The sequence below is a fragment of the Rissa tridactyla genome, chromosome Z, assembly GCF_028500815.1.
Source record: "Rissa tridactyla isolate bRisTri1 chromosome Z, bRisTri1.patW.cur.20221130, whole genome shotgun sequence".
NCBI lineage: Eukaryota > Metazoa > Chordata > Aves > Charadriiformes > Laridae > Rissa > Rissa tridactyla.
In genome coordinates, this window is record NC_071497.1 from 42,657,285 (window position 1) to 42,729,373 (window position 72,089).

Genomic DNA, 72,089 nt, shown 5'->3' on the forward strand with positions numbered 1-72,089 from the left:
CAAGCGCATCATTTTATACACCTGCATTATCTATTTTCTTCCTGAGCAGTCATTAGATGACGAAGGGCAAAACACGCTTCTAGAAGAGCCACCTTTTTGAGGAGATTCAGACCTCTGGTTTGGTGACTTGCCTGAGTGAAAACTCTCAAATGAGATGCTTCACTCACCACCCTGCACGGGTTCCCCAAATCTCCCTTGTCACTCAGGTTTAGTCTGGAACCCCTGTCAATGAGCAGGAAGCTGAGCCAGTGCCAGTTGCGAGGCGGTAGCTCAGCTCTTCAGGAAGCGCGTGAGCACCCACAGGATAGTAGATCTGACCTTAGAAAGAGGGAGGAGAAGGAAGCACGCAGCCTGCTCACACCATTGCCTCACACAGACGGGGAATGAAAGAAACTTCAAGTTGCACAGTGGCAGAAAGCTGGAAGAGGAGAAGCAAGATCCAGGCAGCAGCCTCCCACCTGCATTACCAACTAGCCCACAGTCCTGACTCTGGAAGCACCCTGTGAGGTTCAGCTACCACAGATCAACCCCTTTAACTGCCTTCTTCCCTCCACACGGTCCCCACAAGCAAGGCACTCTGAGGAGCACAAACCCACTCACCTAGGATCTGCCTATAAACAACCTCCCAGGGGGAGGGGTCCTGATGGTGTTTTATGGTTACCACCTGTTGTTGCTCTGATCATATACTCCCACCAAGTCACCTGTAAACCCGTTCACCTCGGCAGACACAGCAGAATCTAGCACAGTTTTAGCGAGTCTTTCATCCATAATGACATCTTGCTAGCTACTTTATTATATCTTGTATTTTATCTTTCCATGAAAAAGAGTCAAAGGGTTTTTTCACAAAGAAAAACCTACAGTTCTGGTATTATTACACATCACGGGTACAAAGCTGTCTAGCGTTTTGCTCGTTAATATACTTAAATGAAACAATAAAACATTAATAATGTTTGTTATTTAAGATTAGTTAAGTGAACACCAGCATTCACTGATATATTTCAGCCAGAGGGGTTCCTCCGCACTGAAAAAACTTTTTTTTTTTTTTTAAATAGAATCATACTCCAGAAATCTCTCCTCTAAAGTTTTTCAAAACTGGTAGAAAAATATCTAACTTCATTGTAAATCCTCCCACTCAGATGCTTGGTTTTTTGAGGGTTTTTTTTTTAATAGACTTTAGAAAGTTGGAAGCCAAAGCAAGTTTAGAATAGAAACTCAATAGAACAGCAGCTGGTGGCAAACCCTAAACATGCCTCGACTCCTGTTGCTCCAGTAAGATACTTGTCTACTAGGGTTGAAATATTTGAAGGAGCCACTGTGTTATTTGATACAGTACAAATAACCTTCCCAATTAATACTTTTTCTATTTATTTGTGAAAGCTCCTAAAACATAGTTCATAATATTTAGCTCTTGGGTCCCTCTGAGAAATCGGACAGGCAGCCTGAGAAGCCTGCAGTGGGACAGGGAAGACAGAGAAGCAGCAAGCTCCCTGGGACGCCTGCGCCAGCCGTGCACCACACCACTAACCCAGCTCTCTGCTGTTGGTGCTAATGCCACTTCTTCCCCAGCAGCCCAAGTGGAGAATGGGGCGTATTAGTCCTAACACCCACGTACTGGCTTCGCTCTGACCCTCAAAGTTATTTAAATTATTTTGTTTTTTCCTTGTGTGTGTATGCTTAATTTAATACAGGTCCAAATCTCTGCCGGAGTGCTGGAGCCCAGCATTGCAGCAGCAATTCTAATGAAAAATGGTGGTTGCACACACTTTCCAGGCGTTTTGCAGCTGAAGTAAATACTTTGTTCCTGAGAAACCTGAACTGCTGCTCGATTAAAGTCACCAACAGTTTTCAAGCTGGTGTTTATCTGCAACATCTCAAGTGAGATCTTGCTTCTAATATTGTTTTACACTTCTTTCTGCAGCACCTTCCTAGCAGGTGAGAGCAAACTGGCAAGGCTGGATGTTCTTGTGACCTGGCTATCAGTGTGCAGGAATCTTAACAGCAAGGGTCATCGTTTATTTTGAGCCCACAAGAGACCTGATTTTAGTATCGCACAACACCTTCCAATGTATTCCATGAAAGCAGTGATTGAATTGTTTGACTATATCATTTATTCCTGTTTTAAAATTCAGATCTACAGGGGCCTAAAGAAATTAAAAAAAAAAAAAAAGATACAGTTATGAACGTGGTTGTACATCTAGTGCTTTTGTGACCATTGGACATTTACAAATTCTGCACTACTCAGCAATCACCAGGGTCTGCAAAAGAGTGTGAAAAATTTCCTTCTGTGATACTCATCATCACAGACATGTACTGAAATAACTGTGTCAGGGTACAGGGAGGTGTGATGTCTGGGTGCAAGCTCTGACTGGCAGCACTTTGCTGGTCAAAGCCCTTAGGGGTAGATGCACTTATACCAGCAAATTCATGCTTCTGCCAGAACTGTTCTTTTACTCAAAATACATTTTTGCCACTTCTTTACAATCATAGTGATTGTCTCTATGTTAAGCATGATTTAGTATATGTTCACCCATGCTGGTAATGAATTCCTAATGTCACTTTCCATAAAACTTCTTCCAGCATTTACTATAGGCCTGTGCAGTTACAGTAGTGAGTGCTCAGAGTGACACATAAAAGCAGAGCACTCTCACCCATAAGGTCATCTGTATTTTTCTTATTACACTGTGTTAAACTTTACTACATTTTCTTTTCTGGCCAGAAGCAGGAAATATATCTCAGAAAATGAGGGTAACAAGCTACCGAGGTTGAGAAGCACAGCTTTGCTATGTCATATCATGGCTCTGTATCGAGAGAGCTAGAAGAAACTGAAGATGTGCCTGAGATATTGCCACAAAGCATTCCAGTGAAAGCTACAGGGTAAGGCGAATGTCTGGAGCGACAGTTTCCTGGTATCAGCCTATAGAGCCCTGGTATTCTACAGACCTGTAGCACATTCTCGGAGTGATAATATTATCTTTGTAGTATTTCAATTCAAAGTTAAATAAAGAGTAATGTAACGAGACCGCCTTAGAGTAATCATCAGGATCATTGTGGTCATCTTCATCAGAACTGTTGCAAAAATGGCTTCAGTTTGTAACTCTACTTAGAAGAATGGCCCAGTGACCCAAAAATGACACAGTGACATTTCACCTTATCACCCCTGGTGATGAAACACAAAGCATTCAGGCATTTTGTATTATTTGTAAAGATTTCAAAACCATATTTTTATGACCCATGCGAAGAAACCATAGGGTCTCATAATTAACGATGAGTCATACTTAAAAGGTGGGAGTTTTCACACCTTTGCTCTAATTTAGTTTAGCCAGCGGTATTCATGAAAAGATCATATGTTTATACAGGAATTAATGGGAAATCTCATCTGAATTTTGTTAGACCTCTTAGCCTTCTTCAGAGCATTTCAGAAGCTCTGTTGCTAATCAAACCCAGATAGTAGAGAAAAGATGGAAATAAGAAGTAAGTTCACTGTAGCCAGTTTGAATGGCATCACTTCGATTTTGGGGTTGGATCAGGGCTGTTTTTTTCATTCTTCTGAATAGTTCATTTAGTCCTATCAAGGGCTAACAGGAAATTTGTCGCTATTCCACACAAAGATGCAAGAGCAAAATCAGTTTCCCATGCAAAGAGCAATTTAGTGACATTTCCATCCAGAATCCTAAGGAAAGTATAAGCTTGTTGGCCAAAGACTAGACACATGAGAGACTTTTGCCAGAAAAAAAAAAAAAGGCATTAAAAAAAAAAAAAAAGCTTTTCAGTTCAATCACAAGTTTAAACTCATCTGAAGGTCAGAAATCCTTTAGAAATTTGTGGGGTATCTGGGCAAGCCAGAAAAAAGTCAGAACAGATTTTAGGACGTGGTAAAAGGGCTTTGCGTATTTTAAGGAGTGGTATAACTATCTTTGCTATCTTTCTTACAGTACAGTAATATTTTCTAGGATAAACATATCTGTCATGCTTAATTACATTTTCTTACAAACATAAAACTGGCCAAATTCTGCATCTGGCTCTGCTGAGGTAAATTCAGAGTGAAGCCTGTAAACTCGGTAGAATAGCCTACAAAATCAGTTGAATTGATTCAGATTTGCCTACTGGTAATTTAGTGCAGAGGTTGAGCACAGTTGGCTCCAATCTACGTAGAGTGACAGTGTGGAAAAATGGGAAAAGAAGTCTCGCCAAATCAATGGAGTGACTCAAAAAATATTGCCATTGAATTATGGTCCTCTAAGCAGGCTACTCACTGCAAAAGAAATGCTCTTAGCCTTGCATCAAGACAGAAGCGTCATTTTTGCTTGAATTCTCGCAATGACCTCAATTTTAAATCAGGTTTCTGAGGTAGAAACCCAGCGTATTTCTTGAGGTCATTTTTTCTGTAGAACTTGGACAGCCTCTGCTTTGTGTATATACTTTTTTTTTTAAATTTCCATGTATTTTCAGGAAGTGATATCATATGAACATGCTGGTAAAATTAGCCTGAGGCTTTTACTCCATTTATATACAACAAAAGAAATCTTTGTCACTAATTACTTACAAACTTATTATTGGTCCCTTGTAACTGCATAGCCAATGATTACAGCAGAAAAACAATAATTTTATGTAGTTATGACTAAATACCAGCACAACCCTCATATTATCAATAATCACTGTAATAAAGCTGGCTTATTGTTCTAGCATTAAGAGGTCCCAGTATGTACTTGATGCTTATGTTAACTGGAGCTGTGTTTCAGCTTAATATCATTTCTGGGAATACTGAGATAATAAAAAATTACTGGCTTTCATATGATACACATATGCCAGAAGGGACAGTCTCTGGTTTTCAGTTTGTTCATTAGTTGGCCTCTTCAAGACGGTCTCGCATTTTAATAAATCTGAGTGGCTGTGCCTATTTTTTTCTCCAGAGAACTTTCAAAAGATACCAGGCACATACAGCGTATCCCCATTTTTTTTTCCAATAGTGTGCAATGGTTTCTTAAGAAAGGAGAAACAAATTAGGTTACTTTGAAATGTAAATGTGCCATATACGACACAAATAATATTGGTTAAAAAGAAGTTTTAATCCCTTGTGGAACTTCAGCCTCTGAGCTTGAATTTTATGCTAATGTATCTCTTAATCTGCAATATTGGGACACTTTCTGCAGTGAATAAACCCAATTTTGATAAATTCAGCCCTACATTGAAATTTTCTCCACATCCCCTGGGCAAATCTATATTTACTTTTGGGGAAAGGAAACAGGTGATTTAATTTACACTTACCTTGGTTTGCAATGCTCGGACAGGACTGACGGTGAGTATGCCAGAGCAGAGCAGCTTTTCCAGAGAGGTCAGTCCCCCAGTGCGCCTGCCCGGGCACTGAAGCCTTTCTCATGGCCAGAAGCTGCGACATGGCGGCTCCTGAGCACAAAAGCTGCCGGGATTTGGGCAGGCCCCACCTGCAGTGCCCACCAAATGCTCCCAACAGAGACAAGAGGCAGCTCCTGTGTACGGAAGATGAGCCCGTGCAGCTTTAGTCACTGGGCTTTACTGAGTGCCGATCAGATCCTCTAAGGCACAGCAACACTGTCTAATGGCTTGGGCAGAAGCCCACCATTCCACACCTGCTTAATTTTAAATTTTGCCCCTGCCACTGCATCAGTGTATGGGCATGGTGCTAAACTGTCTCTGTTGGTTCTTTCACAGGTGAAGTAGGCATTAAAGTGTGCTTGTATCAGCTTGAGAAGGAGGCATACAAAGAAGAAGCCTCTCATTTCCTAATGACACCGAAGAAAGTGTGAAAATTAGATAAAGTTTAATTGAGCCTGTGTTTTGCCACTTCACTGAAGCCAGGAGTTCGCTTTGCATGTCTCCCCATGTGACGCACCATAGAGTAACTTGCAGGCAGACGCATGGGCGGAATAATGTCTGCAGAGCTCCTCACTGAGATTGATGCAGAGGAAGCCCTCAAAATAAGCAATTCAGCCTCAAGAAGGCTTTTCCTTCCTGACAGATCCATACCAAATGGGGACAAGGCAGATGCTTGCCTGGAGGCAGCCACGTACACGTCAGGGTGTAAGCCGAACTAGACTATATTACCATAACACTGCTGTAACTTTAAGGAAAAGTAACTTCTTTACAGCTGCAGTATAGCTACATAGTCTGGCTGAAGTGAGAACAGTGCACATCATTCCCTGAAAATTCACCAGTTAGTTTTTCCCTTCTCCCCGTGCTGCCCAGTTTAGTAGCATGAATCAACACGCCCGCAAACAGACAGAGGTTTGCCTGACAAAGCTCATTCAAAATACAGTATTCAGGCAGGGATATCACATCAATCAGAAAAATCTTGCTGTCTTGCTGTTCTTATAGGCAGTGGGAAGGTTTCAGCACTTTCATCCAGGTCCCCTCCAAAACATTCTAAACCCCCGAAGGCCACTGCTGCCTTTTATATTAAGTAACAGAACCAAAAGCAGCAATGAGGAAAGCATATAAGCATGTGCTTGCAGTTAATGACTCTACACACATGCTGAAAATTAAATGTATACTTTGTGCTTTCCTGGATGAGGGCCAGAGAAGGCAGCTCACAGGACGAAGTCACTAATGAGCATAGTATACAGCTCACAGCACACTGCAGGGAACTTTTTTCTTGTCTAGCAGTTTTAAAGAAAAAAAACTGCAGCCTTCCTTCAGCGTGCTAGTGTTTTGCGCAGAAGGAAAGTGTGGTCTTTAAAGGGGGTTTATGTCAAGACTCTTGAGATGAGAGTCACATGGCCCCAGTTCTGATAATGGCAGAGCTTTGACCCACCCTGTTCTCATGGGCAAACAGAAGTAAAGCCTGTAAAGCCTGTCTCGAACAAGAGAAAACTGGGGTCCAGCTCTACTTGTCGCCATTATACTCTTTTTCAATGTTTCTGCATTTCTTTGGTTGTGCATGTATAATGACATACAAACTGACAATCACAATAACTAGTGCACTTTCCTGTGCTCCTCTTGTCTCTCATGGGGTTGGGCAATAGAAGCGGGAAGAATTTGCCCACCCTGTCCAGAAACATTGCAAACGATTAATAAGTAAGTGTGGGTATTTCTTGCTCAAAGTAGAAACCCAGTCAGTTTGAGTTTCCTTCTAGTGGACAAGGAAAATAAAAATTGTTTTGTTCATTTTGTCTCTCCTCTACCCAGAAAAAAAAAAAAGAAAAAAGATTGCAGCATTTTTGTTTTGGTTTAATTGGCTTTCCCTGGTTATTATTTCAATAAATTATGGATTACATGAAGGATGAAAGCATGGGAATTTGAGAACTTGTGTTTATGAGAAGAGGCCAGCCTCCCTCTTGCCCAATGCTTCTTTGGGTCATTCCTTTGTGCACAGTCATTCACATCTACTGCAAACTCCAGTCCCACAGAACACAAACTCCAGTCCCACACAATGCATGACAACAGGCATGGAGATCTAATGCTTTTGTGAATACGGAGAGAGAACAGCATGGAAGGAAAAGATACGAGGTTTATATCACTTTATGGATCCATCTGTTGACTTCAGCTGCCTTAACCAGTTCAACCAAACCCTAACCAGGATGAAGCGGTGGGAAGGACACAATGATCAGCTGCAGGGTTGATGCTAGCCTCGAGTTCAGGCAGCTGTGCAACGCACAGCACACACAATGCACAAAAAGCAAGATCAATGGGAAAACAGGAAAGGAGGGGAAACATGCCTAATTTAAGCAAATACAACTGGGCCGTGTCACGTACAGCAAGTGATCACGTCCACCTCTATTTACAATGCCTGCATGTGTCTGTGTGCGGAAATTGCCTCTGAAAACACCAGTCCCAGAAGCAGAGGAGCAGCCATGATACAAAACAAAACCCTTAAGACAGGAAAAAACAAAGTGCTGCCCTGTGGGCTTGACAGTCTGCCTCAAGGAAAAATAGCTTTGTCTGTTCAACCCAACTTCCTTCAGCTGTAATGCTGAGGACTCAGAGAAGCAGTAGTCTCACATAAATCAAAGGTATTCAGACTACAGACATTTTTTTAAATGAAGAAAATACTCCAAGGACAAATCTCTGTGATTAACAGGAAGAGGCTACAGAGCAGGTGATGTTCCAGTTTTTCTCTTAGTCTGATCTAGCAGACTGAGAGTCAGCATAATTACAAATCCATAAAACATCTCAGCTTCTAGCTGAAACACCAGGGCAATGCATTTCTACTTTTGTCATCTGAATACTCATATGTTACTTTCCCTCATTTCTGCAATTGTTTGCAAGTGTGCTGATGCTCATTCTGAAAAAAAACAACCCTGCATACACTGGTTGTCTTAAAATCCAGTGCTTCAATTCACAGGTTTCTTTGTCATCCTCCTGTGTGCTGCCATTCGTAGCAGGGACTAGCCTGGGGACAGTGACCGCCTCTGGTGGTTAGGGTGTTTGTCCAGAGCTGGAACAAACTCAGTCTGGCTTTGACGCTGCTGGCTTAGGTGTCGTGAACTGATCAAATGGCTGAGATGTGAAGGTGTTTTATCTTCAGGGACTTAATTTCTCCTCCAAAAGTGCAAACTAAGGCTAAACCAAGTGCAAAGGAAAAAATTGCTGAAGGAAAGCAGCAGGGAAAGAAGAGGTATGTGTATGTGTATTTAATGCATTGTTTAGATGGCGGATGTGGAAGTAGAAATATCTGTCAGCTTCTTAACACAGGTCAGTTTGGCTTTGTCTCTGGAGTACCTACCTGTTCTGTGGCTGTAGTGTAGTTACAGCTACAGAGTGGGTCAGGCTTTACCCTTGGTGATACTTCTCCAGCCCTGTTAGTGACTTTTACTTGTCCTGTTGTCTACAGTCAATTTAAAAATGCAAGCAGCAGTTCATTTTTTCGTACCTGTCCTTTAGCCCTGCATGAGCCCCTGGCTGCTAGGTGGCATTGAAGAAGAAGCTTTTAACAAGTATTCAAAATTTTCCATTAGTCTCTTTGTTTTCTTGCCTTTTGATGGCAGGGTAGCTGTTTCCCAAGAGCTGACGCAATTGCAAGAAGGAGGTGCTACGGTGGTAATGTAGTTGCTGAGGTGGGACAAACAGAAGGGGCATGTTTCATTATCTAATCTTCCCCTTGTATATGGCTTTCACCATGTTTAATTTTCTAGTCTTATTTTTTTCTGGATTTAAATATTTTAATATCATAAACAAATAAAGATTAGAAAAGTCAAACAGTCTGAGTCTGCCTCTGTGTTAACATAGTGGATGGTTTCATAATATAAAAGTTTATTTCTAAATAAGGCAAAGATGAGTTCTTCCAACATGAGCTGGAGCAAGAAAAAGAAAAAATCATTGCAGTTGTTGTCACTGGTATGTGCTAGTGCACTTCATCGCTGTCTAGCAGGGTTTTGAAGCAAGGGACAGTTTCTGAGACACGCAAGTAAAATAGGTCATTGTCATAATGCTGTTAGGCCCCTGTGAATTGTCACTGTGAGAATGAGTCAAAGCTCTTCTCCCCACGTCAGGCAGAAGAACTACACCCTTCCCTTTTAATATGGTCATGGGCATCTCGGTTGAACTGAAAATGTAATAGATGGTCTCCTTTTTAGTCCTCCTTTAGTTCTTCTTTGTCTGATCCTTTTTCTAAGGAGCTTTTGCCATCTATCTTGTGTCACCACACCTGCTGCTTCCTGGGGTGAGTGGGAAGATCCTGTTCAATGCAATTGTGTTCAAGATAATCTGATTGAATTCAAATTATAACGTCTAGCTGGATAGGTCAGAGATACAGATATACCAGACTGGTTCTGTATGGCCTGTGAAAGGTCTGCAATAAGCTTCCATCACTCTGTATCCAATATGTCACCCACTTTAGACATTTCATTTTAATTCCTAGCAGAAGTGACCTCTCTGCAAGGTTCCTCCAAGGTATTCTGATGACTACACATCTCCCCTTCATGATAAATCTCTTATTGTAGCAAGTGTCAGTTGCTAGGTCCAAAAGAAAAATCTTGTCAGTCTTCTCTCTGGTACTTACACACCAACACGCAGAACCAAACTGTACGTACTAAGTGTTCTGAATACCTTTGCATTATTTTTCACAAACAAAACAGAAACATTTTCCATTAACATTAATTTGCAAAGCGTTGTTGCTTTGCTTGGATGACATGAGAAAAGATTTTTCCACAAATAGTAGATGAGGAAAGAAGAAATCAAATCCTGCTTTACAAATGCACACAATCCTGAACCCACCGGGGGCTGGAGCCGCGGCATTTGTCACAGCCGAGGGAGACTGTGTCTGTGGAGATCCCTTGTTTAAATGTTGGCAACACGTTATTGATTAGCACCTGCTCCCCAGGTTCAAGTGGGACATTGTGAGTTTATAGATCATATAAAATGTTTCCTCAGGTGCAAGGACCAAGGTGGTGTGTTTGTGTAGTTATTGTTAAGCTGGGAGTGAAATTAATTCAAATGACTTGTGAATCTCCAGGGAGGCAGGAAATGGGAAGTACCAATTTCCATGAGGTAGGATGCACTTGGCCAAAATGGGTTCTTGGTTACACCTCAGACTTTTCATCAGTTCCAGGATCCCGCAGAGACGGGACTGGAGCCAGGATCTGTCCTGGAGTTGCTGTGCCTCAGCCTGAGTCTCAATCTAAAATGTCAGTAGGTTCCACATCTCTTGTCCCCCTGCAAGCTTTCTCCTCTTCTGCTTTAATTCCAGGTAACTTATTTTTGGCCAGCATGCAGTGGGAAACTATCCAAACTTTTTCCACAGACTTTATTCTCCACACCGGCAATCACAGCTGTCATGACTTCATAACTATGAAACAGTACTGCAAGCGGGGGTAACAGGCCCCGGATTGTAGTCGTCTGGCAGGAGATATAAAGTGGCAAATGCAACCTGTGTAATGCTTGACCTCATGCTGTGTTATTGCAGAAAAACACTTTTATCATGCACACAAATCACTTTGCCTCTTTTTTTTTTTTCCTTCTTTCGCTTTTCTTTAGCTCAGAAGGTTGGTATTTTCAACACACTCTAACCACTAAAGAAAAAAATGTGCTCACAAATAAAGCCCGTAAATAAGAATGGGTTATACTGACCCAGGCTGAATACCTGTGGTAACAAGCTGGTCCTCTAAAGGCCATGGCAAAGCTCCCACCCACTTTATTTGGACCAAGAGTTCACTCTTAACCTTCATTTTCTCTGTATTAAATATGATGCTCGTACTATACTCTGATGAAGGACACATGTAGATCTACTTATATGTCAATCTTATTGTATTTTTGTCTTTTCAGTGGAAATGATCAGAAAAAATAATAATAAGAAATTACAGTTGAATGTACTGCTGAACTTGGGCTGTATTGTTCAGCGGTGTTGGCTTTTCCTTCTTTCTGTGTATGCTTTCCACAACAGAGAAATAGTGAATAGGTGTGACATTTAAGGTAATGACAAAGCACTTCTTTGTGAGGAATCGGGCAGTTCACCTCCTTTTGAGGCTTTCACACTCTCTGGAGACTTTGGTAGACATCAAGACATTGGTTTCCACGTTAGGTCTATTCAGAAGAAATATCTGCTTAGTCACATGGGTAAGCAGTTTCTAACACAGGAACCTCATGCTCTGCAACACATTTCAAGGAGTTCGACACGTCTCTTCTTTCATCTGTTTCTTTCCGTTTGCCACTTTCACTTAAGTAGTTTCAGCCATCAACTATGAATTTGCCCCTGAGCGTGGATGAACATGCCTGCAACTGCATGCAAGAGACTGAGCCTGGCTCTATGTGTCAGGGGATGGCACTTAGTGTTCACCGGAGCAGCACTCTTCTGCAGCCCTTACCCTATCTTCTGCTGTATTCTGCTGGGCATGTTGCAGCACTATGCATTCTCATGAAAATTTGAAGGATTTCAGCATATGTGTCTATGCATATGTGTGCACATATACACACATCGTGTATATATGTACATATGTTTGTACATATTCACACATGACTTTTCTTCCTGCCCCACATTGTGCAAAAAGTGTACCCATGTGGAACAGTCACATAATCTTACATGGACAGGGAGACACTATATAAAAGTGTTGGTTTGTTTTTTATGGCCCTCTATCTTTACTGCTTTATATTGCTTTGGCAGTCACATATTGCTAGGGGTAAGATAGATTTATTGTTGGTTTTGCGTCCAGTTGACAGGTACAATGTCAGATTTTGCTCCACTACAGGTCTCCCTAGTTTGCTGGTGGATTGCATCAGTGCAACCAGGAGAGTTTTCTAGGGTTTACAAAATTTTCATTGGTATGTAAATCGTGCAGTTGTGATGAAAAAACATAATGTCTGTTTCTCCAGAGAGGAAGTTTGCCAGGCCAAAGCCTGTTGTCCTCTCTGCAAGGCATGACTAAAACATGGTGCATTTCTGTAGTTACCTCTGTTTTCAATTCAGAGTGGAAAGGGGCATGAACTGAGGCAAAAAATAATTCTTTGTAATGTGCTTATGAATTTGTGGACATAATCTATGATCAAAGTCATGCCAACCACTATTTGCAAAAGGGTCAGCAGGACTCCACCCACAGTAATTAACAGTAGCATCACAAGGGGCAAAGTTAACACCAAAATGCTTCTCCTTTGCTGACATGCTACAACTTTGAGCTATAAAAGAATGAGCAGTTTTCAAACGATTAAAGTGAATGCATCTATCAAAAGTCAATATTTTTGCTTTGTCATTTGTATTATTATAGGTAGCCAGCCAAAAAAACTCCAGTGAAAGCAATTTCACTGCTGCAATGACACAAGTGAACATCTGTAGACAAAAGTCCTTCATATTTCTTTTAAATATTTAGTTTAGATTACGGCTCCCTTGACTGAGAAAAACATTTTGCAGTTATAACGTGCTGATTGTACAGTTGCTGAAGAACCCACATAACAGCAGGGGTGAGGTTTTACAGGCTCCACTATAATGTCCAAGCTATTAAACATCAAGCAACAGCATTTTTTTGGCCTAACCTGAGAGCTCTCCAGGGAGAAGCCATAAAATATAGCCCTGTACAAGATGTCACCCACAGGGGCCACACTGTGTTTGTGGATTAAACTTAAAATGATTAACATTGATGTTTAATATCTGCTAACAGTGTGAGTGCAGATGTAACCAGCATAAGAAATATGCGGTCAGTTTCTCTGTTACAAAAGTAGAGTGAATCAGCCAGAAAGGGCATTACTTGTGAAGCCAGACCCAAGATTATTTACCAATAGTAACATCAAGTAGTTGCAGGTTTGGGTGTTTTTTAAGTACTTATTAAAAAGAATCACCAGGAACACAGAGCTCCATGGAAAACCCCTGACTAGAGAAGGAGAAACAGAGGTGAAGTGCAAAGAACAGTGGCAGATTTCAGGACTTGGAGAGGCTGCCAAAGATGCTTTGGTTCAGGCCATAGCTGAGAAATCCATCCACTAGTGCAAAAAACAGAAGGGCAAATGAATGGATGAATGGAGCTAGTGATTCGCTTTATCTTCGGTTTATACATTGCTCAGCTCGGACGGGCAAACAGGCACTTGAGCCAAATCACAGACTATCTGGGGTGTCAAAAGTAAGTACAATAAGACATACTCACATGCAGGACAGACCACATACATGTTCTGCAGTTTAGCATATGAAAGAGAGATAGTTTGAGAGTCTTCCTCTCAACTGGGCTTTGGACACTGTACACCATGGTCTGGATTCAGGGCCATGCACATTTTCTATAAAAACAAGCCTAGTCAACATGGAAGTTTTTTATTAAGTTAGGAGCTGGCTCTTGAAAAAGAGAGTTTTCTGATACCAGTCCTATTTTCAGTTATTCAGTTCTGAGAAAAAAAAATAAAATAGCTAGGCTGGTGGCCTTGCCGAGAGCAAGTCTTTACTTAGCAGTTGCACATGCACTATTCCAAGCTAGCAATGTTTCAGGCTTCTGCACATCACACAGCCAATCTCTTTCCTTCCTGTAGACTGCAATGTGCTTTAAGAAATATTATCTGGCCGTTGTATCCACAGCACTGGCACCAACAGCTACTGGTGATGGGCTTAGAAATGTATAATCCAAGCAACTAGATATCTCAAGCTATACACACACCTATGAAACATAGACACCATAGCACCTGTTGCTACTGCTTCCTCTGATAGCAGCACCCAAGAATCTCACTCAGGCCTACTCCAGAAATGAGAATGAATAAACTAGAAATAATAGGTCAACCCTGTGCCATCTACTTCATACCTAGTCTCATGATGAAGGCATGTCAAAACTTACAGAAGACAGGAAAACCTGGACCAGCAAAGGTGATTAGAGACAGTCAACATGGCTTCACCAAGGGCAAATTGTGCCTGACTTATCTAGAGGCCTTCTACAATGGAGTAACTGCATCAGTAACACAGGAAGAACTACGAATGTCATCTGTCTAGACTTCTGTAAGGCCTTTGATACAGTCCCCCTCAACATTCTTGCTGCTAAATTGGAGAGATATGGGTTTGACAGGTGGACTGTTAGATTGATAAGGAACTGGCTGGAAGACTGTAGCTGAAGACTTATAGTCAATGGCTTGATGTCTAAGTGGAAACCAGTAACGAGTGGTGTCCCTCAAGAGACTGTACTGAGGCAAATACCTTCTTCATCAATGACATAGTGGAATCAAGTGCACCCTCAGCAAGTTTGTGGATGGCACCAAGCTGGGTGGTACACTTGATACACTTGATTAAGTGCTGGAGCTTGTCCAGAGGAGAGCTACCAGGCTGGTGAGGGTTCTGGAGACCAGGTCACATGAGGGGAGGCTGAGGGAGCTGGACATGTTTAGCTTGAAGAAGAGGGGACTGAGGGGAGACCTCATTGCCCTCTACAACTACCTGAAAGGAGGTTGTAGAGAAGTGGCTTGTTGGCCTCTTCTCCCAAGTAAATAATGACAGGACCAGAGGTAATGGTCTGAAGTTGCAGCAGGGGAGGTTTAGGTTAGATATTAGGAGGAATTACTTTACTGAAAGAGTGGTCAGGCACTGGAACGTCCTGCCCAGGGAGGTGGTTGAGTCGCCATCCCTAGAGGTATTTAAGAAACATCTAGATGTGGCACTTCAGGGCATGCTCTAGTGGCAGAGATTGTAGGTTGTCTGGTTGGACTTGATGATCTTAAGGGTCCTTTCCAACCATGAATATTCTGTGATTCTATGATTCACTATAGGGAGGGATGGCATCCAGAGGGACCTTGACAGGCTTGAGGAGTTGGGCCCATGTGAACCACATGAAGTTCAGCAAGGTAAGACGTATGTTCTGCTGAGTCAGGTCAAGCCCTGGCATCAATACAGGGGATGAAGGGATTGAAAGCAGCCCTGAAGAGAAGGGCTTGGGGATACTCGTGGACAAAAATTGGACTTGAGCCAGAAATGTGTACTTGCAGCCCAGAAAACAAACCGTATCCTGCGCTGCATCAAAAGAAGCATGGCCGGCAGGTTGGGAGAGGTGATTCTGCCCCTCTACTCCATGCTGGTGAGACCTCACCTAGACTACTGCATCCAGCTCTGGAGTCCTCAGCACAGGAAAGATGTGGACCTGTCAGAGTGCCACAAGGACCAGAGGAGAGCCACAAAAATATTCAGAGGGCTGGAACTTCTCTCCTATGAAGAAAGGCTGAGAGAGTTGGGGTTTTCCAGCCTATAGAAAAGAAGGCTGAAGGGAGACCATATTGCAGCCTTTCAATATCTAAAGGGGCTTGTGAGAAAAATGGAGAAAGACATTTTACAAAGGCCTGTAGTGTTAGGACAAGAGGCAGTGGTCCTTTAAACTGAAAGAGGGTAGATTTAAATTGGACATAAGGAAGAATTTTTTTATGATAAGGGTGGTGAGACAGGTTGCCTAGAGAAGTTGTGGATGTTCAAGGTCAGGTTGGATGGGTCTTTGAGCAACCTGATCTAGTGAAGGATGACCCTGCCCATGGCAGTGTGGTTGGACTACGTGATCTTCAAAGGTACCTTCCCACCCAAACCATTTTGTGATTCTATGTTTCCGTGTTGTTTATTATGGATAATACCACTGGGGCTGAAATTGTCATCATTGTACATAGTGAGCTGCACTCCCAGGGCACCCCCTTTCTTCAACTACTTAAAGAAAATACAGGAATTATTGGGCAGAAAAATTAGGATTGAAAGAGTCTCCTTGGTTCACTGAGTCCTGCGTGGGCTTTTGAGCATGTAAGTGTGTGCTTTGTCACCCATTTTTCTTGTGGGAAGTAGTATATGTCTGTGTGCTGGCATTGATTTATTGTACAGCCAGTTTTCATCAAGCGTTAGCTTTCTACGCATTAGCTCAAATAATAGCAAAACTATTTGAATAATGTGAAACAATTTACAAAGCAGTTACAGTCAGTTACAGTCACTCTGTCTGAAAAAGTAAACAGGGGGATAGAGATAATACCTAATTTTAAACTTATGAAGTAGGACTGAGGCAAAATCATATATACAGTCCAGGGTTCATAAAGAATAAATTTCCATCTCCAACTACTAGACAACGCTCCCCACATTTATTCTCATTTAGGTAGCCATGCTTTAGTTAATATATGTCTGATGTTGATCCCATTCCACTCTATTTATTATGGCTGTACAATGCAGCACTTCTATAGGAAATCATCCAGTAGGGGATTTCCACGCCATGTCTTCTTGCTCCATAACAGGTAATGTTGAAACCTGCATCAGCAAAATTTGCATGGGAGAGAGAGAGAGAAACTGATTGTCTGAAAGGACAATCCAACAGACGCATTCACAAGGAAGGAAGAAGGAGTTTATTCTTTTAGCAAACAGCAGTTTGCTAAAAGACCCTTTTCTGACTCTGGATGGGGTAAAATTCCTACATTGGTGTATTTTTATTCTTTTTCTACTGGGCAACTATGCCGTCCCCTTGTATTTGTATAGCAAAGAAATTAGATGTGGAAAAATATCTTCCTCATCTTCCCAACCACCTGACTGTTCCTAAACCTCATTCTCCCTTGTCTGCAATCCGGGCTTTATTCCAGCTTTTTACAGTTAATGCATATTCTGTATTAAGTCAAAAACCAGACATCACCAGCCTCCAGTTTATTTCCTCCTCCTAATGTACCAGTTGATTGCTGGTAGTTAAAATCTCCCATTACTGCCACTTGGCCTCTTTTACATGCTTTTTTTATTTGTACAGTCATTTCACAGGAGATAAATCACAAATTAGTAATTCCATGGTACTGATAGCACGGTGTACTTTCCTGGATGTTCAGCATGAGAAATGAGATATGTGCTTGTAGGTCTGTCCCTGGGCTGCTTGTGCTAACTTTTAGTGAGCAGCCTTGCTGGCTGAGAGGCACAGCAGTGGCAGAAAGCCATTCAAAAGCTTGCCTAAATGTGTTGCTTATTTATTTGTTTAATATTACTTTACATTTAATGGTATGTACCTTTAAAGGTATGAAAAGTATGAAAAAAACATATTTTTAATATGTTTTAATGTATTTTCAGTTACATTTTATTATATTTAAAGGCAATGTAATGTATATGTAGTATAATTGTGAACCCTGCAAGTACAAGCAGGGATTGTATTTTACAGGTTTATTGCTGCTTACAGTTGGAGGCCTGTTTCCAAAGTGAAGTTTTGCAGCATTGACTTCTGCAAAGTCAACTTTTACTGTACACACTATTGACTTTCCTATGAGGACAGGCTGAGAGATTTGGGGTTGTTTAGCCTGCAGAAGAGAAGGCTTCATGGACACCTTTTTGCAGCCTTTCAGTACTTAAAGAGGGCTTATAAGAAAGATGAGGACAGACTTTTTAGTAGGGCCTGTTGTGATAGGACAAGGGGTAATGGTTTTAAACTAAAAGAGGGTAGGTTTAGACTAGATATAAGGAAGAAATTTTTTATGCTGAGGGTGGTGAAGCACTGGCATAGGTTGCCCAGAGAGGTGCTGGATGCCCCATCCCTGAAACATTCAAGGTCAGGTTGGACGGGGCTCTGAGCAACCTGATCCAGTTGAAGATGTCCCTGCCCATTTCAGGGGGGTTGGAGTAGATTACCTTTAAAGGTCCCTTCCAACCCAAACCATTCTGTGATTCTATGATTCTACGACTTCCTCCCACACCTGAAGGGCGAACTAAGTATGTATTCCACTAAGAAAACTGTCTAAGAAATGTAGGTTTTATTTTGAATAATGCATTGCCAGCATTTTTCCATTGCTCACTTTACGATTGTCAGTGCTCAAAGCGTGCTCACAACCTGGCCTATGGCCAGCCCTTGAGGAGGTGAGCTGGTGCACATTTACCCTCTGATCAGTCAGCTGTCTGACAAAGCCTTCCAGAAAAGGGGAATGCTTCACAAAAAATCCTCCTGTGACTCTCTGAAATCACAGAAATCAAAAATATCCAGCTTTGCTTGTTCTATAGAGGAAGACAAATATAATTCCTTGTATGAGTAGTTTCCCTAGAAAAAGCCTAATTAGCCTAAAATTCCCCAGAAAAGGCATCAGTTAAATAGTTTGGTGTGCAGTATAGAGAGACTTAATTTAAGAAAAACAAAATGTCTGGTTATTTTAAATATGGCTATGGATGGCAGGAAAATAGTTCAAGTTGGGTTTGGTTTTTTTTGTTTTCTACAAGGCATTTTAAAACAGACTTTAAATCAGAAGACTAATTCTTCCAGTGTAGTCAGAGTGATATTTGCATTACAAGCACTCAAGGATAAGTATGACAGTTCAACACGCATAACAAAACAATTGCTAGTGTTAGGTCTTTAAAATGGATGAAAGTTTGGAAGGAACTTCCTAGAAAAAAGACAGCTTTAAAAAGTGCCTACCAGTGTGGCACATGATCCTCAATCTGACTTTTCTTGTTTACAGTATAAATCAGCCAAATATCTTCTTTTGTAAATTGAAGGACCAGCACAGAGCTGTTTCAGACCACGGTCTTCTTTAAGTAGTCAGATTTTCCATCTGCACTCCATGAGCTCAGGTAAAGAAATTCCAGCTAAAGAAATTCCCCACCAAAATAAAGGGTCTAAGAAACAACGCGCATTCCCATTCGTGCCAAAACTCTTAGAGAAAGGTCCTACTCTCTCATTTTAAAATGTGCACAGGAAAACCTCAGAGAAGCAAGCTAAAATGTATCCTTGGTAACACAGGGTGTTAAAGGGGCGTAAAAAACCTGATAAAACCGATCGCTGAAGTAGAACTAAGTGGGAAATGCAACAGCTCCAAAGAAATGCAATTATGGTGGAAAAAATATGGTACAGTAAATGCCTTTCTGACGCAAGTATTTCAAACTGTGATTGTGATAAATGAGATGTCAGAGGACTAACAAAATACTCAAGTGACAATGTAGCAATTAAATAGGCACACTGTCTACTACGGTAACATTTAAAGTAGTTTTAAAATCCTTCAGAGTGTTTTATGGATTTTATGGCTTGGGTCTGTGACAGCTGATACTCTGACATTTGACGTGAATTGGTTAGAGCATACATACAATGAATTCTGACTGTAAAAAGTGAGAGAGTCCCAAGGCTGTTGCCTTTCAATGAGCTTTAGCCTCCTAAGTCATTGTGAACATCAGACACTTGAAAACGCTGCCCAGTGTCTCTCTCCCCGCTTTGTCTGCCTTGTCAACTTGAACTATAAACCCCTTGGGACCAGGTCTGTAACTTATTATGTATAACACCTCACACAATGGAATTTTGATCCATGTTGACTCCAGGGCCTCTAAATGCGGCGGCGACATATATGATTTGAAAAGCAACGCTTTTATGATACTGAATACAGAAAGGAATGGGCATCGGCAGAAGAAAGCAAATGCATCAGAATATCAATAGAAATTGCCAGAGGACCACTGGGTTGCAATTTGATTATAATGAGAAACCCTATACTGTTAGGAATTTCTAGGTAAAGGGCAAATATTTACACCACAAACTAATCTGCATTTCATGCCCCAAAGGCCTGATTTCATCTCCAGACACCATGGCAAATTTGGGATGCCTCAGAAGACGGAATTATACCAAAGTTAGGATAAGTAGGGAAAGGACCAACTCCTGAGCCTTTTAATTTGATAGTGTATCACCAAGGGTAATGCATAAAAAAAAATAATCCATGAATAAACATAACTGTGTGTTCTGCCAAGTAGTATTTTCTGGTATTTGTAATGTATAGCTCTGTGCTGTAATACAAGAGAACAGCTTCCCAGCAGCATTAAAGCTGTCAGCAAAATTGCTCGTCTTCACGTTTCTCTTAATTCCATTTTGTTTCAAAGTTCTCATTCATTATGCCATTTGGCTTTTCCTTTATCTCCCACCAGCTTCCAGAGGACCTGGACCTATGCATTACCAAGGTGCTGTTCCCAGCAAGATACTGCGTTCCCTTAATTGCGGCTGCTTTCTGTGCTGAACAAGAGCGTGCTGCAAGAGACGCTGAGCAAGTTCAAAGCCCAATGGTTTCACTTTGTGAGGGGTTTGGTAGGTATTACAGGATTATCAGTTTGACAGCGTTCGCTGGGGTTATGTGCATGACTGGAGTCCTCACTCAGAGGAGCCCAGACATATGGGAAAACTTCCCTATACATATGGGCTTGCTCTAACCCAAATGTGGCTCGTCTGGACTTAATTTCTTTTATCACATCAGCCTCAGAGAGCAGAAAAACAAATCGAACCACAGCATCTTTGCAGAGAAAGCAAACAGCCTCATTACCACTCAGTGGAAAGTACACAAGGTTCCTGGGATGGGCTAGTACAATAATAATTTAAGGAAAATATCATGGTTTTGAAAGGATCCTAATTATGTACTCTTCATATTTGCAATTCTTTCTCAGCTTTTGACAGGTCTTCATGTAAGGGCCTGTAAAGATGCAAAAGACTCAACTCCAGGCCCAAAAATTTCTGTGGTTTTAGCCCTGGAGAGCCTCTGTGAATACTGAGAGGTGGGAGAAGGCACTGTGTGCACTCACTATCTTTTTACTCTCTAAACTTTTCCCTAGGTATGCAGAAGGCATTGCTGATTACTAGTATAGCATGGATATTTATCCTGCAACAACATTACAATAAAAATCACTTGCTAGATACTGCACAAGCAAGTAGGTGAACTCCCTCTATATACACTTATCTTGAATTTAGGCTAGCCTGGGTGGAGAGCAGGAGGAGGAAAAGGACAGGACAGGGAGGCTGGCATGTATCTTCACTCTTTCATGTCCCAGAATACTGAGAGTCAGGTGAAATTAACATTTGGCAGTGGAGCCCATAATCACTGGGCTTTACATACGATGTCTGCATTGCTGGCCAGATCTGTTATTGCTGCCTGGGGGAGTCGCACAGGTGTTAAAGTGGATCAAGTCCTGCTGGGCATCAGCACTCCCGTGTCTGGGGCACCGTCGCAAGCACAGGGCGGCCCTTCCTCCAGCCCGGTGAGTAAATTCACAGCAAGACACAGACACGGAGAGCACAGCCAGGCTTTGTATGAGGACTCCTTCATCGTTTCATCCCCAGGGTGCAGAAACTTTGGGGAAACCGGCCTCACAGGATCAGCGATTGCTACATACGTGAAATTCCTATTGAACTAATTCACATCTCAATAAAGCATAGTATATTTCTTATGCTGTGATGCATAATGCAAGAGCTACATGACGTTGTACCCATGGATACAAAGCAACTGCTTCCTCTCCAAGGCTGGTGTCCTGTGTTGCTCTAAAAGGTCTGATCAGGAATGCTGGTGTGGTAACGCAGGGATATAATAGGTCCTCTGTGAGGCAGCCCTCAAATATTTCTCTTAAAAGCTCATCTCACCATGGTCATAATCACCTAATAATCTTAACACACACTACTTTGAGAATGTATAGTATGTTTTATGATATTTGCTTCAGCAGACACCTTCCTTAATGGAGCTATTTTGTGACCAGACATCCAAAAGAAAAAGAAATTCTTATCCACAACTATAGGGTACGTAACTTCCCAATGTAATATTTTTGTTTTCATTTAAAACTGCTGTAAGTAGGAGAAAGGTTACATGAATAAGTAGGAAAGAGGTGGCTCAGTGGGAGAGTTGGAACAGTTCTGATGTCTAAGTTATTTTCCATGTCTAGATTCTTTTCCACAATATCATTTTGATTTTTTTCCAAGAGCACGTTAAGAGAACGACAATTTTGTGGTCAGAGTATAAAATCATGAACAAATTCTCAATGGGAATCTGTGGATAGACTGTAAGTTGGGAAAGAAACATTTATATCCCTGTACAAACAGGTGTAATCCCCAAAGGCCCTTTGCGCTTAGCAGTACTGTCTGGTATTCTGTTACATACACACTCTATACACCCTGCACAAATGTGTTTATATAATGAGTTCATACATGTATAGAGTGTACCATATAGTGTGTATGTACACAATGGATTGTGTAGTACCTGTGTACTTCAGTGTGCTCAGTGGGTAACTGAGTATAGGCTAGCTAAGCACAGATATGTGTGGTATTTGTAGACTTGATTTGCTCTTAATAACCAAAAAAAAACCCAAGCGAAGTTCATGAAGGAGTCAAGGGATGTCTATGATGGGTGTAGCTCTACTCTCTGATTCCTGATATTATATAAATTAACAATATTTTAAACTCTGCCACATACCAATCCTCAGAAATTCATATCACTCACAAACCCCCTTCCCTGAACTAACCCATGTATCATGGATGGGAAGAAGAATGGTGTCACACTGAGCGGCTTCTGCCTTTTCTTTCTAACCCAGACCAGCTGCCACTCCACCAGTCCTGCGACCACCCCTGCAACGCTGCTGTCACCAACAACCACCTGCCACCCAGATGAAGAACAACCGCACCTGAGTAGACCAGGACACGGTCTGCCCAGCTGCTCCTCTCGTTTCACAGTATAGCAGCTCCAGAACCTGTGCTGTGCCACAAGTCCTGCCTCTCTCCCATGCCCCACTGGTCCTGTTGCTGCCATATTAACATTTCCCCATTCTTGGCTGCCTTCTCGAGGTTGCTCTGCCTCCTCCTCCAGCTTCTACTCGTTCCTCAACACAGAGGCTTCTTGGCAACTGTATGAGCTCTGCTCAAGGATGCTGTTGGCCCTCGCTGGTATGCTTAGAGGTGCTTGGGTGGCTGGAGAGCATAGCAGGTGCCAGCTTGCCAGCGCTTGAGCTCAGATGTCAGCACAGGACAGTCTCTCCATGACTGACATCTCCCATTCAGCAAAAGGAGAACAAAGCTCTGCTTTGGGCACTGTCCATTCAAGAAAAGGTGATGAATTTCCATGGACCTATGAAAGACCACATGGACACCTAAGAAACTCTGATTTCTTGGTGTTTGGGCAAAACAGTGGTGGCGTCAATAATGCAATGACCTTATCAGTTTACCTGGCTTCTGGGAAATGCCAGCTTGGCTGCCTACTTCCAAATTTCTGAATCAGGTAGCAGAAGAGTAAAATCACAAGCTACAGCATTGTGTGCATAGCCAAAGGAACTCTGTCTGTCACTTAATCTCCACTGCTCCATGCTTTTGTGCTTTGATGACAATATTTTTTTTAAACTTCTGTGAAAATTTTATTAGTTTTTACTACTTGTGTTTTTCAAATCACTCCTTTTTTTTTTTTTCTCTCTGGGACTATTCCAATGCAAATACAACAAACATCGAGATCTGGATAGTCGCTGATGCTTGACATATAACAGCACGTTGGAGGGAAGGGAGTGATCCAAAATAGACATCAAAGTGAAACAATCTTTGGGAAGTCCTGCTTGTGTCACACCTTCCTCAGAGTGAAAGTAATCACCTTTGAGGAACTACTTCCATTACAGGAGATATACCACAGGGTCTGTTGAGCTGCAAAGCCCACAAAACCTAACATAACCAGATTTAAGGGCAGGGACTTGCACCAGGAACAGGAGCTTGTCCACCAACACGTAAGATGTAGACAGACAGCACTTACTGACCCTCTGAGTCCTGGCTCCACACAGCCTGCCATCCTCCTCTTCTTCATGAAGTTAAACAAAATAAGTGTCCTCTCTTCCCTTACATGCAAACTTTATGACCCGATAGTGCTGGAGCTCAGACACATATTTCAGCAGGATGTGCTCTAAGTAACAAAAATGGGAGTTTTGAGCATAACACTGATAGCCTGATCTCTCAGGCTTTAGTCTTCTCTCGCGTCTGCTCTCCCTGGGTGCAATCCACTCATGCTACCCCCGTGCTTCCACCTGGCATTTCAGCAGCTGATTAAATTGAACATAATTAAAATACGACTGTGAAATGTAGGCATCTTATCTCACTGCATCTGTGTTCCAGCTGCAAATATTTTCTAAGTGTCTCCTCCCGTATGTGGCAGTTTAAATGTAAAGACAAATGGCCTCTAACAAGACAAAATACTATCAGGTTCCTAAGACAAAATTGCTGCCATCACCCTGCTGTGAAAAACTATTTGGTTGCTAGAAGTAGTCGCTAAGGAGGCTGTTGGTTGAGATGAAATGATTTGCCAGCCTTTGGTAAACAAAAGGGCTCTGTATTCCTCTGACTCATTGTGCAAGTGTCCTTTACAGCCCAGGAATGTACATGTTTTGAGGATGAAAATCCTCTCCTAAATCAGATTTATCCAATGGCTGCACAATAACTTCCCGTACACCACAAAAACTGAAAATACCAAATGTATACGCTGACTTTGGATTGAACTCAGCTGCCCTCCTACATGTGCATAGCAGCCTAACACCTGAGAAGTCCCACTCATTGGAATAAAGAAGATAACAAAACGGACGGTTTGCCTGATTTTGGACTTTTACTGCAGAGTTGTTTCAAGAAGCATTTATTTCAGATGGGCTCTACAGCAGCAATGGCATCTGGCTGTAAGTCTTGCTCACATGGAAGCCCCAGTGGCTCATCTTAACTCGTTGAAGAAAAGTAGTTTAAAAACAAATATTAAAAATCTACATATACACAGGAAGGTATATTTATGGATATTTCCTGAAATCAATGGATCATAGCTGTTTACTAAAGCATCCTTTAGCCACTCTCGTCTGTTAGGGCTGTAGCCCTTGCTGTGGCTGGTTGCAGTGCTGTTGATGTGGCAGTCTGCTCTGGGTGCTGTGGGTAGAGGCAGCAAGACCTGTGGTATCAGATGTGAAGGCTGGCTGCATAAATAACATTTCTCTGCAGAGCTGACCTGAAGTCACTGCCATGCATCACGTATATCGTTCTTGGGGATGATTCCACTAGCTTGGTTTGAATAATACAAGCAACGGCAAATTACTTTGGAAATTACTGATATCATTCTTCCCTCCCTGCCCCCACCCCGGTTGTCATATGCTAGCAGAGAAACTCTAAAATCCCTTACGATAGCAGTTCCTGGGTTTTATTGCCTTTCAGTTCCAGTTGTTCAGTGGAAACAAGAGAAATGGAAATTGATTCACAAACCAGAACTAATTTGAGAATTCTTCTATTTTTTTTTCCTGAGGTTTTCATGTTTTGTGTAATTGCATGTGTTCTGGAATTTAATACTGAATTGTTTTGATTTGCACAGACAGCACAGCATAGAGTTGGTTTTGTGCTCTTTGCATATTATGCCTATGTGTTTGTATCTCTAGGCCACTGTAATTTTCTCTTCAAAAAACATATGGAAACAAAATCTCACAATATTTAGAGCCAAATTTTTGCAAACTGTTATGTATGTGGTTTTGACCTCGCTTCTACAATTGCACTCCCCGTTTTGCTTGTCCACAATTTTATGTGCAAACAGTTTTTTTTTCTCTCTGTGGCCTCAGATGTGTGCACACTAGCTACATTAGCACATATTCACATGATCAAGCAGATGTGTTCTTTAACCACTCGCTTCCAGCACAAACACAATCTGAAGGTACAAATCAAAGATCTGGTTGCAAAAATCATGTGATAAAGTCTTTCCCACAAAACGTCATCATTGTAAAAGTGACAGTGTGGTTTAAGAGATCCTATGTTTAATGTACACTAACCACAATGCCTTTCTGAAAAGTACTTGTTTGAAAGGGACGTACACATTACTAGCTATAATATAAATGAAGCATATCCGCAGATTAGGATGGCATTGTTGCATTCAGCTTCAAGTTTTTTCTCTACCTATCTACCCATGGTCTACACACACCATGTAAGCCTCCGTTAATATTCTGAGGGAGGCTTAAGCAATATATATATTCTCTGTGCAAGAGAAAAGTTCACTTGTAGGAAATTATAATAACGGTGCTTAAGTATACACTGTTCTTGAATAATGGGACTGCTTAAAAATTTCAGCAGGGTATCTAAAAGGTGAAGTGGAAAGAAAGAAGTGTTTGCTTAAGAAATATAAAAAGAGAATTTGAGACCAGATTTCTCAAGACTTGCAGTCGCCCAGACTGCTCTAATTTGAGAGGGGAATGAGAAATGAAAATTAATATTTCACTTGAGAAAAGAGTGCAAAAGATGTCCTGAAATGAACCATTTAAAAGGCTTTCTTTCAATTACCCATGGATTGGAAACTAATCTCAGAAACTATTTTCCTTACATTCAGTAATTAAAGCCAAGTTCTTGTTCTTCAGAGAGCGCCACATCTCCATGTGAAATGTCAGGCCTTTTCCAGAGACATTTGTGGGCGTGATCTTTGAAATATTATAAAATTTTTATTTCTCCTTCCTTAGCTTCTTGTGTGGTAAGCAGCACTGATGCCTCTGACTTCCATTATGGAGAAGATCCAAGAACATTCATGTATCAACTTGGCATATTTTCAAGAATTTAATTTTTTTTTGTTCTACTATGGGATCTAGGTTCCCTTGAAAAAAACCATATTGTTTAGAATCCAGTGTTCAGTAGCCTAATGCTGGAGCATTATATATTGTAGGTCAAGAAAATTTATGATGGATGAGAACAGTAAAGGGAGTATCTGTCAAAGCCACATGGACATGTGCATCCTTCCAAATATAATTCCTTTCCAAACTAAGCAAGGATTAACTAAAGATGTTTTGGAACCACAAAATGTTATTTTTAAAAGGTAGCTAGTGATTGAGATAGATTAAGACTAAACATGGCTGGGCTCAGCCAAAACCACGAAGAGCTTAACTGGTTCACATATTTATGGCTAGAGCAGAATTTGAGGGCCTTCAGCAATCCAAGCCCTGAAATCCTCCAGCATATTTTGCAGTAGGATGATAGGCTGTTGGTTTTGCTTTGCTTTGTTGTTTTTTTTAATGGACTTGTCCTTTGTAAAACTTGGCCCTTCCTCCCTCCCACGCATATAAGGAGACGAGTTCAAACAGTGTCCCTGCAGGTCACTGAATCCCAAAGCATTGCCCAACGCTCTTTAAAAAGCAAGAATGATTCAGCTGAGAGATGCTCCACAGCCTTGTGACCAAGGTCACATTCACCAAGTGGCTCCTCTCCCACGCTGCCTCCTGTTCCCAAGGGCACGGGGCACCAGAGCAGTCTTTCCATGGGCATTTATTAGCACAATGGAGGAAGGGAGGTGCGTGGACATGTGTCAGTGATGAGCTTTACGGGAACAGGAGATGATTATTTCTTCTTAAGGCAAAGGAAAGTCTCTCAGTTTATCCCAGTGGGAGCCACTGTTTATTTATTTGAATCTCTTTCTAATTGTACCTCTTTAAAGTGCGATATTGTGACCTTTTCACATTAAAAGCAACAGCATCAAACAGACAGCTTTGATGAACTCCAAGACCCAGACCCCAAAGGTGTTTATTCCTTTTGTTTCCACCACTTGCTGAATCAATGCCATTCATCGCTTCATCAACAGACCTGAGAGGATTAGCAATGCCTATAAATTAAGCTGAAATCATCAACTCCAAACTTCTCTTAAATATAAAATGCCTGGCAATATAAGGTTGAATTTCAATAAATCCTCCAGCTGTTACTCTGGTTTCACTTCAGTGGGACAATGTTGATTCACCTGGACTGTCATCTTGGTAGGACACCTCACTCAAAAGCCCCAGCATCACCCACTCTTTTCAAAAATGTGTTTAAAAATTTTGGCTGTGGTTTTCTGTGTAGTTTGAAGAGTCACTTAAAAACCTGAAAACAAATAATCCATATGCATACGTATATACATATTTGTGTGTATATACATATGCATACATATATACATACGTATATAGGGGGAGAGAATGTGTGACAGAGAAACAGAGTGACAGAGTCAGTAATCACGCCTTGCCACGCCCTTTGCTGACTACAACATAGGGATCCAACTCTCAGCATTTACTCAGTGACTGAGAATGAGACCTAGATCCAGCTTCACTGAAATAAAAATAAAAAACTTTGGACATTTTATTTGGCCAAGGATTTTAAAGGATAAGCGTCTTTGTAAAGGCAAGGGCAATATATGATATAAGAGATATTTATATGTATTCTCTAACCACAGTATCGGAGTTGCTTTAGATTTAGCTTTCCTCATTCTTTGTTCGTGTGTGCTGACTGCATGTTATGATAACTGTGAGAAGGTTTCTCAGGAGACTGGAGCTCTTCCAGCACAATGCGTTCTGCTGATGTGGTGAGTATCATTTTACCAATAACAAGGCAGAAATTATATGCTGTAACTACAGCTAATTTATTTGATTTCCAAGAACACTGAAAGAAAAGTTTAATTACAGCAAATGAAATATTAAGGCAAACATCTGAAAACAGAAGGTTCTTTCCCCTCTGCTAATGAAAGGAGAGATTGTGACTAACCATCCCTGGTTAATATGGAGGAAGACAAGGCGTACTACCTTTCTTACATCTTGCAAAGAAGAAATGGCTGAAATCAAAGTTCACATGTCCTGCAAAAGGTTAGATGCTTCTAACAGAAGCAGAAGAAGTAAAAGGGAAAGAGGAAGCTATTAATCTCATTCCTGGATCTCACCACAGTGGCCAGAGGAGACCTGGCTAAATGAGAGGGCATCCAAGGTCTTCTTGAAGAGATTAACTCAGCCCACATCCCTCAAGTTCAGCAAACTGGGACCAGACTTTTGGTTCATGCAGATCGAGACAATGGCAACCAGAGTTCATAAAAAATGCTGCGCTTTGGAGGGAAAAATAAGATTAGAGGCGTGCTGGGATTAGGAGATGAACCACTGAGTTGTATCCTTTGCACACAGGTTGGAAACACTGTCATTAGGAGGAATTTGGGTGTTATAGATCCCTTGTAGCACATATAATATGTGAAATAAAGTTACATTTTTTCTGTGTAATAACCTCTTTGAGGGGGATATTCCCCTCGAATTCCCCTTTGAGGGAATGTGATTTGACAGTTTAGTGATTCCCATGGGTTGCCACAAATGAATATGGTATTGGGAAGGACTCCAGCAATACTGGCTCCTCTTCCCTGGGGTTTACAGCATATCACTTCGCTCATACCCAGTCAGGCTACACCCCACAACCCTGTGCCCATCTGCCCTCACTTTCCATTGGAAGGCTGTCCCAGTGCCTTGTGCCACCAGGATGAGAAACCTCAATCTAACTTCTGGCCTAACTATATCTGTGTGTACTATCTCCCCATGAATCCTTCTGTTGGCATTATTCTATACCTTAAGCCACTCTTTGAGTACCATGTGCAGCAGTTCTCCAGCGTTTTTTTATGGCCTCAGCTGCCACTCAGCCTTCCTATGCCTTGTCACACTTCAGACTTTTTTTTGAGGCCACAGTCTCTCAGTTTTCTCACTTGGGGCTGATCTGCCATGATCCTACCCTTTTGTTAACTCTCCCCTGCCTCAGGTCCCATCTGAGTTCACCTCTCTAGATCTGGTCTGGACATAAGTGTAGCCAGCTCTACTAGATACCTAGCTTTGAGTGGTCCTAGCCTGCAAAAATCTGGATCCACAATTGCCTTTCTTGTGTTTCTCATTTAACTATGTCTGGCAGGCAATGAAGCTTTGTTTCTCCTCCAAGAACTTTTTCCATCGATCATAAAGCAGCTTTGTTTCAGCCAACTTATCTGTTGTGCATGTCAACCTTTCCTTAGGCCAGGCACTGCCCACTTTCATGCTTTGTAAAACACCAAATGTACTTTGGCATAAAACAAAGACATTAATAACGATGTATAAATTCAGATGCACTAATTAGTTTGTGAGTAACGCATTCCATCACCAGTGCATGAGCTGAAGGAACACAGCCAGGAAATCCAGATTACGGTCACAAGGAGGAGTCTCAATTATTCTAGTCTTAGCATGTGTAACTATAACACCATTAAGCACATTATTATACAACTCTTTTAAAAAGTCAGTGTAAAAATTGAAGAAAACTGAAAATACCTCTACATTTTGAAGAAAAAATGTGTTTCAGATCGACCATTTGAGGTTCTTGGGAGTTACTGATTTCCCCAAAGCCTTCTCCACCCCCACTTTAAGAAGATGCTTTGCCTGTGATGCCAAATCTGTATGTACCCAGCATGTGGGAAGGGAAACTTCCCCTTTTATTTTGCTAAATCTTTGCAGCAAGGCTGGAGAAGTAATTGACCTTTAGCCAGTGCCCTAAATATTCTAGTAATAAATGCCTTGGCAATACCACAGCTAGACAAACAGATTAAAATAATGAGTGGTACAGAGACTGCTGTGCAACACTTTTTTCCCATTAAAAAGTACTGCTTTCCATTGCTTATCACTTTGCCAAACAATTCAAGCTGAAATGTTGAGTGTCTGCTATGAGGTTGATTTTTCTGGGAAAAATTTCTGCTAGAATGGAAACATTTATGAGAATGAAATTGCAAGATGGGAGAAGGAGGGAGAATCAGCTGCTTGCCCACATTAAAAAAAAAGTTACTCCAGACATTTCACTGAACTGTCATTGTACTCTGGAACTGGAATTTACAATCAGGCCAAAATGGGGCTGTTTGATGCTAAAGGGGTTCAGCATGGAATTCCAAGATTATGCCTTTAGACCAAATCCAAAGCAATAATCCCCATCGGCTGCCTTGGTCAGATTCTTAATACTCTAGAAGGGATATGGTTACACCTGAAGTTTTGAGACAATAACTACTTTGAGATTAAATCTGTGACAGCAATTGTTTCCATGAAGCCTGAAATTCAGTCTCAACTTGTTCTCAGATGTGAATCTGGCCCAAACCATTCCCAAAAAAACAAAGCTGAACAATGCCTTTCAGGTATCTGTTTAGTCAAAATGAAGTAGAGTTAGTTCAAGGAAATGTTACTGGGAACGAAAAGAAACTGCAATGTTTACTCCAATTGGAAATGAAAGTTTTATAGAGCTCAGGCTTAAAGACCCAAAATCAACCGTGTTGTTAGTGATGGATACATCTATCAACACAACACCTCAGGAGGAAAATGTACTCCTTGATCAAGCAATATGGAATGCAGGAATTTGTCTTAACTGTCTCAAGATTTATCATGCACAGCATAGCCAAAACCCTCAAATGAAAGCCACAGAAGGACAGGGGAGCATTGCTTGCTAGCTCAGAAGAGAGAAGCTTTGGGCTCCCTGGAGACACCACGTCTGCTCTGCTCTGCTGCAGCACAACATGCTGAGCATTACAGCGTGCTCATTTTTGACTGTTTCTTATCCTTCCTAAGCTGATCAGCTTCAGCACCAAGTGCTTTTTTTTTCTTTTTCTTTTTTTTTTCTTTCAACAGATGATTGAGCTGATTGCTGGTACTGCAAATTTTGGGCTAGTAGTAGTAGTAGTAATAGTATTTAGTAGTAGCATTAATTATTTTCACAGTTATATTTATGACCCAATATGAGTTGCCGGTTACATTGTGCCAGGCAACACCGGTGATAACAAGCCTGATGCGCTGGGGTACTATGCTCTGCTGGGTGGCATCCTTGCTTGGGGTCCTATGATTGCCCCAGTCTTGTGGGTCTGGGCTGCAAAGCCCTGGCAAGAAAGGACAGGCCGTGACCCAGCACAGCAGGCAGGGCTTTAGGAAATGCCAAAACACATCAAGGAAGAAAGGTGAGAGGGAAGAGACACCTACGGAGATAATCCAGCACAACTGGGCAGCAAAGAGACAATCCCTGCCCTGGGAAAGCTGAGCAGACAGCAGCTAAGAGGAAGAGAAGCTTATCCACATGGTGGAGAGAGGAGGGTATACGAATGGCCCAAGCCCTACGGAAGCCAAATCCGGGATTGACGCTTTCCACATGATGGCCAATTCCCAGCTCGTTCGTCCTCCCCATCCACGCTTGGGTGTTATTCCACTGCTCAATCCCTCCCTGACCCTTTCCAAAAGAGCCACTGGACCCAGCCCCACTCCGTGAGCTCCTGCTAACCCCACCAGGGGACCTGGGTGACCAGCACCGCCGTTTCAGGGCATTTCGGGGTGTTTCCACTGAGGCCACTTGGCATCCCTTGCCAAGCATGTTGGCAGTGTCTCGGACAGGCAGGTGGGGCCCAGGTGCAGTGCTGGACAGATATGAACGTGCCAATGGGCAGTGCCGGGGGCGGCTGCTGGCAGCGATGTATATCGGCTTTGTTTTTGGGAGCTGCTGGAGACAGGAAACAGGGATGTCTGTTAGTGACGTCTGCCTTTGGGTTTTGAGTCGATATTTTTTGCTTCTTGTTAAAGTCCCATGCCAGTGTCCGGGTGTATCCTCAGCATAAATCAAAGAAACAAGGCAGCCTGTTTTCTTGTAAGGATAAAGCACAATCATTTTCGGTTTATTATTTCTTTTCATTAATACTTCGTCAGAAAAATGATAAAAATGAACTCTTCTCATAGTTATCAATCAGCTAAAAATTGAAATCTCTGCCCTCTCTCTCGAAGGCTTTTGGCTCAGCCAGAAGGTTATTTACCTTTCCCTAGGCTTTGTGTTTTTGGAGGTTTCAATTTTGTGGTGAAGGTTGTCCTTTTTTCCTACAACAAGGCTCTTAGTAGCATTTAATAACAGTTGAGTGGGCTAAATGGATCTTGAGCCTCCAATGAAAGGTAGGCAGGAAGATAACATTATTTGGTTTAAAAGTTGTTGCTAGCATTCCAGTGGCTTATACTACCTAAGGAAGCATTTCTAAAGCACACATCGTAGATGGTGGTTGTTCTTTTCTTCAAGGTTGTTTCTTTTTTTCTTTTGCCATTTTCAAAATATTTAGAAGATTTAAACTGAAGTGTCATAATACCAGGAGAGATTTTCTTTCCCAAAGAAGTCAATTGTGCACTCTAGAATAGAAACCTATTCTGAGACAAGTGCAAAACTGAGTTAGAGGGACTCAGAAGAGCATGGTGAAACAGAGATCCTAAAGGATAGGAGACTTTCCTAAAAATATTGATGTGGGAAGCGATTTCCAAATCAACATGAATATAGTGAGATTTGTATACAATTATATATGCTAGTGTGTTCTTCTGTCTAAAGACTGAAAGAAAGACCATTTGAACTGTTTCTTCACTTTGAGCTGGCAGTAGAACTGTTAAAAACACTCAAGAAATGTTATCTGAGCCTCAAAGAATTGGAAATAAATTACATTACAAGTTCAAGCGTAGCTTTCATGAAAGGGCAAAGTTCAAAATTTGGGGTAACACACTGTTAATATGAGAGGGTTTTGAGCTGGGGTGGAAGATGAATGTGAGTTAGGTTTAAGGACAGAAGCTCAGTCTCCAACTCCTCATCTTGAGATTCAGAGCACATATTTCTGTAACACTTACCCAGATGTTCCACTCAATGCCTGGCCAAGTCCAAGAAATTCCCCATAATAAATCTTTTTCTAATTTAAGGAAATGGGAAGATCATTTCCAGGAGATGGAGACTTTATTGTTGAAATTCTGGATCTACAGCATATTTATTTCCTTGAAGGTTCCTTGAACAAACATTTGGAACCAACAGCATGAGGTCAACTAAGAGAAGTGTAGAAAGAAAACACAGTTTCTTTCGTAAGAAATTTAACAGGTGTGTGCCACGTGAAGTGCACTGCTTTAGCTGCTGTTGCTGCATTCTCTAATATAAGGGATTCTTAAATCTAAAATAGTCAGTCAGAGCTATATTTGTCTATTGAAATTTGTCTTGTGCCTCTCTGCATTGCCTTGCCTTGCCTTGCCTTGCTTTACTTTGCCTTGCCTGCATTCCCTGCCCTCCCCTTCCCTTCCCTCCCATACTCCTCAAGACCGGGATGCTGTACTCTGCTGGACCAGGCTGACTCAACCATCTAGGCCAGTATTTGAACAGTGATGGTGTACTGCAGCTGCTCGTGGTTTCCACACCTTTATTTGGGTTCAATGACCAGCCACAGCGGACGAGACCCACGCTGCTGAAAAGCAGGAGCTGGACCAAGTGTTTGAAGGATGCACATGGTGTTTATGCCAGGACGAGAAGGAAAAGATTTCATATATTTATGTGTTTCCTAAACAGAAACTAGGCAGGCACAAACACAAACACAAACTTCTTCTATAATGCAGCAATGAAGGTTGGGAAAAGGAAAAAAGGGAAAACTTAAGCAGGAAGAGAGCATAAGTAACAGAGATGTATGGAGAGGGTTAGGGAGAAGGCAAAGAAAGAAAATATAAATGAGACCATTAAAGAAACAGGGGAAAACAAAAGATAATGATACATGATGTCAGAGCTAAAATATAAACCGATAAACAGCACAATTCTTATTTTTATTCAAAATAGACTGATAAAATTTATCCACTAATGTTTACGTGTAGATACACATATGCATACCCTGCCTCAACAAGCAACAAACAGATTGGGTTTAGCTCAGTTTTATGCATGGCAGGAAATAAAATGAAATGCATTTATCAAGCACATAACTGAGCAGCATCTGCTCATTTTTAAAGCTGTCTGAAAGGCAGAGGGGAATGACCTTCTCCATCTGTATCTCATGGAGGGATCATGGGGAATATTACCATATGAATTTAATAAAAGGTTGCTGTCATTGGCATTTTTATAAATAAAATAGAGACTTTGTTATCTAGACAAGAGGTGTTTTTCTGCTATCCTGATTCAGTCAGGGTCTAGTTAAGTGAAGCCTGAAACCATACTCTTCGGTTTTTCCAATTTAGCACGTGCATGGCACTGAACGTGTGCTATGATGAAGGATGGCTTGCTGAGTTGGAACCTTGAAAATCATGCCTGTAGTATTTACTCTTGAGAATAATCCTTTTTGCTTAACTATTTAAACCTATAAACAGATTTAAAATGCTTGAGTAAATAAGCCTTGCATTCAGCAGTAATAATTGCAGGCACAGTTCTTTATACTAAAAGAGGAATAACAGCTCTCTGGAGTGTGCAGGACACTTCCAGCTCCCTGTTTCACTGGATCTGTTGTCCCTGTTATCCCTTCTAGGTAGCCTAAGTTCTGCTTGATCCACAAATTTGAGCTGCGTTTGCAGGACACAGTAAGAGAAAACTTCCACAAAAGACCCTGAGTTCTCATACTTGCCACAAACCACCCAAATATGTTTCATATGACATCTAAATACGTTTCCTAGAAAGCTGGTTAAACCTAGGTAACCTGTTGTTTCCCAAACTAACCCCATTCATGGTGAGGAGATGCTTGGGGGACATTCCTGATGGTAATTATGACATGCAACTCCTGCCAGAACAGAAATAGGTGGAGGCTATTTTGGGCTTTATTTTATGCACCATGGCCATTGTTGTTAGCTGTGGTGCACTATACTGGTTTTACACATGGGCTTCCTGCACGCTTTGACATATCAAGGATCTCCTTTCCTCAGAAGATCTTGCCTTGGACCCTCTTGGCCCTGACTCCATGCCTGGTTCCCCTGTGTAGGTGGATCCATATCTGTCTGCATCATCAGCATTTTCCATGATGATGCCTCAGCAGGCTGCTCTCACCAGCAATAGGCGTTCTGCATCCAGGTGCCTCTTCTTTCTACCTTTCAAGTCAGGTATTTCCTCAAGAAGGGCCATGCCACAGATGACCAAGGTTCAGCCGCTGGGCTTGGGCTGTTCTCTTAAATTTGGTCTCCCCTTCCTCTCAGTGGATCAAGTCTGAATAGAGCAGGAGCTCAAAGCCTGGGTAAATGAGAGATCTAGTTAAAAGGCAGATTTCATTCACAGATGATTAGGAATTTGCAGTCATAGACTAGGTGATGTAATTCGAATATATAGATTATGGCCCTCCGGAACTTTCTGTTAATGTGAATAGCAGGATGCAAACTCTCGAAAGGGACTAGCATTTCAGCCCAATACTGTTTGTGTGTTCAATAGGGCATGGAGAAAATCATCTCCTAGGTTCAGATATGAAAAACAAAGAAACTGTTGAACTGCAAAAGAAGAATCTGTGTATTAGGCATCTATTTTAAGTGTCCATATGAAAGCTGAGAACATTGATTCTTAGGTACCAGTTCTCTAGTGCTAACTCTCATACTGTTTGTGATATAATTAATTGTACTATGTGGCAACTCTCTACTGCTCAACTGCATTTGTCTTCTGGTTGCTATTAGCTGCCTGCCCTCCAGCTCCAGTGTCCCATTACTGCTTCTGTCCTCTCTTTTTCACATCGTTTTTTCTCCCAGATGCCAGAGGTCTGCCGTAGTGTTGCTCTTGCTTGAGAGAAGGACTATGTGGCCATTCAGTGCTTGCCTGGTTGGACCTGGACCAACACGAGCCATTTTTCCAAAGGTCTCTCTAGACTGCGTGTTTGGTTTTAAGCCACCTGAAGCAGTGATGTCTGTGCTACTATACTTGGGAGCTGAAATCTATGTCTCTGGCAAGGATCCTTTTGCTCTGAAGCCATTACGTAACCAAGAAGCATGTTGTGGGTCACTGCGCATTTTAAGTGTTGTATTTCTACAGTCATTTCACAACAATAACACAGTTAGATAGGGAGACAAAATGTTAGGGAAAAAAAACAAGCAAATACTGCTCTGGCCATTGTTTTCAGGCGTCTGTGACAGATCTTTACAAATGCACTGATCCTTCACAGTTTACCTGTGTGAGATGGATATGCCAGTCTTGCTCTGTCTTCTGCCCAACAGTATTTGGGCAAGAGAGAAGAAATTAGGATGCAGCTTTTTCCAGCCCTCTCTAACTTCCTCCAGTCCCAGGAAACACAAGGCATTCTTGACCTTTAAGAGGTACTACCTCGTGCTGAACCGCTTGTCCTCTGTAGCTGTTTTGGCATTTGGGAAAACCTGTGTGGAATAGCTGGCAAGAGCCATTGCAGCAAGAAGTTTGTGCAGGACTAATCATTACTTCCCCAGGGATGTTTTCTTCCTCACGCAGCATGTCTGTTTCCTGTAATCCCTTTCAGCCCTTCCCGTAGTGCTTATTCCACTTATATTCTTCTTTTACTCTCTATTGCTCTTTTTTATTCTGGTTTTAATCTCCGAGAGGCAGACGCTTCCTCCTATTCTGTCTTTGCAAGGTGTCTAGTACAAGGACACACTGTTTTCCATGGGTCTAAGCATCTCTGGCTGCTGTAAGCATGCAGTAAATTTGATTTGCTCCAGGGGTATGCTAGATTTATGGCTGCAAAGAATTTCAGCATGGACTGCTCAGTATCTGGAAATCCTGGACACGGACCACAGTGCATGTTCTACCATAATAATAATTTGTAGCACAAGTATGGTTTTCCTTTCCCAAAAGCCACAGAGGAGAGTTCACAGTGTGGCTTCATGCTGCATTTGAGATGGTAGCATCCCGCTCTTAACCAAAAGAAAATATTTTCTTTAATTGTCAAAAATGTGTTCCTGACCTATATTTTGCTTTCTTTTGGGACTCTTTCCTTTCAAATACAGAATTGAGAAAAGATAGATTTTGCAAAATACAGCACAACTCAACAACTAAGAAATTTCTTGTCCCCTGCATCTAATTGCCAGCACTGTGTGGTTAATTATCACAGTGCAAAAGCGTGAGTTGGTAACACTACAGACATATCTAAATTACAAGGAAATAATGACCATATTTTAAAAGGTGTTCCCCAGCAGGCCATGAAGAATGCCCTGATCTGCCTCATTTGCACAATTAGCCAATGATGTTTGTCTGTACAAACTCAGATTAGTGTCTGACCTACAACTGTAGGTACAGCTTCACTGAAAAAAATAGCATTAAAGTGATTAATTTCTATTGGATTCTGTGACCCACAGAAGTAGTATTTTACATTGCAAAAGCTGGATATAATTTCTTGTCACAGAATCACAGAATGGTTTGGATTGGAAGGGACCTTAAAGATCACCTAGTTCCAACCCCCCTGCCATGAGCAGGGACACCTCCCACTAGACCAGGCTGCTCAAAGCCCCATCCAGCCTGGCCTTGCACACTTCCAGGGATGGGGCATCCACAGCTTCCCTGGGCAACCTGTTCCAGTGTCTCACCACCCTAACAGTAAAGAATTTCTTCCTATTACCTAATCCAAATCTACCCTTTTTTGGTTTAAAACCGTTACCCCTCGTCCTATCTCTACACTCCCTGAAAGAGTCCCCCCCATCTCTCCTGTAGGCCCCCTTTAGGTACTGGAAGGCCACTATAAGGTCTGCCCGAAGCCTTCCCTTCTCCAGGCTGAACAACCCCAACTCTCTCAGCCTGTCCTCACAGGAGACATGCTCCAGCTCCCTGATAATCTTCGTGGCCCTCCTCTGGACTTGTTCCAACAAGTCCATGTCCGTCTTGTTCTGGGGGCCCCAGAGCTGGATGCAGTACTCCAGGTGGGGTCTCAGAGTAAAATGACGATGGCTTTTGCCTGCTTCCTTAGCTACCTTTTCCACAGTTTTCCTTCTTTTAAGTGAAAGACTCTATCTCTTACAGACAACAGGTGTTCCTTTGCTAAAACAGCTCTGTTTTACAAAAAGCACCACCAACATTTCTTGCTGAGATCTGAAGACAACGCCAAGCAGGCGAGGTTTGAGAGATGGGGACTGACTCTGAGAAAGGAAAGGAGACAGAGTGGCTTTGGTGTCTACTGAAGAGCAGAGCTGAGCACATCTAGAATTAAGCATTTAATGATCAGTTAAGTGATGTTGGAATTTGGCCCTGTCTATATTTTTAGTGATCTTTCTCTGGTAAGGGGCCCCTTGGTTGGCACAGAGTTGGATTTTCCTCCCCATCTGGCAGGCATGGATCAATGCTGGCAGCAGGACCCTCTTGCCCATGCCTAAGTTACAGCTTTCTAAGAAAGGAGATGAAGGTTGTGCAAAGTACAATAATTAATAACTCCATTGCTGCCTCCCCCCTTCTTCCACTCTCTCAGCTCATTCCTCTCACAAAACCAGACAGTTCCTCCATGACAACAGCCTGAGATACAGACTCACACAGCTTGTATCTTGTCTGTCACCGGGATTTAAATATTTCAGACCCTGGCAACACAGCTGGTTCCTTGCTGATTAGAGACTGATGAGGCTGGTTTCCTAACAGGGACGGGTTTTATTCATGGCCCTTCAGGTTCTGCGTTTCCCATCTTTAGCCCTTTCATCACCCTGAGTAATAGCTGACTTTTCTTAACTGAAGTGCTGCAAGAAGAGTCCCATTGTGCACAATCAATGGAGGCTCTCTCCTCCCCTGGCTATTATGGGAAGGGAAGTCTCTTTAGTTCTTACACAGACAAGATGGACTTTATCTTTTTTTTTTTTTTTTAATTATTATTACTTGAAAAGATGATCATGGAGCTGCACAAGCTCCTCATTGCCTTTTCTATTCATATATGAAAACCTGCTCTCTGTGGAACTTATGCCCCACGCATCAGCTGATGAGGAAAGAAAGTAAGACTGGAAAAATATTTGTCATCTGCTGGGAAGAAATCCTGTGGGCAGCTGGATTTGTTGTTTCACTGAACACTTTGGCACCTGAAAGGTCAATAAATAACTCAGATGCAGAACTGAGCTAATGAATCAACAGGTAAAAGACATACAGAGAGGCAAACAGAGCAAAAGAAATTGTGTTTTTTCCATACGGGTGTCTTCGAGAGGACACTTTCTACCAGGAATAAACTTTTTGGAGAGCACAATGTGGCAGTAAGACTGCACCTTACTGCTCTGCTTTATAGGCAGCCCCCCAAAACAGAAAGGACCTATCAATCGTCAAAGGAAATTAAAACTTTCCTGCTGGATCATTTGGGCCATTTTGCATTATCTAAGTGAGAATTTAAACCCTACTGAGTGATTTCACCAGGTGATTCAAAAATCAGAAAAAGGCTAGTCCCCTGCCCCACCACTTTGGAGCCAGATTGGGGGAGCAGGACTGAAAACCTGGGATACCTCAGGACTCCTCAGCCCTGGAGATGGCGGCTCCTCTGAGGAGATAAATCTCATCCTCCAGCCATGCTTAGATGAGTGCAAACCATGGTACTGACCAGCAGTGAACTTGCCAAATAGGATCACAATAAATCCCAAGCCTCTCCTATCTTCCCACAGGTAGGGGAGGCTAGGGAGAATAAAGGCCCCTGCAAGATTGATGCAATGAGCACTTTGGGATACTAACACGGCTGATCATTAAGCTGATAAACGGTGATAAATGCAAGCCTTTACCTTAAATCAGAGCCGTCTTCAGCTTCAGAAACAATATATAGGTAGAGCACCACCCCAGAACATCTATATAAAAGTAGTCTATTCATAACACGACACATAACACAGGGGGTGATTATGAACAGTATGTCTCTTTAACTACATTTCAGTGGTGCAGTAACTCCTCTTAATAAACATTGCCTGGCTTATCTCTTGGAAACTAAAAAAAGTGATTGATGAGCTTCTGAACTTGTGTTTCATTTGAGACGATGTTTTCACTGACTGATAAATACACCAGACTCGCTCTGGCATTACAGCTTATCTCAGCTCCACAGGAATAGGCTGCAGAAACGTCTCCTCAGCCTTTAAGAGAAAAACCAGGAAGATATTTCTGAGGCTTATCAGCCCACACTAGAGTCCACGCAGCCTTTAAGTCTTACTTCTAATCTTCAGTAAAAGCAGATACAAAAGCTTGCTAATGTTTCTAAGGTTAACTGCAGACCCTTTTCTTCAGCACGGCAGCCGGCACCCTAAGCATCCTAATTTGCTTTTCTTAGAGCACTTGTCAGTTCTCCTTCCCCTGCGTTTCCCCAGATCCTCTCCTATACTTCAGTGCAGGGGCTGGGCAGCAGACAGGGGAAATACAGGGAGATGAAACCAGTTCAGGGCCCTACAGTGCAGACCAGGAAAATATTGAAACGGACTGAACTGGAAGCTGATCGCACTTTGCCCAGATATTTGTCTAATCATACAGCTCTAACTTCAGCCAGTGCTTTGGGGTTTTTTTTTTCAGGATCTGCTTCACAAGCATTTAAAGCTTTAAAAATAACATTTGAGGACATTTATGAAAGGGTTAAATGTGGTAGGAACTCCTTGAGAGTTTTAATATTATATTCTTTACCCAAGGCAATAGGCAGCTTCTTCAGAGTCATTCCATTCTAATGTGTAAATGCTGAAAGTAATTAGACTGCGTCCTATGTGTATTAAAGTATTTAGGAGAAAAACTTTGGAAAAAGTGAGTTTTCATGAGCAACTGCCAAATATTTTCTAAAAGTTATTTCACTACTAATAATATAAGAAGTTTTTGTTTTTAAAGCAAAGGCTGTTTTGAAACGTATAATTCCAGAAAAGTGTTTTAGTGTGATAAACCTTTTTTTTAACTTTTCAGCATGGGAATGGAGAAAGCACCCACTGCAATGTCTGTTGGCCAGAAAATGATGTTAAATAGAAATTTTCATGAGAAGGGTTTACATTTCTGTTAAAACAGACAAACTATTTTGTTTTGAAGAACTGAAACACTCTTTTTACTTTTGAAACAACAGCCTGAAGTGCTCTGAAGAAATGCTTAGCTGTCATTGCCACTTTGAGGAGAAAATATTCCTTCAGCTCTGAATATCAAATGTGTTTTGTTAGAGATGTCTTGTACGGTGCACTGGGTTGCACATTTTGCTGTTATTTCTTAAAAGGCAACAAAGAGCCAGCATTTTTCTGTTTCCTCGCCCTTTGTTGCAGAGTAGATGTACAGACTTTCTAATGCTGTTTTATTTATAGATTTCAAATCTCTCCAAAAGGATCACATGCCCTCTGATGCCTGCAATAAGCCTACTGTCTGTTTATGGCTAGAAAGTTAGTATTCATATAGGGACTAGGCATAAATGAGAACCAGACCCTACACTACTTCAATCACCAGGGGAGGGTGTCTAAATTAAATGTGTGCTATAAAAAGACTTTAGTATTAGTCATGTCTGCTTGATGAAATAAGGCTACGTCTGCTTGATTAAATATTATCAATAGTCTTAAAGTATTCTGCTGCCTAATGAAGCCAGTTACCACCTGAACTGTTTATACGGTTGCTTTCTCTGGCTTTTGATCCTCTCCATCCCACATATGCTGTCACTAAAAGGCAGAAGAGGGAGCCAAGGGTGCTTGTGAAGCTACCTTTCTGAATCATCATCTGACGATTTTATCAAAGTAAATATTAAGCACGGTGTTCAAAAGACTAATAGCAAGGATATCAGAATCCTTCTAATATGTGCATTTTCACTCTATATAAAAAGAAACGTGTAAACACAAAAATTAGCTACCTTCTTAAATCATAGTGTGCTTTGGCTGGCAGGTCTATCTTGTTAATACTTGAGACAGTGCATAAACACCTTTCTGGCTTATGTAAGAGCTGCCAAATGACAATGGGGATTTTAATTATAGGGAGAAGTAATTGTTCTGGGAAAAAAAAATGTGAAGAGGATGTAAATATTGTAATTGTATTTAGTCACAAGGGGAAAACCGGGATCACCTGTCAGAAGCACGCATCTTCTCTTGAGTTCATGGAGGGGTCACAACTTCTCTGTTTTGAACCATCTCTGCCCAGTGGAAGGTGCATTTGCAACTAGACACAATCTCTGCTTCCCTTGCTTTTCAGTGGAACTGCTGCTTTCTGCACTGAAAAAAAGTAAGGAAAAGGACTCCTAGCAAGCTCCCCTAGCGTGCAGAGCTCCAGAAGGAAGACTGCAAGTAAGCCAGGGGATTTACAGATGCAGAGGTCCATCCTCTGGTGCCTGGGATATGAAGGGCCTGCAGTGTCTGCTAGGAGTGTGCAATCTGTGGGCGGTATTTGAGCTAGGAATGTTTTGCTTTGACATAAATTTCATAAAGTCCATTGAAGTGATTGTTTGAACAAAGCTGGACAGAAGCTGGGCTGAAATTTGGAGAACAATCCAATAGGGCTGAGAAGGTTAGATTAACAGGTTGGTTGGGATTTTAGTACTTACAAAACTGGCAGCCAAAATTTCCAAAATGGGAATTGATTCTGATCTTCTGCATTTTAGTTTATGCTCACAGACAGCTTGGCAGCCAGGTCCCCACATTTTCTGCTCACATCCTGCATAACTACCCGGCTCATGCGTACATGCAGAGGAGATCAGGCAGGGAGAGTAACTTATATTATTTTGGATGTTCTTTGAAAAGGTGGAACTACCAGAGAAGAGTTAAGTGCAAGAAATGCATGTTCTTTTAAGGCAAAACAGAATCACAAAGATATTTGAAGTCAGTACATTTCACAGTCCCACATCAATGCTTGGACTTTTCACAGGCTGATAGTAAAGTTGACTTATTCCCTTCTTTTTTGATTTCCCACTGTCAGAGAGTAGGGCTGTGGAGGGTTATTAACTCACAGGCTCATACCTTTTACCAGCTAAGCCCAATAGGAATGATACTGTTAACTGCTAATCTTAGAATGTCTTACGTACACTGAGAACATCTGTACATTTATTCTAGTAGTATGATGTTTACGTAAATCTTGTCAATGTACTATACACATACATTACACGTGTAGTCTTTATATTTAAAATTGTGCTTGCTTGAATATAAATATCAATGCAAAATGTAATATTTTATATAAACACATATTTTACTGCTGTATATATTGTGTGTATACAGAATTTGTTAGGAGACAGATACGAAATGCATTTTTAAAGATGATCTTATTTGGTAAGATGAGAGCATGCTTGAGACACTGAATGGCTTAGGGTTCTGGCAATGGGATACAAGCCTTGACACCTCCATATCACCACTTCAGATCCAGTCAAAACCAGAAGCAATCGAAGATTATCACTCTCCTGACAGTTTGGTGGCCAAGAAGCTACAGATTGCTTGTCTTGGTCCCTACTGGTGTATGTCTGTCAGAGCTGTCTGTCCTACTGGCACATGGCAGACAAAGAGGCACAAAACCAGCATCAGTTTCCCCTCCCTGTCCCTGGCAGGGCAGGGATTGTCCCCCAGGGGACTTATGTGCCGTCCCCCCTGAGTGGTATAGAGTCACCTTAATTCCTCTACCTGAACAGGGAGAAGATACAGTCCCAATGGTAAAGCTCAGTGCCAGCTGCATGAGCTCTCTTTTCAGATTCTGTGTATATAGGGATAAAGTCAGGCTCTTGGCAAGAGGGGTTGACAGAAAACATCCGCAAGCATAGCTGCCACCTACAAGGTGTACATGATAAGCAAATAAAACATGTAGCGGTGCCGAAATATTACAAGACCTGAGCCTGTTCTGTGAATAGAAGAGACTTTGTCTTGAGGGCTGTCATTATGGTGTCTTTTATGAGCATTAAATTAATCTAATTCCTGAAACAAGAGCTTAGCTAACAGGTTCATCCTTGAAACTCTTCCTCTCTTATCCTTTTTGGATTAAGCTGTCATTCTCATCATTTGGATCCTTTGGCAAAACAGGTGAAAGGCAACAATAACCCACAGTATGTAATCTGTCCAAAAGCAACACCGGGCATAGACATGCAAGGGTTGGTGCAGAGGTAATACAGAGTCAGTGTACCCTAAGCCTTACTGCTCCTAAAAATGCAGTTAGCAGTGTCTTTCTGGGGTACTCTGAAGATAATCCAATAAAACAGGCATCCTATTGATGAAGATGTGGTGCTACTACATAATTTCCTTCCATCCAGTTACCAGAAATTACTGTTATTCTTGTTATTGAATTGCATGCATTTTTATTAATCTCTACAGCATCTGACTGCTTTATCTATGTTGAGAATCCAAACTCTTAATTAGATACATCAAACTATGACATTATCCCCCTGCCTGCAGGTTTAGCTGTTAGGTCGAAGACCAAGATTTAATCAGTGAGAATACCTGAACAACGAGCTATCATGTAGCTCACAATGAATGTTATAGTTATATGAGCAATCTGCAAAAAATGGCAAAATTCTATGCTATACATGCGTAGTATTCATCAGCACTGGCTTTCCCACAACCCTCTTTCCTTCCCAATTCCTTCTGTTTGTCTTAATTCACCAGCTGTTTTTTTTTTTTAATCTTGTTTTTCTGCTTTATATTAATATATTTTCATTACAGGATTTTCCAAAGGGCTACTCCTAGAAAAAGAAAAAATTGAAAGAATGTGAATTTTCAGGTGTTATTGTCATCACTGGTCTCACTTTGCCTGTACATGGACTGCATGAGAGCAAACTACCTAGATATAATGATGAGTAAGAAGATCTTTCGCTTAGCTTGAGATTTTGTTACATGCATGTCAGTTCTTCCAGGTGCCTACTAACAAAGCAGGTAATTAAGCACCCAAGGCATATTAAAATATTATTATATTGATTATTATGGTTTTGCTGGTAGAATATTCTAACCCAATAAAATATGAGCAGTGTCCTGCTGTTGTTACTGCTGTATGTTACCTGGTGGAGTAAATGTGTTTGAGCCTGCACTTGTTTATATGTCAGCAACCCAGGGCAATTATTTTGCCTCCTGCTCTACGGTGATGTAAAAAGGGTGTGACATTTATTGGACTAACCGATTGAGACTGGTTAGACTGAACCTTCCTGCAGAAGTTGATTTCTTTTGCTAATATTGCTATCAGATGATTGGTCCAGCTCTTGGATACGTGGATGTGGATGTCTGCTTTTTATTTTGTCCTGCTCCCACATGTCCAATAGATGACACAGCCAGAGCATTGTCCAATAAAAGCATCAATTTGTGCAAGGGACTGCAGTATACTTACAAATACCCAAGCCATGTCGTATTTAAAAAAAATCAGGATTCTTAGCTTCTGCAGACTGAACTACCGCAACGTGAAGAACAGGGCCTCCAAGCAATGGCCAGATGTGGCTTGCAAGATTAGAGATGGGCCCAGGATAAAGGCCAGATGCAAACGCTTCCAAACTTGGTCAGAGCCAAACCCTTGCATTTGAGTCCTCAAGCAAAAGAAATATAAATCAAGGGCTGTCATTTTCAAAAAGGAAGTGGAGTCTGCTGACTTCACCACTCTTTTGAAATGCTGGTCATTGTCGTCTGTGGTTAGTTTCTAGACCAGAAGTCCTACCTTTTGTTTTTGGAAAAGTTTTATTACACAAGAGTGAATACGTTTGAAATACCTCAGGATGACTATACTCTGTATCAGAACACACTGAGCTTTCATTATTTCAGTTACTCTTACCAGACAACCTTCTGCAGGCACATCACCATTTGAGAAGTGCTTATGGGGCTCTGCATCACCAATGGCACTGTGACTGTTGGTGGAATTTAGTGACTTTGGCACAAAATTACAGGATCTGTCTCTCTGACATTTGCCTTCCTTACCTGGGGCTTCAGTCTAAACATTTGGCAAGGGAAACTCACCATCCCTCCTGTCCTCTCTTCACTGATATTCAATTAAGAAGTTTATTTAAGTAGATCAGGATTTGACCTCCCCTGCCACACTTCTCCCTGTAGTGGAGCTCTGCTGCTGCCCACCTGCTGCACGGCAAGATTGTACTTAGCCGTGATCCCTGGCACACACTGTGTGCTTATGGTTGATGGCTTGCTTGAAGGAGAACAGACCACTAATAAATTGCACAGTCATTACCCTTTATGCATACTTGTTCTAATAGGTGTCGCAGATTCCTGCCTCCTAATAAGGAAAGGAAGTAGAAAAACACATAAATTCTCCCAAGGGAGTCAGACAGCCTGAAGCCATGTTCGACAGCTGTTACTGTTACCATGATCACCAAGAGCAAAAAAAGGATTAAAAGGGGTGGGGGGGGGGAGAAAGAGAAAAAAAAAAGAGTAAAAAAAAAAAAGTAAAGAAAAAGAAAAGATGCATTGCCAGGGATTTTGGCAAGATTTTCTTGGATACGGAATGTGTTTTGCACTGCCCCAATATATAAAAGCGCAGTGCTCCTGCAGCACGTGATGGAATTTCGAGATTAAACAAACATTGCCATTAATTAGTCTAAAACTGAAACATTTCATTTATCCAAAGTTTGCATTTCTGTATCTTGTTGGGTTTTTTAAAACTATCACTTTAATCTCCATCAGAAAGATTTTGTCATTTGATGGAAGCTTGGATGCTATGGTGTTATTAAATTTAATTCATAAGAGGTTTCAGCAAATATTTTCACAGGGTTTACCTCTCGTCTTCTACCCTCAGCTCTGGTCTTTCTCTTGGGGGCCAGCTAATAGGAATCGGGTGCTTCCCTGGCTGCCCTGGAGCTATGCTGAGTTACATCAGCTAAGCCTCTGTCCCTCCGTATTATAGCTGAGAAATCCAAAGGGGAGATTCATGTCCTCTCTAAAGAGGTGTATTTAGTCTATCCCGCTGAGATAGTTTATGGCTTTGGCAGGGAAACTGTTGACAGTGCGTACTGTGAATATAGTTCAAAGTGAACTTGAAGTCTTGGAGCTACAGCTCTCCCTATGCTTGTTACATTAATTTGTTAAAGGTGCTCAGTGTAGGTACATACGTATCTGTAGAGCCGCACCATCAATTAAACACACTCATTTGATATTTTACTGAAAGTGAGAATGGGGGACACCACAGACTGCTGCTGCGTTTTGGAGCAAGGCACAAAAACAAGGTCACAGCATAGCTAGCTACTAAGGCACCCATGGCACATGCCACAAGCCTGCTGGTCTCAACATCCTGGACAAATTCCAATTTGTGCAATTGCTATCCATCTACTTAAGATGTGTCCCCCATAGTTTTAAGTAGACGCAGTATTTCTTACTCTTGACTTAAACCATAGAGGGGCATTGCTCTGCTTTTAATTCTCATGCTGGCTAACTTCAGGTGCAGACAAAGTGATTTTTACTTTTCAGGCTAAAAGTCACATCTGTTCTCATCAGAAGACCAAAGTTACAACAGATCCCAAAAGTAGGAACAACTGAGGGTGAGAGTGCATATTCTCACAGGACAATCCACTGGAAGGGCTCAGGGGAGATTTCTCTTCCAGCATCTCGTTATTTCTATGGTTTTCCCTGTATCCGCAGCTTTTCCCACCCCCCACTCCCCTTTGCCTTGTAACCCTGCCTGAACACAAATATGGGTGGTGGACAGTCTGTGGATGCTGACAAGTCCCCTGTCCCATTCAGAGACATATTTCCATCCCATTTTACGATTTGGCCTCCTATACAAAACCACAAATCTTGCATGCTCAATTAATCAAAACACTGTGTGTCTGAGGTCCACTCCAATGGAAGCATCAGGCCAAGATACAATATCTCTGTCTAGAGTGGAGTAAAGCAGTGTGTATCTTAAAAAATAAGTACTAATGCTGGCTGAAATCTTAAAAAGATCATATAGTAATTCCTACCTGAGTTTAAAATAGGATTTTAAAAAAAAATCCGCAAGGAACTTTTTGATAGCAATTATCAAAACATACTTTTCTAAAAGGATTTGTGACAAATGAGAGTAACTAGTAATATTGCTTAATATTATGAACCAGTTTAAGTTCCTGTCCAATGTCAATCTTAACACAAACTAAAAATATGCTACTTATTGAGCTGGAAGAAGGTTTTGATTTACAATTATGCCTTGATGGATTACCTGAAAGCGCAACCTTCAGGCAAACTGTGATTAACTTGACCAAAGACATCTGGGAGAGCCATCTATGGCCTAAAATTATGACCTTGGTATTCTGGGCTGAAACTAGACACCATTTAAATTGCAGTGCTGAAAAACTCCTCTACAGAGGCCTTTGTTTAGGAGGCCAACAGGTTTTTTAGCTTCAGCAGTTCAGCAGAAACACCTCCTGTGAAGTTACAGGGGGGAAAGAAAGTGCTTCCTATTTTTTCGCAGCCATTACTTTAAAACAAAACTCTAAAAACTCCCAGCTTGTATGAATAAAGAAGCAAAAACAATTAATAACCTAATGATTAGCAAATGCTGTAGACATAGGTTTGGATTTCACTTAGAAAGATTTATGGAGTTAAATATAAAAGTATGACTCCTGAAAGCCATGTGCTCATAATTAGCTCAAGTTTTACCCCTGGATACTGTAAAATCACAACATGCTGTCAGAGCCCATTTTCTGATCCTGTTATCAGCATGGAATAAAGTTTTCCACTAAATGCAAAACAGATTTACAGGTGCTAAAACAGCTATTTTGTCAGTGGGAAACAGGCTACCTTTTGTCCTCTGAAAAGGCATTTCATGATTTTACATTGGTCAATTGATCATACAACAAAGGAAAAAAAACAATTTTGGTCATCTACTGAAAATGAAGAAGATATAATGTGAAAATAAACACAAGGAAAGTGACTGCCTCTCTGAATGTAAGATATATGGTCTTGCATATTGTCACCTACTGTAAACTAAAAAAACAAGAACAAGATCAAAGCAATGCCATTCCCTTCTTATTGCTGAGTACACTACATAAATCCTCAGCATTCCTACAGAAAAACTCAAAGGATAACTGCATTCCAGGCAGCTGTGAACACTGGAAATTAAATTATTCCATTAAAAAGAAGTCCTACAAGATCCTGTCAGTGTATTAATTTCTGCCATGAGCCGTCATGTGAAGGGACTCCTCTTGGATCAGCTCCAAAAGGAAGATTTCTGCATCCCCGCTATTGCATTCCCATCCACAGCAAGGGGCACACTCCACAGGCTGGGAGGACAAGTGCCCTTCCTGGGGCAAGGAGCTCAAAATTAACTTGTACTCCAGCAGCTGAAAGAGCTTCTTGCTTGTTTGCCTGCTGACACCCAGCATGGGGCAGACAGCCTCTGAGGAGTGCTCCAAGTGTTTTGGGAGTAGGGGGTCTGAACTGTTCCTAACAACAGCTGCTTCAGAGTTTGGTGATGGTGGACCAACCATCCGCTCAAGAAGAACCAACATCCAACCCTTGGCTTCCTGCAGCATGAATGGTTTAACGTGATGGTTGATGGAAACTTTATTTGAGAGACTGTCTGAATACTAGGCCTAGACATGCAAGAACCTGAACTCCCGAGCCATTTGCTAAGCAGATCAAGTCTTCATATTGCAAGAAGTTATTTATAACTTTTTTTATCTCCTAAAAGTTTCTATGGAAGTTTTTAAAGCACTCTAAGGGATTCAATGCATTTCTTCCTCTGAAACATCCCAGGCAACCTAAAAAAATCATGACCCAACTTTGTACCCAAGACAAAGAGTGAAAGTACAGAAACCAGGAGCCTCATGCAGAAACAATCCAAGGCACTACGTAAACATTCAGTCCTACTTTACAGCCTTGGCAAAAGTAGAAGAATTAAAGAACATAAGAACAGTTACGTTGAGTCACAGGGAGGCTCCATCTGACCCAATAGCTTATCACCCCGTTTCCTAAAATGCAAAACTTACGGAAACAAGGTGATCCTTCCTCTGCCATAGCCTCAAGGCTTCCAACACTCACTGGAGGTCTTGAAAGTGAGTGGGCAGCTTTCTGACTTGGAGGTTGCTTAGTGGCCACCAATTCATCTGACCTCTGTGTTTATCATTTTAACTCTCTGCTAGTCGAGTCGGCATTGCCTGAAAAACAACCTCTTATTTGATTGAAGCCTGCTGTATGGCAATTCATCTAGATGCTCAGTACTTATATTATGCAAAAGGCTCCACACATATTTCCTTTTTTCCCCCCTGCTTTCTTTATTGCAGGAATAAGTAAGACAAGCATAAGGTAAAGGGCCTGGTAGCATTTCCTTGAGCAGAAGATGGGATGTTTCAAACTTGCCATGTCTCTGTTCAAGGGCAATTACATCTTGTGCTATAGAAAGAGACTTTATAAACTGCTATAAAAAGACTTCAGAGATCATCAAGGCTGATACTGGTGCTATCTGAGGTAGTTTACAGGTAGGTGTACAAGATGGTCCTTTCCTGGTCAAATGGAGGGTAATGTAATGAACACAGTACACCATCCCCACATGGTTTTCCCGATCTGAGAACAAACTTTTCTTGGCAGTAGTTATACGAATACTGTACCGTGCTGGTGTCTGTCAGGACCCTTGCTCTAAAACACCAAGTCGGAGGAAGCATAGAATGAAAGAGCCATGTATTGATCATGGGTTCAGCCCAGCTAGGAGAAACTTCTGTCAAAATATCGGCACAGACGTTGTCTGCAGATGAACTCAGAGGTTAAATATACATAAGTGAAGGGAACCCATGAGATCCTTTGGCCTCTGAAAAAGCTAGAAGGTGCATTGTTATAAGCCAACTTTCAAAAACTCGATCCACTTTGTTTTCTTGAGGGAGACAGAAAACAGAAGCCAAAGCCTTTGACCTGACTGACAAAATGACGGTACCTGGAATTGGCATTGCGTCCATCTTCATGGACCAGACAGCAGAGACATAAGGCCTCAGGTTCCAGTGAAATCTTGCATCCCACTGTATTTAGTGCCATATCATCCTTGTTTTGGGTTGACCCAGAATCATCAGAACTTTGGTATCTCTGTTTCCCCCAGACCAAGAAACCATTTCTGAAGAGTGAACTTCAAAGGGCTTGGCCATTTGTCAGAAATTACCACAAAACTACAAAGAAATAACTCAACAGTAAATCAAAAATCTGAGAGAGAAACCTCTTGCAAGGACTACAAAGGAAGAAAAAAACAAATGGCATGGAGAGTTGATTATAACACCAGCAGTTTGCCACGGCAAAGGAGAAACTGATACCAGATGCTGCTGGGAGCCCTTTCATTACCTTGTGCAAGACCTGCAGAGCCATGAAGGGGCCCCATGCAGCACTACCTCTCTATCTGGGATAAATGTGCAGCGCCTGGGCACAACAATTCACGCTCAAAAGAGATCTGCAGAGCCAATTATTATTTTATTTGAATGATGAATTCGGAGGCTGACTCCTTGTAAGTGCTGCATCCTTTCATCATCTCCCAGCAAGTCTTTTGAAGTTAGCCTGTCTTGAAAAATTACGCTGTTATGTCAGGGCTTTTAATGTCAGCAGCATTACTATTTAAATAAGTGAAAGTAACAGACGAAAAATTAATCAAAAATTGTTTAATATTGGATGCAAGGGTTGCCAGACCTTATGGCCCTTGGCATGTACTTTCTTGCTTTTTAAATCCTCAGACATCTTTGTCTGGCTTTTTAAAACTTATTTTTAATTCAACTGGCTCTTTGGCAATTTGTGAATAACAGCAACTAATACAGCAACTAATACAGCCATTTTCTTCCACTCTTCCAGAAAGGGAAGGTCAGCTGGAAACTGGATGGTTTATGTTGAGGCAGTGTTTTCTGCAATATTACTCACTCACTCAGATTGAGTCAGATGAAGAAAATGTACACTGCACTAAGGGAGGGAGGGATTTTTATTCTCATCTGATTTTTTTGATTAACATAATTACAGAGAGTTGTACTCAGCATCTGCTCAAAGCTCTAAGTGTACTGCATACCAAGGCCATGAGGGAGGGCTGGAAAAAAAAATTTCTATGATATTGTCTTAAAAGTAATAAGTTGGTTTTGTTTGGGGTTTTTTTGGTTCTTTTTTTGTTTGTTTATTTTCAGGGTTTTGTTTGTTTGTTTTTTGTTTGTTTTAAATTAAGTCCCTCTTTAGTCGCCTTGTGGTTTCTGAGCTTTTCAGGTTCACTTGCTTTGTGTTTCCACGGTTTTCTCTGCAGCCATGAGGGATACAAATGCTCTTTTCCTAACAAGTGAAAGCAGAGATTATATGGACTCACTAGAGTCTGGCAGCTGAGGTTTTCAGCAAAAGCGTATCAAATGTAACGGCTGTTATAATAAAACTGCTAAAACTGCCAATACTGAGGCTGAGAATCAGGCAAAAGATGGACATTCAAACAGACAGTAGCAGCAGCAAGCTGCAGCAAGCCGGGGGATTGTAAGGTGGGGATGTTATGAACAGAACTGGTAACTCGAGAAGGCAAATATTATCAGTGTTAACGATTTGTATAATTTTGGGAGACACTTGGCAGCCTTTGTGGAAATGTGAAGGCTACAGCAGCTCACTGGAGGACATCAGCAGGTTTCCTCCCCTGAATACGTACCTTGCGAGTAGTGCGCTTCTGAAAAAATTACATTAAAGGCTGCTGAACATTTTCAGTAACTCCTGATTATTGTGCTATTAACTTCCCGAGTGAAAGGGACAAAGACAGGACAGTATCAGTGAACAGTACCCTGGGATTGATCTAGCCCTTGCCAGACTCCCGAGTAGGTTCAGTTTCACAGAGTGACTGGACGTGGTGCGGTGGCATAATTTAACTGGGTTTGAAGAAGAAAACTCCGTCTCCAAGGCTGCAAGGGAAGGAGGGATTACAGAGATTGCCTTATTCATCAGAAAGAGGCATATTGATTTACCCTACCTGGTTAAAACAGTGGAAACCTGTGGGACTTATTATCTAGTGAGCCTTCATATTGGAGAAAAATTCAATACTTTCTAAGCTTACTACAGTTTTGCACAATGTTGGTCACTGTTTCTGAATAATAACTTCTCTGGAAACAAAATGACATCACTGCAGCACTCATCATGTCAAATATAATACTATCAACGTAAAGTATGGTCAATATTTCTTTTACTATTTCTAAATTGTCTTGTTCTATTTCTTCTCATATTCACACTCATTAAATACATAGAAAAAAAAAAGAAAATGCTTCCCATTTTGCCACTTTTGTTGCAAAGCCACCTTCCTATCCATTCATACACATTGTGAGGCTTGTCTTAACTTATCTTTGGATCAAGTCACACACACCAAGCCAGAAAAGGTTATAAGTCATGCTGTAAATGTGACCAAAAGCCAGAGGAATGAAACACAACACTCAGGGTTTCTACAGTACTTAAGCAAATATATTCTCACTCCTTTTGGGCAAGGAAACACTTCTTGCTGCTTTTTGTATAGTACCTAACACATCGTACTTGTGTTGGGTACCTTGTCTTAGTTGTACTTTGGATAGCCCATAGAACAAATGATGAATAACAATTAGCTTTTGTGGCTGCTTTCCTCAGTGAGAAGCAAGTGAAAACAGATCAAAAGTCTCATAAACAGCTAGAGGAATTTGTTCTTTTGGCCAAAACAGAAATCAAACCCCAAGCAAATACTTGCTTTCTATTACATTTTTCTCCCACTTAATTGCAAAACTATATCAAGCTATAGAAAAATATTTTTCATTTTTCTTCTGAGGACTTGTTTACAGTACCGAGGAAAAACAATGGCGTTTTTACTGCTGCTGAAAAATCACCAGCCTCTTTCTGAGCTTTCCATTACTTAATCAAGGATCTAGGTCCAGAAAACTTCACATACTTGTAGCTGAATCAGCTGCACAATGTGATGTGGAACAGCTGCAGTGAAGCCAATGGAATTTGCCTGGATTTCTGTTGGTGGCACTGACAGCAAAATTCAGCCTTTGTGATGACATACCTTCCAAGTTAGGAATGACACAAACTACGTAACTGCTGTAAATGAAGAGTCGTCTGGCAATCCCTTTTTAAAAGGAAGGAAAACAATAGTAAAAATATGGTAGCAATACCATAGAGTGGAATTTTTCATCCATACTGAGTGTGGTTTTTTGGTTTGGTTTTTTTTTTTTTTTACACTGTGGAATATTGTCACTTGGGAAGTAGTCAAGAAAATGGTGAAAATAAGAAGAAAATTTTGATAGAAAAATGAGTGAAAGCATACTACAGTCCCAAAGCTAGGGGTTTTCATTACACCTGAACAGCAACCTCCATGTAGTTGTCAGATCACTCTCTGAACCCTCCCAAAAACTTCGGCTTCCATGTCACCTTGTGACAATGAGTTCAACAGTTTAAATACGAGTTGTCTGAGAGAGGACTTCCTTCAGTTCATTTCAAAGCTCCTGTCCAAAAATTTCGTTTAATTTTTCCACAGTGAGCGTCAAGGAGTGGCATTTTGTTACTTTCTTCCTCTTTGTCACTTGTGATTTCTTAAAAATCTCTGTCATATCTCCCCTTCATCCAAGTCTACTTTTGCTCTTTCCTCATGGAATTTGTCTCATACTCCCATCAACTATTTTGCACTTTTCTTTGCCTTTGCAAATGGAGTGATTTTTTTAAAGTGGCGTAACCAGAACTGAAGGTGGTACTCAAGAGATAGGAGTACTAGGCCTATGTTCAGTGACATAATGGTATTTTCTGGTTTATTGGCTATAGTTTTCCTAACAGATCTTAGTATTTTCCTTACTGCTTTGGATCAAATATGAACACATGCACCTATCTATTTGGGGTCTGGACTAGATGACCTTTAAAGGTCCCTTCCAATGCAACACATTCTATCATTCTATGATCTTCTACTTTAAGACATCCTGCCAAAGAGCAAAGAAAAGTCAGCATTACGGGAGAACACTAGCTGAATTAATTCAGCTTCAGACAAGGATAACTGAGGGTTTGTGTTTTATAGCATGATTTTCAAAAACTCAAATGATAAGAGAGTGGTATGAAATACTGCTGTAAACAAGCTCAGGAAATATTTACAATACAATGACAAATTTTCTTTCAAATACAGAGCTTACTACATTGTACCATAAAGCCACAGATAAGACATTCAATGATATCTGAACTCAATATTAGTAGAGAAAAATAGGAAAGAAGAAAAGAATGTAAACAAAATATAAATGTTTGGGGAAAGCATTTGAAAATCTGCAGAAGCACTTGAGGCAGTCAGGTAGTTTGAAGGCAGTATCTGTTGAAAATGTACTGAAATATACTAAAAATATCCAAAGCCTAACAGAGAAAAAAAATGTGGAAGATTGAATACGGGGATAAAAAAAAGACAACAAGCCCATTAGAAAAATACCACAGCAGAAGGAAGATTCTCTTTGAGCAGTGAAAGTAGTCCGTAAGCAGAGGGAAAGTTTTTGAGCAAACTTGGGCAGGGCTTTGGAGTGCTGATGGAATTTTGGGTGCTCCAGACAAGAGACTGCAGTCCCCCACAGGCTGGGAAGCAGGAGTTTCCATAGCATCTATAATAGCTGCTGCTAGGTACCTTGGAAAACTATTGGACATATTTGGCTCAGATAGTGAAAGCGGATACAGGGATTCAGACAGGCCCCATCTCCGATGGAAATTCTGCTGCATTGCCGCCACAGACATGGGGGTTATGTTTCGCTCCTTATGTAAATTTCTGCATGATACCAGGGATTTTATTCATTTGTCCTGGGTTCCAGGTCTTCACCTACAAAATGGGGTAAGGTTTCTTCCTTCTCAGATGTAGGCATTTATGGTGGCAAGGGATGTAATGTAGCTATTCTAGTACTTGTAATGGAAGGTTCTTCGGCCCAGCTTTTGCACCTATTCAAACTGGCCTGTGACTCTCCTACTGCCTGGTAAATATAAAATGAAAGTTGGCAGAAGACTGAAATAAAATCAGTCCAAAGGCAAGAAGCCAAATAACCACTTGGCTGTATACTGAAAGTTAGAGCATGCCTAATGTCCCCAAATTTTCACAACAATTACCCGTTCTTTCCTAAGAAGCAGTTGGCTAGTTAACTCAAGAGACAAAAAAATGAGGCTTTAACAGAAAGCCATCAAGCACAAAGCAACACTATGGAAAAAGAGTGAAAAAAATCTAAAAACAATGGGAAAACCCACTTTTGTCAGTGAAGTCATGAGAGAATCGTAACTAAAGATTTTCATACTAAAAAATAAAGCAAAACAAGCTTTCCAGTTAAAGACGTTTAAAAAGTAAGATGCTGTGGCAACATATAACATTGAATTCTCTTCTTGCACAGATACTCCCAATTCTTTTTCAGTATAGGCTATGGAAGTGCCCCTGAACACACAAAGTTTCACTATCAGTCTGCTAACTAAGCTAGCAAGCACTTGCTTATTCTATGGATCTTGTTTGAATTTTGTAATCCAAACAATTTCAAACTAAGTTTTCTGAAAAATGGAATCACTGAGGATACCTGCTTAAACATACACATTGAAACAAACACTTTTCTCATATTGCTGTCTTTGTCTTGTATTGTTCCACAGCCATGTGCTTACATCCCCCAAGAGAGTGGCTTAATCAGTGTACAAATGTACCTGAGGACAGTTTTGTCCTTTCTTTTTTGTATAAGCCGTAGGTTATGACTGCTGAGATACCTTTGGAGTTCAGAAAAAAGTGTCCTTCCAGATTGAAAGACAACTAGTAGTCAATTCTGAGAACTGGTTACCCGAATCATTTTAATTTAAAAAAAAAAAATTTTTTTTTATGAGAGAGATTGTTGATCTTAGTGGAAACTTTGCAGTTAGAAAAAAATAGGACATAAGGTTGCCTGATGTTAGTGCAGAATCATTCCACAGTGCTCAAAATAAAAGTAAGATGCAAAACTAGTTACTAACCCTGTTAGGGCAGATGACTTTGTAATGCAGACATCACAGGAGAGGTAACATGAGACTGACGTGGACTTTTTATCCCTTAAAACATCTCAGGCTGACAGAAGGTGACTATGTTTGTTGCAGGAACACGAAGGAGGAAGAACGCAGGGTCAGAAGGCGTTGCAAGGTAGGCAGGGAAGGAATGCACAAGGGAAACGGTGCTCTTTGGCATCTTCTCCGTCCACAGGTCAGCAAGTTTTAGCACTGCAATGAAGATCAGGAAATATGAAGACATATTTTAATAAAGTTAGATGCAGCTCTGTTCTCTTCTGAGATATGAGGAAGCTGCTGTGCAAAGACAGGATGGGAGTGGACTGGCCAAAAAGCAGTAGAGCAGAAAAGAAGCTGAGGATTACAGTGAATGAGAATCAGCACAGCCATGAAGCTCTGAAGACATGATTTTGAAGTCCAGGCACAGTGAAGATCACTAAGAGATAGTCTGAGGGACAATGATCACAAATCTAGAAAATACTAACTGCAAAGGAAGACTGAAGTAAGTGGGAGTATTAACTCTAAAGAAGAGGTGGCTACAGTAGTTAATGTATTCTTAAAATATGTAAAAGGAAACTATAACCAGGAAGGGAATACATTTTTTTTCCATGTCCACTGGGCCTAAGTTACACCAAGGGCATATTAAGTGGTTTGGAGGAAATGCTTTCTACCAGTAAGGCTATAAAGCACTGCAATAGTGTGTGCCAAAGGGTGTGCAAATACGGTTATTGCAGGATTCTAAAAACAGGTTGAACAAGCATCTGGCTGCAGTGACGGGGAGCATTACTGACCCTGCCTTCAGGCAAGGTACAGACTAGATGACCTCTCAGGATCCCCCCACAGAAATCCCTTCTCTGACTTTTCTAAAGGAGCAACAATCTTTTCCCCACCTTATTTTATCTTTTCTCTAAATGAATTTACTCTGCTTTGCAGAAGTCTTCTCTACTCTTAAAGTGAATCCGGGTAGAACGGGCAGAATTGCCCATGAAATATCCTTTCAATAACTGTTACAGCAAGGATACCAAGGACACAGGCAGGACAAGGTGCACGTGGCAATAACCCCAAAGATTGGGGTGAAAAAAGACAGCACCTGACTGCAGTCAAGGCATCCTGGGCATGTTTGGCAACAGCCTGAGCACAGGTTTCACTGTGAGTCTTTATCCCAACTGTGTTATTTCACAGCAAACTCTTTGCTAGGGAAATTTTCTTCAAGTTTAGATGGGGGCCCAGTCCTTAGTTGGTGAATATTAGTGCTGGTCCCTGGGCTTAAAAAGAGGCAGATTTATTTATACAGTCTGCAGGTTTGGCTCCATAATTTTATCTCAGCAACTGAGAAAATCATTTTACTTGGTCTTGTCAGAGGTATTTGGTGAATTACTGTTTATAAATAAGTGTTATTTTTGAAAATTAGTGTGTTAATGGGCAGGAAAGTCTCTGGAGACAGGGAAACGCTAACACCACGAGCTGTTCCTAGTTCCTAATGACTCGCTGATGCTTCACCTGAAAATCTGGCCTGAAAAGAACTTATTCCAGTACTGAGTGATGCAGGCTACTTCAGAAGGAGCTGAAGTAAATGCTCCAGGGCTGCAAGGACTAGTGGGGAAAAAACATCATTTCAAGGAAAATCTCAGCAAAACAAGCATTAGGTTTCTGGAAGTATTTTAATCACCTTTTTTATTTAACAAAGTTGGGAAAACAATGCTGGTTTATGAGCATTTTTTCCCCCTCCAAAGTGTCATTTATTGCTTTTGAGGCTTTTTGTCCCTCTTTTTTTTCCAACATACTTTATATGCCTGCCAATAAAGGGGGAATATTACACCCTGGAATCTTCCTGTGTACGTAAAAACAGTGCTTGGCAAAATGGTACTGGAATAACAAGTAACAGCTTTCTCAAGATAGGGTCAATCTATTCCAGGGGAGGCTATTTACTGGATTACATACAGTCCTCTTGGAAGAAGAAAATCTCCCAAGTGCTCTCAGTTTGAGAAACATTTTTTCCATCATCTGGTTAGAATTTTTGTGCCAGTTAGCTTGCAGCCCTGCTATTTCCTCCGCATGTGTTCTGCAAACCGTGGGGAGGATACACTCGTTATTTTGAAGGAGTCAGGAGTGAGATGCAATTATGGGGGCCTAAGCACACAGGAGATAAAATCTCCTTCCTGCCAGCCAACATAGATGGCAGTCTGTCTGGGCTCAGAGGCAGCTGATCAGATCTGAGCCCGAGTATTTGAAAAAAAGCCTTAGCAGCCTGTGAGCCCCATTTGTTTATTTAGAAAGAAGCCATTGTATCATTTGGTTATTCTAACGAGGCCTGCTGGCTTCGGTATGATGAATTTCAAACACATCCAGCCTGTGTTCAAGTGAAGTGGCTTCATATTGTGCTGCCTCTTGACATGTATCAAATCCTGTGCAAGCTTGCCAAGGTCTTTGAAATGTACTTTTGACATTTCAGTGCAGCTTATACCTAGACTCCAAATAAGAGGTATGTTTGAATGAGGGCAATTTTTGGTAATTTGCCTGAATTCTGCATTTATACTTTCTTTGGCCTAATCTGTTTAATTGAGATCTGTTCCCTGGCCAGCTGCCAGTATTAGCAGAGCATGTGGGTAGCAGATTGGTTTACCTATACACTGCAGAAAGACTTTTTTTTTCACACTCTTAGAGTTGGACTTGCATATTAAGCTAGCGTTAGTTCAACAAAATGTCATCAAATCCGAATATTTACCATTTGCTTTTAATACATTTTATTTTTCAACAGGTAGATGTGGCTTTAAAAAATATTTTTATAACTTTTAAATATTTTTAATAATTTTTAATAATATAGATTTATATTTATATGTATAATATATATAATTTATATATAATACATAATATATAATTTATTTTTTTAATTTTATAACTTTTAAATAACTTTTAAAAATTATTTATTCAGTAAATCCTATGTCAGTGTCTGACTTAGTGCAGTACTTAGTTTTGATCCTTAAGAGGAGAAAATCAACAGTGACATTTTCTCTTACTAGGGTATTGAAGAGCTAAGTGTGCAGTGGGAGAACTGTGGGGCCCTCGACTGTCTTGATTACAAAGTTGCACCAGCTTATATAAAGATTTTAATGAATTTTAACACCCTGGCAAGTTTGAAGAACCTGTAAAACTCTTACTTTGTGATACAGAATGCTGAATTTCTTAAATGACCTACTTTATAAATAATTGTAAACTCTACGCTAAATTGTGAATCTCTATGGAAGGTGCTTTTGTGAACATGGAAGCTTCCATTTGGGAGTAAAGATGTTGATTTTATCCCATTTGACAAAGGGGTATGAATCCTGTCAGTGCAGAACTTTGTGGGAAACACCTCCATTTCATTCAAAAGTTTCTGAAGTCAGATGGTCTCCAGGACATCTCACCCATTCTCTTGAGACAAACAAATGCTACTGGAAAGGAAGATGTTTGACCCTGCCGCACACACAGGTGCTTGCTGCCTGCTGACCCTTCCAAAGCAGCATCCTCAAGCCCCCTGCCCTCACTTATGTGACTAGTGAATGCCTCTAAATATTGCACATTACTTAGTGAGGCATTGGGAATAACAATACAGGCACTGTTTGGCCTGAAGATTTAGCGTGTACCTTGAAAAAACAGCCTGTCAGAAAACTGAGAGAACCCCACCTCATCATGTCACAAGGAGCGCAAACCTCTGTAGAATACTATGCAAACAGCAATATTATGCTCCTTTAAAGGACTCAGAATTAATTGGCTCTAACCTCTATAGGAATAGAAATTCTCAAACATTCCATTCTATATTGAAGAGGAAGATGGAAAATCTGATGGCCTAATGAAGAAACTGAATCCTTGCTCTAAGTGCAAAACAAACTCATCGCTGTGAATATGTCCCCTCCCTTGCTTCTATATCAACATTTCTGCCGTGCTAGGATGGGGAAGACCAGTTCAGTTAGAAGAAGCAGGGCTTTCTGCCTCTCACCCATCCTGCTGCTGCATCCCACGCCTCCAAGCTGAGCTGGACCCAGGTACCTGTGACCCTAGAAACACTGAGCTCACATCTGCCTGCCAGCTTTCTCAGCAGGAACTGCTCACACTCTTACGCCACCTTCGCCTGCAAAGTTTTTAGCAAGGCTCTGGACAGGGTTAGATCACAGAAGCCTTAAACCTCCTTCTGACCTAGGCCTGGACATTCAAAGTTGGCTGCAATGAAAATCTGAAAGAAGACTGCAGCCGATTGCTGGTGCTGGGGTCAGGCGGCATTCCCTTCCCTTTTTACAGGAAAACACACATTTCTCTCTCTCCATGCCACTGGGGCCCAAACTGAGGTACCACGTGTTTCACTGCTAACACGCAGGATTATCACGGACAATTCCTTCCTCGTGCTGTTTCCCTTGGAAACATTACCAGCATGGCTGCGCTTCTCATGGTCACTCCCCACTGCCTAGGAGCTGAGGGGGAAGCTGCAGCCTGCGGTTTCTGAGCTGATAGTCAAAATGTTTATAGGGATCTCACCAGAAATGTCAAAAATCAACCTAAATTTCTACTCTGTGTCATCCAGACAAAATCGTCAGGACTGTACAGCCAAGGCAGCATCTGGCCTTTGCTGTCTGGATGGACAATGTTAGCTCAATGCTCTCTTCCCACAGGCATTTAATGGTTTTTATGCTCATGTTTTCCCAATGCCATTAGTGAAAACACTGCTGTTTGCTTGTAGGGCTAACTATTCCCCCACGTAACAGTTCACCCATAAACATAGCTGTGAAGTCACAGAAAACCACATTTTTGGATTTAACAAATATAGTGGGACCGTCTGTATTTTTCCTTACTTGGTATATTTCTTGTTCAAAACACTTTATAAACTTAATCCCTTTCAACTCAATTGTGAAATACAAGACACCTATTCATGACCTCATTTCATCAGAGTAGAACCTAGTAAAAGACAATGTGCCTGAAATGCTCACAGGAGCCATGATAAGTGTGACAATGAGAAGAGTGTCCTAAAACCTCTTCATCCTATGCTCTGGGTATAAGGCAATACTTCCCATTGCACCAAATGGGCCTATAGGTAGTAAATGTCATCAGGAACCTTTTGCAAATTAAGTCACAGTACAAATGAAGATGGTGTCATTTTCTGATTACATCCTTTCAGTAAAATATCTTTCTTCAGCCTGGAAAGACTACTTCCAACGACAATAATCACCCAGAGTAATTTCTACCACTGTAAAGTCAATACCAAATGTTTGCCAAAAGTTCGACCTTTTTTTCATTCCGAGTGCTTAGCTATTTCAACTAGCCCTTGGGAAACTACATATTTAATAGGAAAATGCCATAAACTGGGATTTCAATGACTAAATCAGGCACGGGAATAAAGAATATACAGTTCTGAGATCAGTCAGAGAGCCAAAACTTTTGAAGGGCTTGATGAATGTGACTCCTTGAAAGGCTTAGGAGACCCTATTGATGTAAATTAATTACACGCATCCATAAATCTGAGAAATCTGATGAGCCTACCAGCCACTCAAGTAGCAGGAAAGCTGTCTGGTTACAGGGTAGCTTTAGATGAGTACAGGATCAAGTATACTGTTGGAAAGGAGGAGGCTGAGACTAGGGTTAGCAGCAAAGGAGGCTGGCATCCCAGCAGACTTGTCTGTGAGCAAGGAGGTCAGGCTGAATGGGAGATGGGTGGCTGTCTAGATATGAGTAGAGAGAAAGGGGAAAAGGATCAAAGCCAGGCTCTGAGAGAGAACCAAGCACAGAAATTCAGAAAAAAATGCTGGTTTATATTTTGTTTTCACACTTAGAACCACACAGGGTTAAAAGGAGAAATATGATTTGGGACTTCAAGGAAAAGGAGAGTAAACAAATTTCAGTTCTGGACTTTGTGTGGCTCATGAACACCTCAAACAGCACTGCAGGGCAAAAGCGCCACACATTGGAAAAGAAGCCCTGCTGTGTTGTACTCCTGATGTTTTTCTCTATGAGCAGATTAGAAATTCTCTTGCAGATTTCATTTTGCAAACTCTAGACTTCTTTTGAACATGTATCCTTTCCCTTGCCCTGCTTTCCATAGTGTAGCTGTCTATTAGCATCATCTTATGTGTGTTATTTGTGTGTAAGTAATCCCTCAAGCTTGTATAAATACACCTACTTGTGCTGTGTGCTGGAGCAAAGCTGTGCATGTTATAACAGCTGGCATTCGACTGCCTAGTGAGTAAACATTATGTCCAGGGGTTAAAGTGGACTGGAATTGTTCCAGCTTACGTCTGCTAGAAAGCTACTGGGTTAGATATTTGGTTCTTATCCTCACCCTTTGAAAAGGTAAAGCACGTCTAAAAACTGAACAACACCAGTTTGTTTTAACCATCTTGGGAAAAGCTGTATCTGTGGCAGCCTTCTGCATCAATGAGCATGACAGACTTTCAGTCCTTGCTGCCGTGGTAAAACGTCCTTTAAATGTCAGAGAAAATGCCTTTTAACTTTATGTATCCTTGGTGTATACCACACAAATTCAGCATGCTACATCAGAATGTTAGCAAACTATGTAAGCATGTCAAAGGCCGTTGGTAGATGATATGCTGGTACCATGGGATGCTCTGACCCCTTCAGATGGCTCCTGATGCCAGTTCAGAGCTGGGCCTGCCTCCCCGGCCGGCCAGGGCCACCCTGGGCTTGCCAGTCCCCACGGGCAGACATGCAAGCTGTGAGAAGAGGCAGCTACAGAATAAGTCCCCTCTGCTAAATCAGGGTGTTTTGAGTGACAGGAGGATTTGCAAGCAGGAGGAAAGGAAGCAAACGCCAGGACTGGGTGGCCGGGGACAAACAGTTCCCTGCAGAAAGGGAAAGGTGAAAACAAGCATGAGGTGTGAAACAAAGGACACTGAGATGAGCTTCAGCCTTGCACGAAGAATAAAATGCATCTAATCATCGTAATCTAAATCATTAAATTATTTAGACAGACAGTATTTGGCAATTTGAGAAGTAGCTCATAGAAAGAAATACAGGTTTATGTGTCTGGTTGTCCTAATTACTGAAACAGGAAAGTTTTATTCCCCTAAATAAAAATTACACTATTTACACAATATAGCAATTGTGTTGTAATCCAAAGATAGAAATGCAGTTCTTTTATCCACTCTTTTATCACCTTTCTGTTATTTATGCATATTCATTCAGAGCCGTTGTTAGTTCCATCTCCAGCTGCCTTCACACTGTCGTGGTGAGTTTCCTTCAAGGCTCAGACCAGTTCCTGACTATGTCAGTGGGAATCATAAAATCACAGAATGATTTGGGTTGGACGGGACCTTAAAGATCATCTAGTTCCAACCCCCCTGCTGTGGGCAGGGACACCTCCCACTAGACCAGTGTGCTCAAAGCACCATCCAACCTGGCCTTGAACACTTCCAGGGATGGAGCATATCTTTTCTTTTCTTCTGTGTTACTGGGAGATAGACTAGCTCTTTCAACATCTGAAACATGAAAGTAACATTATTAGGCACTGTTCTAGCTTTCACGCTGACAGATGCAGTATCCCAAAAGCTTTTATCATGCAATTACCAGTGACCTTTTTACCTTGCTCTTGGTGTGACCAAGGTGCTGTAAACAAAAGAAGTGGTCCTCACAGCTGGCATGTGACAATTTTGGACCTTCTAGACATTTGCACAGAGCTCAAAGGATTAGGCCAATATATTCAAAAATGTCAGCTCATGTTGATGTGCTCTGCATTGCCCCAGATAACAAAGATGGCTTACAAAAAAGCCAAAAAAAAGAGCTGATTGGACAAGATGCTGGAAGAGATGCCAGACAAGATGCCTATCTTACAGATGAATAAAATCTACAGTTAGCTGGATCTCACTGGAGTATTTTTGCCTATTCTTTTTAAGGAAAGGAGAAGCATCGCACAATCAGCAGGTCAACTGGATGAGTGCTGGGAATACAACGTGCTGGACCTGCATTTGTACAATTTCAAGGGGGATACTGATACCATACCCATCACTTTTCTTTTTTTGTCTTTTCTTGCTTTACACACCTTTTCTTTAATAACTGTTAAAGATGAAAGAACTATAAAATGTTGGGACTTGAAAATCCCTTCTCTTTAAGCACGAAGATTTCATTCCTTTCAGAACTACTTTTATACACAAACTGTGTTTGAAAAAAAGCATTTGAACACTAATTCCTATTCTGCTCTTTAAAAAGTTTATTTTGTCCAAAAATGGATCAAACCCAGTATCATGTACCTAGGCTTCACTTCTACGTTACAGTATCTGAACACTGAGACAGAACACCTAAATACCACCTTCTAGGAAGACAACCTATTAATGAAAATACTTCAGTCATATCTGAGAATAACAAGCATGTTCCAAGAGAAGACATCAAGATGCCCTCTTCTGTCTTGCAACGGATTGTATTAAAAAAAAATAAAATCAATATTATTTCGATGCTAATGTTTACTGTTCAGCCTACACCTTCTCATGAAAATCAATGTGAAATCAGATTTCTGTTTTTAAAGAAAACAAAATATTGAATTGGAGAAAAAAAAAAATTAGTTTGTCATGACATAGAACTGAAGTCAGGAAACTGAGATTTTACTGCCCACCAGCTTTTTTACCACTTTGAGTAATTTTCTTAATTTCTAAAATATTTGACTTCTTGTGAAAATAAAAAAAGGTTTTTTAAAGAGTCTTAACCTTTGTTTACAAGGAACTGCACTACTAGAGTAGTCATCATCACAGAGAGGCTTTTCAGCAAACAAAGCTTTACTGGAGATTGGGGCTTTATCCAACAAAGCATGATTTAACGAGCAGAATTCAAGCAGAATGATGAAGGCTCTAAGACAACCAGGGAAGGATGAAACACAGGAAGCAATGCATGACTCATTTCCATGGGGATTCTCATTCTACCTGCCTCAGGGTAGCAAAGGAAAGAGAAGGAGAGGTAAGAAGGGGAAAGAATAAAAATTGTCTGTGAGGAGGCTAAAGGGAAGAGAAAAGGACAAGAAGGTCAACAGCAATGTAATTATCTGTCTTGGGATAGGTTGTCAACTAAAGTGATAATACTCAGCTTTCTGAAAATCATAAGCTACCTTAATTCATTAAGCATCTACTAAGATGCCTTGCAGATGCTAAATAACCTCCTCTCACTGTTCTGGTTTCAATTATAATGTAAATGCTACAAGCTGCAGGAGATGGTGCATGGCCTTCTTTGTCCTGCATGTAGCTGAGTGATCGAATTACTCTTGTCTCTACATCTCCTGAGGGTTACATCCCTAAATCTGAGATGATGCCTTGCCTTGGTTCAGAGTCTAGCAACCCTGGCCAAGCACTGTTGTGCAAATTGTGTCTAATTTGTACTCCTGGGATACAGTAGTGTACTACAGCTTAAGCAAGCTGAAAGCCAAAACAGCGCCAAGTTATCAGACACCCTCGATCTCATTTCATTATAACTACTAAAATCCTACACAGTAGAAGGTCCCTGCATCTGCCTAACATGTCCTGTGTATATGTAATGTTTTCTTGTCTTATTATGCAAAATACAAGAGCAAATTAAATCTGGTCATGTATCTTGTCAACAAATGGACACTGTAGATCACGCAACATAATATAACTGTGACATCCCAAGCTTTCCTTGTCTTCTATACTAAAGTTTCCTTCAGGCTCAGAGGTCTTCAGCAATATACTGGCTTTGACCTTGCAAAGTTAGGTCATCCATGTGCCTCTCCCATACGCTTTTTGGTATAGCTACTTGATGCAGTAGATTTGTGTGTTGAAGGGGAAGCAATCAGCTTATTCCAAGTGATTTCTGAGTGAATGCTAAGGATGAACTGATGTGGTGAAACATTTAAAGCAGACCAATACCTCTAAATTTGATAATGAGCAAATTTACCATAGAGCTGATCAAATACTGGACAAATATGTATGGATATACTATGAATGTCTGTGTGATGGCTTGATTCCTCCCTGCCTGAGTCTCTTGGAGTTTGCATATTCACAGATACTCATATCCTGTTCAGGTGATACAGTCAAATGTTTATTTTGGGTTTCTATATATTCAGCCACTAGCATGTGTATCTGTAACAGACTTTGTACTTTCATTTTAGTAGTGACCCTTGGTTAGGCATTTTGAAGTTGATACACAAAATGCCAGAAATTGCAGCATGCATAATCCATGGACAGCTAATTCTTTACTAGCAACATTCCACAAACATTTTCAGATCCGGCATAATTCGCAGGTAATGGCACCATTTGCAGAATACAAGAAACTCAAGAAAAATTTGGGGAGAATTTAGGGAATATGTGGTGTTTTCCTGAAGCAAAAAAATTTTTAGACGAATACTTGGTGTCTTATTGATGATATAGTACACCTCTGTAGCAGCTACAGAAACCCAGCGCTGCATAGTCCACATTAAAAAAATTAGTCACTCACTTTTAGAACTTTTATTTGGATATCCGTTAGACAAAGATCTAAAACACAAAACCTATTGGGTGTTCATGTTCTCAGCATTCAGATGAAAGATATTTTTGGTGAAACAACAGAATATTTTTTACAAACAAGTAATTAAAACCCAATTACCAAAAAGTAACTACAAGATGTTTTCAGCTATCTCTATTCACAAGTCTGACCCCAAAATAGCTCTGAAAATGTTGACCAGGGTATGTTTTCATCTGTGTTCAATTATGCAAGTCAGCCACTGAAGACAAAAAGAGTCAACACTCTGTAACCAGCTTTCTGCATTCCATTACAGTACTCTGAACTTCTAAAATAAAAAAGTTGTGAGTCATTCCCCAAATCATGAGATGGGCTTAAAATTACAAGATTTCAAAAAATAGATTTGGGGAACTTTAATTCATATGTTCAAGAGGGTTTTTTTCTAGGCTACCACAAGAATAGAAACACATAGTTTTTGAGTATAAGGTCAGATTCTTGTAAAAACACATCTAGAAATCTGGGAATTTTAAGGAATGTCAAATATCAAAAGTTTTATGCTAATATCACAAGAGTTTGTAGCACTATCAAGAACAAATTCTGCCTAGCTGATGTACAGTGCTCAGCTTCTGCCATGACACTGGTATTTATAGTTTGAAGAAAATTACAGTCATGGTCCAAGCAAGGTGCTATTGTGAAAGGAAACCAATAAATCACCTGTAGAGAAACTGTGATGCACACAGGAAAACATAATATTGCCAGGATGAATGCTGGAATTCCCTGCATTGATGGAAAAGTGATACACAGTGCTTTTTACAGTGATACGCACTGACTTTTTAGTCAGTGCAAATGTAAAAGAACCAGACACTTCCATTCTTCTTTCTGTATTTAAAAGGACAAAGGAAAACACTCAGTTTTAGTGCAGGGATGACATAAGGGAAAGCCCAAATTAAATAACTGTTTTTTGGAAGATTACTTATATTGTTCTTCAAATAACAGTGTCTCAGTCTGTGGGACATCTGCTTTCTTTCTCTGTCTGCTCAGACTGACTTCTGGGATAATAGGAAGATATCACAAACACTCAATTCACTTGTTTGCAGCAGAGGGCCTTTAAAGAAAACAGCTTTTGGCTATCTTTTTTTTTTTTCCAACTTGGATTTGAATGTCTAGCTTTCTAATCCAGAAAGCAGATGTTTTAGGAGTGCCTGGGAAATGATTTTTAGCATGTTTTGTATGATCTAAACATAATCCAACCAATAGAATCTGCTATTCGATGTTTAACCTTTTCTTTCAGATTCTTTTCTCTAGCAGATTTAGTGTTTAACACAGAACAGCTGGAGACTGTAACATTTTTGGCACAAATAGACAAAAACGGAAAGTTTTTTCCAGTACAAAATTGTTTGCACTCTTTGTCCTGACAGTGCCACCTGATTCCCTCTGGAAGGATTAAATTTCTCCACATCCATCATAACCAAATAGTGCAGTGTCAAGAGACCGGCAATACCCTTAGTTTGCCCATCCATGACTGACATTCAGTACATTTTTGTCTGGGTAGACCAGGAGGCTGACGTAAAGGTAAATTCCAGACTAACATCTTAAGACACAAGCCCTTTTGTGTACTGACTTTTGCTCTTACTTCTAGACTCTCCATAACCTCATTTGGCATGGAAAGTGGTTTCAAGCAGGAGCTTGCATATTGTCACTTTGTAAAAAAATCCTGCCCCATAACCTACATACATTCAGCTCTTAATAATAAAAAATTCCAGCAAAAATGCCAGGCTCAATAATAAACACGTCAGGATCCAAAAGTGCAACTCACAATACTGGATCATATTACAGCTGATGTCAAAGCTAACAGATCATTAATCCAGTAAAAGTACACTCTAATTTATCAGACCATGTCTGCCTTGCTGGACCTAATATTTCGTTTAATCATTTTGAATTACAAAAATAAGGCATGATTTTTAACTGATATTTCATATAAGTTAACCAGTGGAAAACAAAATTGAATAGTCTTGGAGTATTTAGAAAGCATCACCAAGACTCCTGGCTTAGCCTTAGGTCTCAAGCATCAGTTAAAATAATAAAGTGTAGAGTTTTCTGATTGCCAATCCTTATGACAGTCTGTTTCCATGTGGACAATTTGTGTCTTCATGCTATCCATTGAAAAGATTCTACTTTTTTTTTGGTGAATGCAAGCAAAAAAGTGAGTACAGTGATACTACTTATTTGTTACCTCTGGAAATTGCCCATAGGATTTCAGAGGAATGTGGACAATTCAGGGTATGTCTCTCTGGGTGCTCAAAAACAGAAGGCAACGAGAATTTGCTGCACCACTCTTCTAAAACAGGAATCTGGACTTGCCAAGCAAAGCTCCAAAATAATATTTTTATTTTTCTACAGTGGTGAAGGTTTAGTTCTTGTTACGTGCACTCTAATGTCCTCTTTAAAATTGTAGATAAAGTATTGTTCATTAAAAGTGTATGGTTTCAATAAGATTTCAATTTGCAGATACTTTGAGAATTTCACAAGTGTCTTAAACCTTCAAAAAATGTGTTCCTTTGAATCTTGAATCACAGTCATTTTGCAGCTAAGCTAAGGATCCCAAATGGACCACATCAAGTCTGGAAGTGGGATGCAGTCTCACAATTCATGTACACAGTTTTGAAAAACAGATTGAAAGGCACTCCTTGTAACTGTGCTGAGCATGTACACACATGTGGAAGCACAGAAATTACTTGTGAAATAGTAATTGTTATTGCCCAGCTCATTTTGGTTGGCTCCTTCATTCACGTGCTCTTCAAATTTTTATCCTTGTAAGGGTTTTCAAGTGTCTGTAGCTATAAGGCAGGCAGTATCTTCAACAAACAAACACATAAACCAACTCTCTAATGCTTCAAAAATATTATAAGGTAAAATATAAGCATTCTTAGACATATTTAATTTCATCCTATATATAACAGTCTATACTTATTTTCAATGTAAGGAATGGTTTGGGGTTTTTTGTGGTGAAACACTGGCACAGGTTGCCCAGAGAGGTGGTAGATCCCTGGAAACATTCAAGGTCAGCTTGGACAGGGCTCTGAGCAACCTCATCTAGTTGAAGATGTCCCTGCTCATTGCAGGGGAGGTTGTGCTAGATGACATTTAAAGGTCCTTTCCAACCCAAACTATTCTGTGATTCTATGATACTATTTTGTCCATAGCATAATTTAGTAAAAAGATTAGGTATTTCATTATTTTTTAATTCCTTTTTCTCACATTCTAGGATCTATACTTTTAATTCAAATGTTTCTTCTCTCTCTGGAGGCTCAGGATATCTTCAGCACAGACGTAATATGGAGTTTCCCTAAAGTCCCATTTCTTAGAATCATCTATGGCATAATTAGCTTCTTACTCAACCAATGGTTTCTTAATGAATAAAGCAGACACAGCTCATGGGCAGAAAGGCAGAAGGAACTTGCCACAGTGCTTTGAAGTTTTCAAGCGTTTTTTCCTTACTGATGCAGCCGAGCAGCTGCAGCTTTCTTAGAGATGGTGCAAATGAAATAATTTATTTTTATTGCACATTCCAGCATAATACACCATGGAATAGATTTACCCCCTGAAGAACAGGCTTTGGGCTAAGGTACTTGCCATGTTGAAAGGGAAAACAAATTGTGATGATGATTGCACTTGATTTGTTGAAATATTTCATCTTCAGCACCATGTCTGACAACACAAGTAGAATACCTCCACTGTTTCCTAAAGATTCACTGTGTATGTGATCACCCATTAACTGGAAAAAAGCCCAACCCAGATTTGCAGTCAATGCATTTTTTAAAATTAAAAACTAAATGTAGTTACTAGCTAGAATAATAAAAGGCACGTGGTCCACTCCTAATAGCCAGCATCACCTCCCTGCCCAGATGCCAAAAGCCCTGACTATTTCTGGTATGGATGTACAGAACTTGAGCTACATAGTATTGGTATTGATGTACGGAACTTGAAGGAGCATTTCAAAACACCCCACAGAGAGATACCTGGTATTTCCATGAAAATATGTTATTTGCTAATCAGCTGTAGTGCATGCATTCATGGGACCTTATTAATAATGAGGCTCATGCCAACTTCAGTGAAAGGCTGTGAGCTAGATGTCTGATTGAGTCAGCTCCAAGCAGTGACTTTCAGACACTAGCTAATTTCAGTGGGTTAACATCAAGCCATTCGTAGACGAACTCTCTTCCTTCCACAACCTAAGGGTAACATCAGCCACACCTTAAGAAGGGAACTAGCCTTTTGTATTTGCTGTAAGAAAACAGCAGCCTGGTAAGGGGTTCTACCTCATCTATACACAATTTTAATTCATCTTTTGCTGCACTGTCCTCCC